This window comes from Micropterus dolomieu, linkage group LG16 (assembly GCF_021292245.1).
Source record: "Micropterus dolomieu isolate WLL.071019.BEF.003 ecotype Adirondacks linkage group LG16, ASM2129224v1, whole genome shotgun sequence".
Taxonomy (NCBI): Eukaryota; Metazoa; Chordata; class Actinopteri; order Centrarchiformes; family Centrarchidae; genus Micropterus; species Micropterus dolomieu.
The window spans coordinates 16452157-16524245 of NC_060165.1; the positions used below are offsets into that span (position 1 = coordinate 16452157).

The 72089-nt window shown below is 40.6% G+C and overlaps 4 protein-coding genes across 4 annotated transcripts in view; all 4 read left to right on the forward strand.

Moving 5' to 3' along the window:
• Positions 1 to 4984: 4984 nt before the first annotated feature.
• dcn (decorin) lies at positions 4985 to 28971 on the forward strand. The gene is made up of 8 exons (XM_046072013.1): positions 4985 to 5194; positions 12817 to 13049; positions 18674 to 18786; positions 19689 to 19902; positions 20753 to 20866; positions 21267 to 21360; positions 22286 to 22424; positions 27517 to 28971. Exons 2-8 carry the CDS (start codon positions 12836 to 12838, stop codon positions 27715 to 27717), a joined length of 1089 nt encoding a protein of 362 aa, XP_045927969.1. The 5' UTR covers positions 4985 to 5194; positions 12817 to 12835; the 3' UTR covers positions 27718 to 28971.
• Positions 28972 to 43939: 14968 nt separating this feature from the next.
• Positions 43940 to 48107, forward strand: lum (lumican). Its single transcript, XM_046072016.1, has 3 exons — positions 43940 to 44073; positions 45175 to 46056; positions 46493 to 48107. The coding sequence occupies exons 2-3, from the start codon at positions 45180 to 45182 to the stop codon at positions 46645 to 46647; spliced, it is 1032 nt and encodes a 343-aa protein (XP_045927972.1). The 5' UTR covers positions 43940 to 44073; positions 45175 to 45179; the 3' UTR covers positions 46648 to 48107.
• Positions 48108 to 57300: 9193 nt separating this feature from the next.
• On the forward strand, positions 57301 to 58505 carry kera (keratocan). The gene is made up of 2 exons (XM_046072018.1): positions 57301 to 58162; positions 58336 to 58505. Exons 1-2 carry the CDS (start codon positions 57301 to 57303, stop codon positions 58503 to 58505), a joined length of 1032 nt encoding a protein of 343 aa, XP_045927974.1.
• A 5068-nt stretch (positions 58506 to 63573) lies between these two features.
• epyc (epiphycan) overlaps positions 63574 to 72089 on the forward strand; it is an 11747-nt gene continuing 3231 nt past the window's right edge. The window contains exons 1-5 of the mRNA XM_046072007.1: positions 63574 to 63753; positions 69924 to 70095; positions 70424 to 70915; positions 71252 to 71382; positions 71434 to 71464. Coding sequence (XP_045927963.1) covers positions 63574 to 63753; positions 69924 to 70095; positions 70424 to 70915; positions 71252 to 71382; positions 71434 to 71464 — 1006 coding nt within the window. The remainder of the gene's footprint in view (positions 63754 to 69923; positions 70096 to 70423; positions 70916 to 71251; positions 71383 to 71433; positions 71465 to 72089) is intronic.

Below are 72089 nucleotides of genomic sequence, written 5' to 3' on the forward strand. Positions count from 1 at the left end.
GATTTGTGTGAACAATCCTGCACTTTAAAGGCTTCATTTGATTTGTCACTGAGACAAACAAAACTCTCTTTGTACAGGAATGTTACTAATGTGCAGGTTTACTATAAAGATATAATGCAGGAAACTGGTACTGTCTATTTTAAATATTTATATTATATATAGGGAAGGATAACTTTTAAAAAAGCATTCTAAATGCTAATTTTGTGGCATTTTTCTGAAAAATGCATCTAATTGAACCACACTTGGTAACTTGGGACTCCATTATGTGCCATCTGGCTTTATGGTTTCACACATGCAGTCCATCACATCCCCCTTCACTGGTAAATCAAGCCACATCAAGGCTCCCCTTGTACTCTAAATGAAACATCATTTTAGCTTGTTATGGTGAACTAGCTGTCTAGCTGACCACAAACTACATGCCGGGTCGTTCTCGCTATATGAGAACGTGACAAGGATTTTTCCCAGAGTTGGTGACTGTGCGGGCTGCACAGCTGTCTTGTTATAGTATATTAACTATACAGCTATGGAGAAGAGGGCTTTTAATGGGAATACTATGAGTTTATGTCTACCAGCAGCTGATATAATATTGTCATAAACGTATGACTAGCCTTCCCTTCGTCTAATAGCTGTCATCAAAGTACCCTTGAGCAAAGCAGTGCACAGCGGCCAACACTATCATAGTATTGAACTCCAGAGTTATTAGACTATGTGTTATTCTCTATTTGTCTCTCCTCACAAAAGCCATTGTAGTAGGAACTCATGACATGATTTCAAAATTTTTTATGAAAGCGGAAAAATCTTTATCAAACTCAATTATTTTCAGAGGGTTTTTAGCTTTTGAGCTGCTTTCAATTTTGGGTTTTCTTGGGGAAAAGACATTTAATCCAATAAATGCACAGTGATTAAAATCTAACAAAGGGTAAGGTGTTTAAACAAGTTGTTCATCTAAACATCCTCCGAGGGTATATCTCTTGTCCAAACCACACCCATCATCTTGCTTCTATTGATCAAACCTGCCCCGACCTAAAGATATAACCCACAATTGTTTTTTTTTACTATATATATATAAATATTTTTGTCATTAACATTCTCAAATATCTTCTCACTTTAGGGCATCACTGACTGATTTTAATGACCCTGATTTTAATGGTTCTCGTTTCTGCCCTATCATTTGTAATATGCAGGTAGAGACAGAAATTTGCTTTAGATTGGTAGTTTTGAATATGTTGAGTGTGAGATTTAAGAGAGAGAAAAGGACCAAAATTCTCTTTTTACAGAAAATAAGTTGTATAAATGGTGTGCAGATTGCCAAAAAATAGAGAGACACAGTGGATATATACAGGTGAAACCGAGCATAGATATATCCTCCAGCTCTTTTCAGAAAACAGTGTGTGCGTTTGCATGTTGAGTGATGGGACAATGAGGTGCTGGATAGTTTCCTTAACCAAGCATGTCAGCACAGGCAAACAAACCCACAGAACTCCCCATATGTTTCTTCATGTTACTTTTTCACACACAAACAGTTATGTTTGCCATACAATCCAAAAACTATTTCGGTGTAGAGTAAAACAAATCTTAAATCCAGTTCATAAATTGTCTTGAAATTTACTTTAAGACTAGATTTCAAACAGTATCCTCCTGACTTGAAGTGCATGAATAAAGCCTGTAGTAGTTTGGTAAGGCAAGCTTAAAGTTTAAGGACCTTTTTCTGCCCAGAGAATTGCAACTGTCAACACCTAGATGACTGCACTGCCTTTTTGCTTTTGGTAAATCCTCTGTGGTTTACAGCAAAACGAAAAGATGCTGAGGTCACAACTTTGTATGGACCTTTTGACCTCTGTCTGAAACCTCTTATCCCCAAAGCACATGTAATAATACTTGCAAACTCCTGCTCATCTTCCCCCATTTTGTTCATTTCTTACCTCCAGGCACACACATGAAACATTAGGCTTCCAGAAATCCCACCTTTATAAAAGTAATTTTCCTTGTCTGTTTTTTCCCCCTTTGATCCCATCATACCCTTTACTGTCCTTTTGAAACTTCTGTCTCTCTTTTCTTTTGTTTCTGCACTGGGATATTGACACTTGAAAATAAAGCTGGTAGGGTAGCTGTAATTAAATTGTTTGTTAAATTACACTCTTTTGATTCCCCATGTCTACCTGATGGAGGTCAGACATCATTTTTAGTGTTCTCCCAAAAACTCTTCTGCAGAGACCAGTAACCAGATGGTCACAGGTTAGATCTCCACAACACGTCTACGTCTTCACAACAGCCACGTCTCATGGCAAAAATTGCCTCCTCGCTCCATTATAATTGGGGGCCTGCTTTCCATCATCTGTTTAAGATTGAAGGATGGCTTTTTCTCCTCTCTCGATTCCATTATTGTAGAATTTGCCAGGTATGATCTCACCGTTTGTGTTGGACACCTGGCTTTATCCAATACTTGACATCATGCTGTAATCCTCCTGGCCTCTGACCTCTTTCCATGCTAGAGTTTTCCTCTTCTCCTTCCCGCCATCTGTGGACTCAATCTGAGCTTCTCAAAGTCTAAGTTAGGGATTTCTTGAACTCCAGGCAGCAAAATGCATGTTAACTAAAGTCAATTAAGTCAGTTATTTTGTACAAAAACCTGAAAAAACAATGCTTATCCATCCAAAAGAAGAGTGATGGACCATTACGACACACTTGGGGCCACCGCGTGTGTGGTCTGCCCTTTGCCTTCTGCCTTCTGCTGGGAAAGACAGTCAAGTTGAGAGAGGAAAAGCTAGACGGGATGGAACCTGCTCTTTTGCTATCTGATCATTTTTTAGTCTTGAAGAGAAAGAGCAAAAGACGGGGAGAAAATGGAAAAAGAGAGCGGCTGAGGGAGGTAGACGGTCTTTCTTCCATGCTAAAATCCATCCAGGGATTGTCCTTTTGATCCCACCGGTGATCAAAACCACAAGTTCAATAAAGACACAAGAAGAGAGGAACTGAGACATGGATTTAACTGAAGTAAACAATCTGAAAGGACGCAACAGCTTCAATCTGGTGTCTGATTAACTCTGTCATACCTAAATAGCAAACAATCAACTATTATGATATAATGTTGTGCAAATACAAGTGTCAACCTTTTAAATCAAATCAGCCTCAAAAAGATTTTTCAAAAAGATATTTCTGGATAAAATACGTTTTAGAAAGATGTGTCATCTCAACTTGGGACTCGGCACCGTCAGTAACTTTGGTTTATGACACAAATCCACAAGTGCTGACCGGACTTTTAATAAAGTAATAAAGTAATAAAGTAAAATCGAGTAATCGAAGCGAAACCAAGTCTGGATTTACACAAGAATAGAAATTACTGATACAAAGGTTTTATCCATGTATCATCATTTCCATTCAAAGTTTGATAGCTGGTTTTATGACCTAGAGTGAATTACAACAAGGAAGTGGATAGAGGCAGATACTTGCTTACCAATAGGACAAATGGCTGCTGATGGAGACATTAGCTAATGCAGATGTTAAACTTGTGACCTTCTTGCAACAGCAAAACACAGTCACTCGAAAACTTAGCCACCCCAACTTTTTCCTGTCATGATGATTCGATGAGGTGTTGTTCACTTGGGAATTAACCCCCACCCTTGCCCTGATTAAATAAGATTTAGTAAATTCTAAAAAGGCGGCGAAGTGAATCTGAGTTTCATTCATATAGGTTGATTCTGCACCTCATAATTTATGCACAATGCCAATGCAGGAAGTAGTGCTCTAATGACTTGGGTGTTCCCATTGCCAACAGCAAAGTTTCTCTTATCAAGTGAAATGTCTCAACATCCACTGGATGACACGAAATTTGGAACACACATTCATGGTTCCCAAAGGATGAATCCCAATGATTTTAAAGATCCCCTTACTTTTCCTTTGTGCCATCATGAGGTTCACATTTGTGGTTTTGTGTTAAATGTCTGGACAACTCTTTCGTAGGAAGGAAAATTAGGTAAAGAGATTCATGTCCTCCTCAGGATGACTTCTAATATTTTTTTGTGATTCACTGACATTATCAGGTAACATTTTAATTTGTACAATAATTTGTGACAAAATAGCTGCAAAACTAATGATACGAATGTTAGCATGCTAGACTAATATGGTAAACATGGTAAACGTAAGTTAGCATTTTGAGCATGTTAGCTCACTGACATTAACATTTAGCTCAAAGCACTACTGTACCTAAGTACAGCTTCACAGAGCCGCTAGCATGGCTGTAGTCTTGTTATTGACCATAGCCAAGATCCTTTCCTAGTTGCATTGCAAAGGGTGAGAAATTTTAAAACCTCAACAATAGTCATTGAGCGTATTCTGGGGTTGGGCAGAAGCTTCCAATATCACTGTTCTTTTCTGGTAATGGGGTTGAAAAAATACCACAGGGACTAAGAATGGGAGCCTTCTACCTCCCACATAGTCCCCCATAGCGCCTCTTTCTCCATTAAGACAACCCAAACAAACCTAATCCAGATTTGTGGAATGGGGGTAAAACAAAGAAGGTTTACTGGGGGGAGGTTCCAATATGAATATATTAGACAAGTGTGAGTGTGTGTGTGGTGTTTTTGTTTTTTCCTGGGGGTAGTCAGTATGGAGGCTGAATGAGGATGAATGACAGAAAGAGTGTGAAAGAGGGAGAAAGAGAGTTTGTGTGCAGTGTTCTCTGCTGAGCTCCTCACCGGACCTATCATTACCAGATGTCACAGTGAGGGTGGCTGCCAGCCGAATCACTGCTTATTGCCTTAAACTCCAACTCTCTGCCTCTTTCTCTTCTTCTCCTTCCTCCTTTCTTCTTTTCTCTGGTTGCTCCCTCTCCCTGTCTCCCTTTTTTTTCTTCCTCCCTTCTCCATTTCCAGCTGTTGGAGTGTGCAGTGAGAGTGGGGCAAGTTCTCCACCAGTTGTTTCAGTCCTGAGAGGAGCTTGGCGGTCGGACCCCTCCCTCCTTCTTTCTCTCTCCCCTCTCTCTCCTCTGTCTCTCTTCCTCTCTCGCCCTCTCTCTCCTCCCCTTGTTGTGACAGAGCACACCTGCTTGATCTTGGCTACACGCGCTCCGACTCCAATTACCCCATAGGCCCTCGCAGCCACTTCACAGTCTCATCCGCCCTCTCGACTGGATTTTTGGGAGTCAAGCTCATCTCGCCCACTTCTACTCTTTTTGCCTTGCTTCTACTGAGAACAGGTAGGTTAATCCTTTAACTCTGAGAGGGGAGAAACGTATGAGTGATACTGGGTGAAGTGAATCTTTAAAGAATCTTTTAAGAGACAGAATAGCCTTGAGAGAATGGCTTGGTTTTGTTGGATTGTGCCTTTCAGCATTAATGGAAGAATGATAATGAAAATCTATTATTCATGATTAAAAAGTCATATTATTTGCCGACGATTACTGCTTGTGTTTTTTTTGCAGGTACATTTGTGCATATGTGTATACGTGTGTTAAATTAGATTTGAGTATGTTTTATTCACTTCTTCATACATTGATGTGTGTTGTGTATATTCCAGATTATGTTGCTAGGTCTTGTTCCCACAGCTCTCTTGGCTTTGAGATGAGAGACCTTAATCATATCCAGTCCAATCTGCATACAGCTCAGTGAAAAGAGCAGTGCCTAGGGAAGGGGGTGTGGTAGTGCAGTTGATGCTCACTCCTCTGCCAAAAAACATATTCTTATGGCCCATTGTTAACCTCCAGAGTATCCACCATACTTTTTGCCATGTGATGTTTTCAGCAGTTTGTCAAGTTTACAATTTCAGATTTCAGTTTGTTCATTTGTTGCTGTTTGTGGCAATTGACCAAATGTTTCGATACTTGTTGATTTGGATATAACACATAGAGAAGGGCATTCCTCAAGTTAGTTTTGTGAGTGTGATATATACATGGCAAAGTGAATCAGATTTGTAATGTGTACATAAAGACAAGGGGTTAAGTGAGGAGAAGGCAGACTTAAATAGTTAGCTTCTACTTAAATAGTTAGCTTCTTGTTTTTGTCATCATTTGCTAATGTCAGTGGAAAATATGATGATTTGTTGCATTTATTTGTTCCTTTTCTCTCTTTGTTTATCTTTCTTTCATTCTTTGTTTCTTTCCCTGTGGCGTTTGTGCAGTCTACAAGCAAATGAGTGGGAAAAAGCTGTAACAACAATGAGGATTTCTTTGTGTTGATTCAGCCCATTATTTCTTGTCAAGACTTTGATTTGGAAAAGTTGTTTCTGTTGCTTCTCACACTTTCCATTTCAGCAGTTCATTTGAGACTGCAACCAGAGTGTTTTAACCCCAATCTCGTATCTGTCTGCTCTTTGGCCCTGTTTCTTCTCAGTATGAACTGCCCACCGTGCTGTGTTTCCACAGGAGCAGAACAGGACCCAAATTGCTAGGGGCAACTTAAAGTGAGAGGCTTTGAAGAGGAGATGAAAAAAACTGTACCTGGCAACGCACAGTGCCATTAATCCCGTAATGGTACAGCTTCCTCTATCAAAGAGAGGTCTGAAGGCTTCTCGGCAAGCCACCACACAACTCTCAGCTAACTCATTACATCCTTTTTGCCAGCAGGGAAAAAACCTAATAAGGCTCAGATGCACTGAATTGCATTGAAAGGACTGGATTGAAACTGAACAAGGGAAAAACTGAGACAAACACAACAGAATGAAAAGTGAGATTAGAATAGAAGCTAGAAGTTGCATAAACACTGCACTAAAATACACTCAGAGCAATAAAAGTACTTCACCAGATCTTACTTTTGAGTAGAGCTGAGCAGATGTTTAAGATTTGAACCAGGAATGAGTGAACGGAAGGTTTGGAGGAGACAAGGTACTCTTGGGCTGCATTTTTTCCATCTGGACTTCAACTCCCTGGGTCAGAAAGAACAATGGAGTTGAAAGGACATCAGCCATGACGTCCACCCCCCCCCCCCCCCCCCCCCCCCCCCCCCCCACACACACACACACACACACACACACACACACCTCTCCCTTTGCTCACTGGAATACCAGAAAGTTCCACATGTCAGTCTTTCAGGCCAAGGTTTTAAGGGTCAGACAGAGAAAGAAAATAACATAATCTATGGGAGAGAAGCTGCAGCAGGAAGGAAAGAGCACAAAAAGGGAGGAGGAGATGGAAAGAGAAGAAAGGGAGAGAAGGTTGGGCAGTTTGTCCACGTCTGTGCAGTGCAGACTGTTGATAATGGGACTGAGGTTGATGGCAGGCCGACAGTTCTTCTCATGGAACAGCTGAAATGTGGTTTAACCACTCGCTGGCTTTCTCATGCTATGGCTCCAGAAAACAAGCTTGCTCTAAAGACCCTAAAATGATCTTTCAATGATAGCCAAGGCTCTGACACTTTTTTCTTTTTGTCTGCGTAAGGAAATTATATTGATTGTAGTGGTCAAAAGAGTGTCTTGGGCATTATTGAAGCCAAAAACTTCCCACGCAGACATACATGGGCTCATGGACAACTATTTTCCAGAGCACACTGATTTGGCCTAACTCCTATTACAAGAATGTTTTGGCATTGAAATTGTTTGTTGGCCGTGTCTTTGCATATTTTCAGATACACATGTTCTCACTCAAAAAATCCCCAGATATATCAGAAATGTGTTGACGACCACCGACTTCTCACACCACTGCCAAAGGAGTAAAATCACATTTTTTTTTACATTATAGCATTATTATTGATCATGCATATGTGTCTGAGCATATGTGTTTATGTAACCACATGGGAGGGGAGCTCACATTTATTTGTTGATGGGTTAAAAGGGCCACACGTGTTTTAAACGTCCTGTGGCCTTGTAAATACCTTCCAGTGATTTATTGCTGACAGACGCTCTGCAGAGGCAGACGCTGGCCTGTGGAGAGTTCGAGGGGAAGGGAGAGGGAGCGGACAGGGGTGGAGGGTGGCATGGTAGTTGGTGTCTGCTTTATATTGTTTCCTTTATTGCGCCATGATTTGATTTCCTAAAATCAAGACACCATGTTGCTTAATATTCAAGTCTTTTCCTTTCATGCTGCAGACGTTGCAGAGGTTCTCTGGATATCTCGTTGATTTTCTAAGCTCAAAAGTTTCAATGAAAGGCGGTGACAAAGAGGAGAAAGTGACAAAGCAAAGGAGGGAAAATTACTTTACTCCCTCATGTGAGTTCTGCTTCCTGTATGGGAATCATTAGTAATGCTGGGGCCACACTTGGGGGAGAGTAGGGGGAGGGAACAGAGAGATGATACAAAAGAGGGACACAGGAGAATTGACAAGGATGCCGCCGCCACAGGAAATGTCAACCTCCACCCCTTTTTTCTTGGTTAGACACAGGATGATGAATCCCAGGTTTCAGAGAGACAGCGAGAGAAGAAGATAGAGATGGTTAGTGTACTGTTTCCCACATGTCCTTTTCTAGGATGTGGTAGATTGTAAATCTTTTGAAAATACAGGCTAAACTCTCTGACAGTTGCTTTTGTTTTTTACTTTTTGGATACATGTTTTCTATAACTACCATAGTTCCATGTGCAGTACTTCAACAGGCTGACCATTCAAGGCACTACCAAACACTCTTGAAGAAACTGAACCATCAGTTCATTCTGAAAGACTTACATTACAAATTAACATAAGAACTTTTTATCAACCTTTTTGAAATGAAATGGTTGAAATGGTTAAATTCATCAGATGCATCCTCCTCCAGTGAGATGCTGTGGGGTGATGACCTCTTTTGTTGTCCTTGTGTGACAAACATTGCATTTGTTTGAAGGTTTTTACAACGATAGTCTGTCTAGCATGGTAGTTAAAGGTCTATTAGTAGGAAACAAGAGTGTGTGCCAATTTTTCCCACATTTGCGCTGATTAGTGTCAGTCCACTTCTTGTGAATAAAGCCTGTCCCATTTTCTTGTAAGCTGGCATACGTGAAATTGGCCGTGTTCCCCGAATGAAGCCACACTGAACTGATACATTACGAAAAAAACTTTGGAGAGAATAGTGTACAATCTGAATATTTCAGATGTTTAATTGCACAATTAATGTACCCAACACCCAAACAATGAATACCTTTAGTCCCTTAAAAGCGAGTTGCATCTTCTTTGAGGGTATTAGAAATGCTGATACTGATGATAGAGTGATGTAGAGTTTGTATGGTCAAGTCATGTTCCAACATGCTCTGTTGGCAGCCCTCTGGGTTTAGTGGGTTGTTTGATGAGCCTGTGTCATGTGCATGTGTTCATGTGTTTAGTAGATTCTTCAGGTGTGAATGTGTGTGTGTGTGTGTGTCTTAGAGCAGACCATCCTGCAGGGCCTGTGGACACATCTGAGCAGACTGGTAATGAAAGAACCGACGCCTGGGGCACAGCAGGTTGTCTCATGCATCGTCTTCAGAGGCTTATCCCAGCAGCGAAAGCTGTGAAAAGCCCTGAATTTCGATTTTTTTTTTAAATTGCATTTTACCATAATTCCTTGTTTTGAATTTAGAGTGAACTTCATGTTTAAAGCCAGATCTTGGTTGACCATGTACTTATTATTTCACCACTGTAATGTTGCCACATAGCAACAAATCTCCACAATGTACAGCCCTACATCTCCAAATACCAAATACCCTGACTTAATAATAATATTAATACCACTTAAAATGGTTTATTCTGCAGCAGCGGTCAAAAATTACTACTTAATGTCCCAAACAATAATTCCTGAAAATCTCTTACATTACCATTTCCTGGTTTTATTTCGAAATCTCATCAAAACCCCAGGGCCTGATTATGCCTCACAAAGTAGCAGTATTTCTTGTCTTTACAGTAATGCTGAAGCCATTAAATGCTCATAGAGCTTAGTTTGAGATCATTCTCTGTTCTTCTTTTTGCCTGTCTGGCTCACATTAAACGTGGCGAGACGTTTGTGGACAAAGGTTAATGGATTGATGGCCGGGCACATGGAGGGCCGTCTGAAATCCTGCACCAATGCACATTTATATCTGTTTATGTGCTTGTGGCCATGGGTCAAAGCAGAGAGATAAGGTTCAGTAATCAGGGGTGAGACCTCTGCTGCTTTTGTGTGTGTTGTTGTTCCTTTAACTGGAGCTGGCACTCTGGCTTTGTAGATCATTCTGAATGTTCCAGCCTGCAAGCTGTGCCAGATGTGAGGAGTTCACAACACAAGTACCTCTGAGAATAAATGATAAACTGACTTTCAGATACGTTCCATCATTGGCAATTAATGCATCATAGTACTAGACAAGCCCAACCTACCTGGCATTAACAAATGGGTTAAACAAACCATCAAAGGCTATTTAAGCACTATTTGATTTACATCTCTAAATCCAAAACAATGGCAGAATGCTGCTGCCAAGTCTGCAGACAAGGTTTTCGTAGGATTGAGAATTCAGCTGCGCTTAGATAAGAGAGCCTGACACAGCCGAGATTACTCAGTCTGTTGAAGACTGGAACAACGTGTCCTCTGGATCTACTGGATGTTTAGAACGGAGCTCTTTGTTAAAACAATTTCCACTACAGTACATAATTCCAAGTGTCTCAAAATGGCAGAAGTTTTGCATGGAAAAATGCTTTTAAACATTGCATGACGAATTATGAAATCGCCCTTTTGAGTGTTCTTCAGGTTTTTCCGCTTCAAGGCAACAGAGCTATCCATCCAACTCAGTTCCCTTCTGAATGGAAGTGATTTTAAGCTTGGTCTTACTGTATGCAAGCACTGTAACCACTGGGCTGAAGCTGTACAGTGTGTCAAAGTGGTTTCTGTTTTGTGGAGCTGGACTATAATTACTGCTTTTGTTGAGTCCCTCTGAGCGGTGATCCCTGTGACCTGACGTAACTCTAACCTGGATTTACACTGCATCAGCACATCTCTTTCTCTTGCTTTCTCTCACATTCTCAAAGACACACACTGGTGAAAACCTTTGAAAGATTTAAACCTGTGCATTTATTACTTTTACTAACAAATACAGTATGTACACATGTCGTGAGGGACACACACAACTTGTGCACTTGCTTTAATATACTCAAACACAAGCTATTGCTTCACACCTAAAAACATCATACACATGCACACAGATCAAATGAACCAGGCCAGATTCACTTTCAGCTCTGGGCAACTGATGGTTTTGGGTCAGTTCAAATGAACCAGGCCAGATTCACTTTCAGCTCTGGGCAACTGATGGTTTTGGGTCAGTTTCATCATCCTGGTCATGATGTTCAGGTCTGCTGCAGACCAGCTGCTTCCAACTCAACTGCCCTTCAATTATTGTGGCACCAAGAGGGAAGGAGCAACTTCTGGCTATGCACATGACAAGCAGATTGCTGGGTCTCTGAGACAGTCCGTGTGTGTGTGTGTGTGTGTGTGTGTGTGTGTGTGTGTGTGTGTGCGCATGCATGTGTGTGTGTTTCTGCGTAAAAGGTTAGGGTGTTTGTGTGGATCTCCACACTGTTTGAGTTTGAGAGAGAGTGTGTATGTGTCAATGGTTGTGAAATAGAAGCATAAGGCAGCAGGATTCTCCCAGTGACTCCACTAGTACAGTACAGACATGCTCTTGCATTGTATTTGTGCATTTTTTTTGCATCACAGACCATTGATACTGTACTTTAATGGCAGTACAAATGATCACTGTAATTCATTACTTTTGAATAGAAAATCTAGTACCGTGGTATACAGTGGCAGCCATGACATTTCCCATGATGCATCCCCTGTGTATTACTGTAAAAGCTAATGCAGATGTTGCTTATGCAGCAACTATATTGCTTCTGTGTCTGTTGCAAATTACATAGGCACATTGTATTATGGTATCCAGATAATTTTTAAAGAAAACAAACCCTTTAACTATGAACCAATAGAAAAAAGATAATCTGTCCATCCATCGTCTACGGCTTATCCTGCGTACAGGGTCGCGGGGGGCTGGAGCCAATCCCAGCTTACATTGGGCGAAAGGCAGGGTACACCCTGGACAGGTAGAAAAAAGATAATGCTACAGTTAAATGAATAAATGGTTCAAATAGTCGGTAGAAAATAGTAATGGATTAAATAAATAAATGGTTTAAATACCTAAAAGTAATGTATTACTGGTTGAAATGGTTAAGTAAAAGTAATGATAAATGATTTAAATAGATAAAAGTAATGGATAAATGCTTGAAGTATCCAGCTTCTGCCACTCCAAATGGTAAAAAAGCAAACTTGACCAAACTGTTTGTGCAAAAACAGTATTATATAACATTATTCTCTACTTATGATTAATTGTGTTGAATTCCAGTTCAAAATCATTTTAACATATTTGGAGCATGACAATATTGATCAAATGATTTCTTGAGTTCATCAGACAGGGCTGTTGTGGTATGTCACCACTGTAGATATCTCATCGCCAAAATTACATTTTTCAGACTACAGTATCACTACTACTTATGGAATTGAGTTTTTTTTGTTTTGCTCTCTATTCCTCAGTAACATAAACATTATGTACCCCCACGGCTTATCCTCCCGGGCAAACAATATTGTGTAATTTTCTCACACTAACCTTGCTCTGTCATCTTTAACCTTCTGCCTAAATCTGACCAGTTAAATAGCTTATTTGACCAAACTCACTAAATTGTTACACCTAAGTGTTTAGCCTCTAGCCCTCCACCTCTACCCTTTGCCCTTTGCCTCTCTGGACCTCAATCAAAGTCATGTTCTCATTTGTTCTTTCTCACACTATACCGTTCTCTCTGCCTTTGCTTCACTGCCACAGTGAAAATCTATTTTCCCTAACAGTATAGCCATTTTAAAAACTAATCATAGACAGACTGTTTTGAAAGTGAATCCACCCAAACCTTTGAACTGCGTCCTCTCATCTTTCAGGCTCTCTGCTAGCAGCACCATGAGGTCAGCCTGTCTCTCTTTGCTCCTGATCACTGCCTGCTGGGCTCTGCCCTTCCGCCAATCTGGTTTCCTAGACTTCATGATGGAGGACGAGGCGGGATCAGGTTTACCTGGGGAGCCTACAGATTCAGGTCCCTCTGTCGTGCCTGATGGACCCAAATGCCCATTCAGATGTCAGTGCCACCTGCGCGTGATCCAGTGCTCTGACCTCGGTAAGACAAGACATATGGTTGTGTATAATCCCACACACTCTAAACGTGTCTGGGATTCTTTATATTCTTTTACCTATTAATACATTTAATACATATAATTAAAAGTTCAATGTGCAGCATTTTAGCATTGAGTAATCATTATCCTCGCTGATTCTGACGCAAAGGTGTGATTACTGGAAACAAAGGCCAAAGCTCAGCATTGCTTGAAACTTGTTTATTTTGATTGTTGAGATTGAATCTAGATAGAATTTAATAGTTTCATTGTTTTCAGCATGCAAGGTGGCAGTATCCTTTGTGATACATAAAGCCCCAGTGTTTATGATAAATGCATATTGAGGTATTATGGTAGTCACACGAGCACTTACATGTTTGTAGTTACAGTGTCAGAAACTGCTCACACACACACACACACACACCTCTCCAAAATACCTAAAAAACATTTTCACAAATGCCTTTATGGAAGTACAACAACTGTACTGTACAGTCCTGTAATATATTGTTGCGTATTTTATTATTTCATTATTTTTTTTACCTGAACATGTTAGGGTGGAACTCTAAGCCTATTACTTTCTTGATTAATCAATCAATCATTTTGCCTGTAAATTGCCAGAAACTAAAGAAACATGCCTGTCACATTTCCCAGAGCCCAAAATTACTTCTTCAAATTGCTTGTTTTGTTCCAACAACTGATCAAAAGATATTCAAACTCACAGTGATGTACAAACAGGAAAAAGCAACAAATCCACAGGTTTGAGAAACTGGAAAGACTACTGTGCATTTCAAGCACAGCTACAACGCCTCAAAAATCTGCTTCTGCTGTTTTAAACTTGAGAAACTCATTTTAAAAACAGTAAAGACTCAGTTATTTTGATCATTTGTGCTCATGCTACATGTAGCCCACAATCCCTAAAATAAATCAAAGTGACTTGATTTTAAATGTTCATAGTAAGTCCTACAAGCTTCTTGTTCACATCCATTTTCTTCGTCCACTCCTCCATTTGGTGTTCTGGCCTGGATTCCAAACAAATGAGCTCACTTTGATGGATCATGCTGAGGTCAGATGGGTGTCTGCAGTAGTTTTAATCTGCTTTATTGTGCTGAGTGACATTACAGGTTTTTATGACTTTACAAGCTCGACCGTCTCCACCGTCCACCCAAACACACAGGGTCAGTCGAGGGATATATTTTATCCTCCAGAGAACCTGACACCAATGTTGATACCTTAAATGCTCACAGATGTTGTATGCCTTATTTCACTTCCTGTCACAGTTACATTATTTGCCCTTTCTGGGGAAATTAGAGATTACATGTTAGTGTGGGGATAGGAAAGTCCTTAACAAATGCCAGTTTTAACAAGCTGAAATGTACAAAAAGTTGTTTCTAAATCTGAAGTTTACTCACCGAGTTTGAAAGACTACAATTGCTTAGTCATCTTTTTAATTCAGCACAGTCACAACAGTTTATTCAACTATCATCTTCGTTGTTTGGAGCTTAGCCAGTCTGTTTGTCTAATATGATGGATGTAATATACAACAGCTTGAGTCATCTCACAAACCTTGTCATAGCAAAGTCCCTGACCTCATTTATTCTTGTATACTAGATAAAACTTCTTTACTGCGCTGTTTGATTTGGGTTTTTGGCTGTGCTTTTGTTTGGAAAGGAAGGGGCGCAAGATTCAAGGAGACAGACAAAGGAGAGTGGGAGTGACACAGATGGACAAACTGGGAGGATACAATTAAACAAGGAAAAAGACAGACATAACCAGCTCATAACCACTTTGGTTTAGTAAGCTTAAGTGGTTCAGGGCAGTAAAATGGAAGAGCGTCTATAGATTCAGGACAATAATCACATAGTGTCAGCAGAGCGTACTCGCAGACCCATATAGGCAGGTGGCTCAACAGTCAGAGTGACAGACAGGCAGTCAGAGCAACAGACAGTTGGAGAGAATGATGTTTTGGAAAATCCTCGTTCCATTACATCAGTCCTCCAGTCCCCCAGTCAGCAGCAGCACTCTCCCCAGAGACACAGCTCCACGGCTGGATTCTCAACTCCTGCATCAGCACTGTTGGCCCCGAGCCTCCATCTGTTCCCCAGACCTGCTGGCACACACACACTCACACATTTAGACACACACAGGATTAAAACCTCTATGTATATACTTGGACACATACACATGGGGCCTGGGCAAGACAGGCGAGTCTGCTCACCATCCCAAAGCACCCTGTCGCTTTTGTAGATTTTAAGTTCTCTGTGAGTTTGCAGCTGGCAGGATGACAGCTAAAACATTCAGTAGAGAACATTTAGCCCAGGGTTCAAATTAGCTGTGATTATATTTTGCTAACTCTGTTAGAAAGAGGTTTTACCAATTAGACTTACACAACAGCCTTTTGTTTGTGGTTATAAGTGTTCACCCAATTGCAGCTTCTCTGATCTAAAATACATCATGTAAAATATTTTGTAAGCACAGACTGTGTAATGTGCGTATTTGGTGGGCATGCACATCACATCTACCCACACTTATGCATGGCCTACCAAACAAAATCCAAACGTACTCATATCCCATGAGGCAATCAGGACTTTGCTGATGCAGCCAGATCAACTTGCCTTGCATGACCAGAGCACCAGACAAGGAGAGGACTGATTATTGATGCTCAGAAGTGCTGAACATGAGTCCAGTCCAAAGCAATAATATGCTTGATATCCCAATCACTTTGCTTTAAAATGGAGTGATTGATAATAACTATAACAGTAGGGATGAGGCATGTATCAAAAGATAACTTTCCTTATACAAGACCTCTGTACTAGCAGTATGAGGGGAAGCATTTGGATTAGGTGGTTTTATCCTCATTTGTTTTATTTAAATTAGAGAATTAAAGAATTAAAGAATTATCTGTGTTACTTTTGAACACTTTTTATAGAACAGCTTGAAATATTATTGTAAAAATTAGTTTTTTATTTTAAGATACTCTGGTGTATAATCATTAGCTCATTTGTGTGTTCCACCCATTTCCCCCTCATTTTCTGTTACAGGGAGCATTTTTCAAGCTGCTTTTGTCACAAGATAACTTACTTTACTGTAAATTGTTGTGAAGAGTATCTACTTACAGCAGGAGAAGCAATAAAAAGGATGCAGGAGGACATAAAATGTGGGTGAAAAATAGATTTTAATGCATAATCTTTTTAAACAAATCTGCATGTTACTCTTTAAAAATCAGTACGAACTGAACAGTTGATATGTGACGATTCTTGACATCATTCAACTTTAAAAGACCCATTTTAAACTATTCAAAACTGAAAGAGCAAAGACTGAGATAGTCTGACTTTTAGAGAAAGATAAAAAAGACTGTGTGTGCAAGTACTGTATAGAGGTATATGTGTGGTGCTGTAATGATGGCGGTGACCACAAACAGCTGTGACGGTTTGTTGGTCATCCACTGCCGAGTTGGAAAAGCTGACAGAAAAGCAAGCCTAGCTGGAAGTAATGTTTGGGTGAGCCAAAGAGAAGTCGTCACAAGCTTTCAGGCAAAAATGTGTCCAGAGTATGTGTACTGGAGATACAGAGTGTAAGCTTCTTTATTAAACAGTTTATTCTACGCCTCTTCCTCTGAAATGTAAACTGCCCATTATGAATGTATTTTTTGTTACCACGGATGCAGAAGAGCATACATCATCACTCCAGCTGTCTTCACTCAATTTTTTTGTAGTCCACTCAACCAAATAGTCTTTCACTAAAGATGCCATTTTTGGTGTCACATTGTGTACCATGATAAAGTCCAAGCAAAACGATTTAGCGTGAGCTCAGTGTCCAGGTATGCAGCCGCTTACTTAGTCCAAAGGAAATTTGTTTTAAGGTCCATTTCCACCATGTGTTCCTCGGAGCACATCAAAAAGTTATTTGGTCCCTTTGGAATGTCACCGTAAAACCCATTTTCCTCCAAGTTGCTATCATTGTTGCATGCTAGGTTGAGAAAGCAGACTTTTTTATTTCAGCGTGTCGCTACTGTAAACTCAGTCACTCTCTCCTGCTCATCCAGGCCGGATTGTCTCTTAGTGTTCAGTCCTTAACAATTTTTAAGAACTCAAAGCCCCTGAAAACTTGCCTTCAAATCTAATGTTCTTCTCAAAAGCATTAAACATTCATGGATAAATAAGGAACAAGCAAGGTCAAAAAAACATCCTTAGTTACTATTAACTAAGAGTTTAACAATCAAACACTTATCTTAGTGTTAGTTAATCAAGACTGTGCAGGCTTGGTTTGATCAGCTTTGGCGGGCAGTGTTTGCAGCATAAACAAACAACCAAACAAGTGTCACCAGATCTTGATTCAGATGTTGCAAAACTGTGATTGAAAGTGAAACTGTGATCATCTTTTTCCAATTGACCCCTCCCCACTCATCAATATCAATATCAAAATCAATTTTATTTACATAGCACACTTAAAACAACCAAGGTTGGCCAAGGTGCTTCACGAGTTAAAAATACAACAATAAAACAGTAATTACACAGTGAAAGTACAGCAATGAAACATTATAGCATATGATATATAGTGATATTAAAATCGCCATGGATAATAACTGACTTAACTCGAAGGAAATGCCAACGAAAATGTGAGATGTGTGTTTTTAACTGTGATTTAAAAAGTTTGAGAGTTGGGGAGGTTCTGATATGGACTGGCAGGTTGTTCCACAGGTTAGGGGCAGCTACACCAAAGGCTAGATCGCCTCTGGTTTTAAGTCTTCTTCTGGCTACATTCAGTGGGAGGAGAGTGGCAGATCTCAGCACTCTAGCTGGAGTGTGAAGAAGTTCCGTTAAGTAAAGCGGAGCCGATCCATTATGGCATTTAAAAGTTAAAAGGAAGGTTCAATCTTGTAATGAACAGGAAGCCAGTGGAGGGAGTGCAACGGAGGTGTGATGTGGGCCCTCTTTTTCTTTCCTGTCAGGAGGCGGGCCGCAGCATTTTGGACTAACTGCAGGCGTTGAATGGATGACTTATCTAAGCCCACATATAAGGAGTTACAATAGTCAAGACGGGAAGTTATGAAGGCGTCAATCCCCCTCTCTAATTCTTTAGGAGGGAGATAAGTCTTTACCTTGACTATAGTTCTCAACTGGAAGAAGCAAGATCTAACAGTGGCGGATCTCTGTTTATCAAATGTAAACGCAGCTGTTCAATACAGTTGAGCGATAATTTGAACTTAAAGGGCCGAGAGAATCTACATCAAGCTGTTCAGGCTGTCCAAACACTATGACCTCTGTCTTGTCTCCATTTAGGTAGAGGAAGTTTAGGTTCATTCAGTCATGACAAAAGCAGGAACAAAAAACACATTTACAATAATCAACTAAACTGTTTCAACTTTGGCTGGAAATGTTGTGTTCATTGCTAAAAGTAAGAAACGTAATGAGAAAATATATGTTTCAGGGCCTTTAACATAAAATAGGCAAACTGTAACCTTGATCATGGAGACGAGTAGGTTGACATTTTGTATCCATTTCCTGTTGAGGTCAGAGGCCACTTCATCTCAAACTCTGTTTCCCATCATTCTAATGGAAGTATTGCATGTGGATGCTTCTAACCCTGATGTTCTACATCTAATTAACAACGTTTCATAAAAATTTACCATCAGGTCTGAAGGCAGTTCCTGGGGACATCCCAGATGACACCACCCTGCTGGACCTGCAGAACAACAAGATCACTGAGATCAAGGAGAATGACTTCAAGAACCTCAAAGGACTGCATGTAAGAGACATTTTACTTACATGTGTACAGCTTCATGCTCTGTGCTAATCCCGATATTGTGCAAAGTGTTCTTATGTAACTTTATCACCCTTCTTCAACATGAACCCTACGGGAAACATGTTGTCTTTAAATGATTCATTCAGATTGTTTCTGATTCATTGCCTTCCTTCCTTGCCCATTCTGTAACATGGACCCCACTTCACCTCCCATCCCAAAACTCTCTTCAACCACCACCGTTCCCCCATTCACCAGGTGCATGAAAACTATTCACCCATTGGGCTTACACCCTCACACCTTCAAACTCCTGTAGCTTTCTTGCTTGCAGTAAATACCTCTGTCTGACAACCAGAGCTGTTTCCACTGTAATGTAACTGGCCTCTTATGGGAATGGGCCACATACCACACATTATCTCGTGTGTGCTTATATGAGACTGGAATAGCAGGAGTGAGATTCCCCTGAAAATGCATTAGGGTTAATTCCAAAGTGGATTTGAACTTACTTGGCCGTCCATCTTGACAGCACAGGCACCGGGTTGGAATCTCTAAGGGTGGCTCGGCTCAGAATGTCTTATTTTTGTAGAATCTCAAATGGAAAGTACAGATTTGTTACTGTCCCATGGTACATTCGTAGCTGTGACTGTTTCTGAGTTGAAGAAAAAAACAGTGAAAGCTGCTAAGGTGTAAAATTTCAGTTTAAATTCCATTATAATAGAACTTTAAACACTGATGTGAATTTAAACAAGAACAGACAAACAATCTGCTGTAAACATGCCGGACTGAATTCCTTGAATTCATCTTTTGCTGCTCTTGCTACTCCCACGAAGTGTTGTGGAAGTACACCATGCAACAAGTTTAGAAAAAAAAATTTAACACTACTATCTCCCTGGTTTTCTTCCTTACAGGCTCTTATCCTGGTGAACAACAAAATCACTGTCATCCACGCCAAGGCACTCAGCCCTCTGACCAAGCTGCAGCGTCTCTACCTGTCTAAGAACTTGCTAAAGGACATGCCCGCCAACATGCCCAAGAGCCTGCAGGAGCTGCGCATCCATGAGAACGAGATCACCAAGATCAAAAAGGCCTCCTTCCAGGGCTTGTCCCATGTCATCGTCATGGGTATGAAACTAAAAAAAAACTTTGATTCATTTAAAAATGGATATTTACTTGGAGGTTTGCCAGTGGATAGCACATATTTTTCAGCAGTAGGCCACGTCTTTGGAGGCATCTCCATGCTCTAGAGTTCAGCAGGAATGATAAAAAATATTTAGTGAAACCAGGATTTAAATAATAGTAATATTTCCACAGTCTGTGTTGAGTTTTCTAGTAATATCATGACAAACAAGGTTCCTTTCATCAGAATGCGTAACTCAGTGGCTCTAAAGATGAAACCTGCTGGAAAATAGGTAAAACGACCTTCTAGACCAGAAGTAAAAGTTTGCATCTTGGCATTTCACTGTTGCGACTAGAATTACACGTCACGGTCTGGGAGTGATGAGACTGCTCCAGACTGTGGTAGCCTGTTAATGCATGATTACACAGCATATGTTTTGTTTTGTTTTTCACAAAAGAACCACAGATAATTTGGCCTTCATTCTCCTCTCCCTCCCTTTTCTCTACTTGTCACTTTGACAACGCATCTCCGGCTTGTAAAACTTCCTGCTCCACCAATTAAAAAGTTCTGTCACTGCTAAACTAGAAAAATGTGGACTCAATCATTTAAAATGCAACGAGATGAGAATCATAATCTGTGACAAATCAAGGAATCTGGCGTGAAAAAAGGCTGCCTTGAAAACACAAGCTATTCACTTGCCCAAGACTTTGTTTGCTCATGACTCAGCTCTATGTTCCCGTAACACATCAGGAGAGGAATTAACTTCATAGACGTGATCCATTACTGCTTTTGGCTCTTTCTTTCTCTTCTTTCTTTCTGCGCTCTAAATTGTTCTTTCATTCTTTTTTTTTTCAGAGCTCGGGTCCAACCCTCTGAAGAGTGCAGGAATCGATGATGGTGCTTTTGCTGACCTGAAAAGGGTTTCTTACATTCGCATTGCAGACACTAACATCACGGAGATCCCCAAAGGTAAAGTTCTGATATCTGTTTCCACAAATAATTCCTAAATAAGAGACTTTGGCTTAACCTAAGTCTTATCTAGTCAGGCTCAGCCAAAAGTCTACAGTGAAGCAATGGGATTAATGTGATAAAACACACAAACTGTACTGCCTAGTAATTCAAAACTTTCCTATTTCAGCGTGGGAACATGTCTAGTGAAATGATACGTGGAAACTTGGAAATAGCCACTTTTAAGCCAGCCACTCCTTGATAGTCTGCACTTTTTCTTCTGAAATTGAATGTTACAAATTGCTAACTAGCCTTTTTTTTACATAAATGTGGCTTCATAATGTCATATAAGCTTTTAAGGTAGATTTTACTGAAGTTATCCGTTTCTTCATGGATGCATGCTTGTCTTGTGGGTTGCCAGGTCTGCCCAGCTCTCTGTCTGAGCTCCACCTGGATGGAAACAAGATCAGCAAAGTGATGTCTGGCAACCTCCAGGGCCTGAAGAACCTGGCCAAGTAATAAGAATTATGACTTTTGTTAACCTTATCATTTCTTTTTTTAACTTTAAGCATTTAAAGCAAGACCATTTAACAGCAGCCACTGTGGCCACAAATGGCAATTACAATGTAATCGTACATTGAATTTCCCCTTATTTTCTAAGATTCTCTGCAAGTCATGTCTCCTGGTGATGTACAGCGTGTTTACTTCTTGTATTACTTTTGTTATAGAATCATTTAAATGTTTATCTGTACCAGGCATATATCACCAGTAAAGAGCCATAGAGTCATTAAATTGGCAGAAAAATGTCAGTTCTGCAGTTCCATCCATCTAAAGTTGTCGACTTGAATTTAGCAAAGTGTATTTTATTGCTTGTGAATTTAGTTTTTCCTTTATAAGAGGAATGTTTTGTTATTTCATCTCTCAAAGGTTACACAGTTTGGCTTTAAAACTCCTCATAGGAAATATTAGAACATGCATGTCTTATTCTGTTTATTATTATCATCCTACAGTTTTTCATGCCATCTAATGTTTTCATTCTCAGGTTTGACATGTATTAGCTTTACTTGGAATGCTAGCTCTGGTATTACCGTTTATATGATTTACCATATAACAAAACCTAAACAGTAGTCTTTGGATAATGAAAATAACTGGTTTGCTCATAAAATTTGGATACACTGTGTTTATAAGATCACTGCTCAGATTGTGCCAAAGAGGGCATTCCAAACTAGAACAAAGAGAGCTTTGATGCAGCAGGAGTAAAGTATGTTGGAGAAGATATGAGCAAAGGATGGTTTTTATTTTCCATTCGCTCATAATTAAGAAACTGGGATGTGCTTCAGTGTCAGGTGGAGAATCTTTTTGGTTTCCTCACTCTTGTACATCATTTGCACATTTCCATGTCTCATCTAGTTTCTCTTTTTTTGTTTTTTTTTCCTGCAGGCTGGGTCTGAGCTACAATGAGATCAGCTCTGTGGAAAACGGCACACTGGCTAACGTCCCCCACCTGCGAGAGCTACACCTCGACAACAATGCTCTGACAAGTGTTCCTCCTGGCCTGTCCGACCACAAGTACATCCAGGTACATACTGGTTTGATTAACGTTAGAATTACAGTACTCGTACATCTCAGCATTATTAATCCAGGTTTGAATACAAAACATGTTCACAGGAAGATTGTTTTTGAAACCATTTAGTTCCAGTAAATGAAGTCTGCTTGAGCGTTATTGTTACGCTTCTCAATTTCTAACACGCACACAGCTCATTTTCTCTGATATAAACCACACTGGAAAAGTTTACTTTGTTGCATTTTTGCATTGGCTTTGTTTAGGTTCACAGTGCCCGATTACAAGTCAAACCATGCTTCCATAACAAAAGTCACATGGATTCATTTAGTTTGTTTATTGAGTAAAGTGTTGGTAGCCTGTCATACTATAATGTTACAGATTCTAGCAGTAGGGGGGAATGTAAACAGACCTGATTCCAGGCCCTTTATCTTTAGTTTGGCTTCAGTTTATTACATCATTTCATTAGGCTCCTTCAGTCTGGGTAACTGCTGCATCAATCCCATGAAAAAACTTCCTAGGATTATATTTATTCATTTACCTGATGCTTTTATCCAAAGCGACTTACAATTGCTATACATGTAAGAGGTTGCCTGCCTCTGGAGCAGCTAGGGTTAAGTGTCTTCCTCAGGGACACAGAGGGGGATTGAACCCAGGTCTCTCACACCAAAGGCATAGTCTTATCCATTGCACCATCGCCATTTTAACACCTAGTGAACTGCAGCACTGTACACCTGTCAACCATCTTTTAGCTGTTATTTTGTGAGCACAAAAGTTTTAATTGCTTTGTTCTCAGCAGCCACAACAAACCAAACTACGGGAAATGACCCAAAGTTTGAAGAAATGGCTCCTAACAAGCTGTTGTGCACGGGGTTTGTTATTTTGACGTTTCTCCCAGTACAGATTGAGACACTGCATTAGTAGTAATAGGATATACCAAAAGACAAATGGTTTGTGAATGAGGGAATATTTCAACACAACAACCAAAAACTGTGTATATTTTATAATAATAATAATAATAATTATTTGTATGGCACCTTTCATACGAAGTTTTGCAACTCAACATGCTTTACAGTTAACAACATTTGAAGAACAAAGGATGACGGGAACAAGTGAAATTAAACAAATGAAATAAGAAACAACAGAAACATTATCATAAAATACATATAGCAATAAAAACGTAAGAAGTTATAAGGCTAACAGCATGGTTAAGTAAAAGTACTCAGACATAGGCACGTCCAAAGAGAAGTGTTTTTAACTTGGATTTAAATTGCTGTGTTAGGGGCATGTCTAAGATCCTCTGCTAATTTATTCCAAATGTGTACAGCAGAAGTGCTAAACACCGCTTCTCCATGTTTAGTTTGGACTCTAGGCTGCACTAACTGACCTGTGTTCATGGATCTAAGAGCCCTGTTTGGTTGGTATTCTTCAAACATATCAGAGATGTATTCGGGTCCTAAACCATTCTGAGATTTATAAACTAAAAGCACAACTTTGAAGTCTATTCTGTAACTAACTGGAAGCCAATGCAACGATTTAAGAATTGGAGTGATGTGCTCCGTTCTCTTGATCCTGGTTAACATTCTAGCAGCAGCATTCTGAATGAGCTGCAGCTGCTTTATAGTCTTTTTTGGGAGTCCCGTTAAGAAGCCATTACAGTTGTCAATCCTACTAGAAATAAGAGCATGGATAAGCTTCTCTTGGTCTTTTTGGGACACCACACCTTTGTCTCTGGCTATATTTTTTAGATGATAGAATGCTATTTTACTGACCGTTTTGATATGACTGTTAAATGTGAGGTCTGAGTCTATCAGAACACCAAGATTACGCACTTGCTCCCTAGTTTTTTGGGCCCGAGAATCAAGCTATTTAATAATACTTGTTCTATAATTTTTGTTGCCAAACACAATAATCTCAGTTTTACCTTGGTTCAATTGCAACAACAGTTTTGGTTCATCCAGGTATTTATGTTCTCTATACAGTGACACAGAGAGTCTATTGAGCTGTTGTCATAAGGTTCGAGGGCTATGTATATTTGGGTATCATCGGCATAGCTGTGGTGGTTAATATTATTGTAAGGTAGCATATAGAGATTGAACAGAAGCGGCCCCAGAACTGATCTATGTGGAACTCCGCACGTCATAGCCACCCTATCAGATTCATGATTACCAGTAGTGACAAAGTATTTGCGGCCGTCTAGATAAGATCTGAACCAATCGAGGCCTTCCCAATTTTCCAGCCTATCTATAAGTATTCTATGATCTACAGTGTCAGATGCTGCACTGAGATCTAATAGAACCAGAACTGTTATTTTATCAGAATCAGTATTCAGCTGTATATCATTTAAAACTTTAATCAGGGCAGTTTCAGTACTGTGGTGAGGTCAGAAACCTGACTAAGAGACTAATTTGTCTAAGAGACCACTTGAGGTCACAAAATTGATGAGTTGATTGTAGACTACCTTTACAATGATCTTGGCTATAAAAGGTAGTTATGATACAGGTCTATAGTTGTTCATTATAGATGTATCCAGTGTTCTGTTTTTTAATAGGGGCTTAATGGCAGCTGTTTTTAGAGACGTTGGGAAGATGCCTGATTGCACAGAGCTTTTAACTATTTGCTGTAGGTCCATTAATATGGAGTTAAGAATTGTTTTTAAAAAGTCTGATGGCATTATGTCAAGACAGCAAGTAGATGCTTTAAGTTGTTGAACTGTTTCTTCTAGGACTTTTTAATCAATTGTAATAAATTGCGACATAATAACCGAGTTCTGTCTTGGTGGTCGTGGCAACGGTACAGAAACCTTGTTAGACTGTGTAATTCTAATGGTCTGTCTAATACCTGTTATTTTTTCACTAAAGAAACTTCACATTACATGTTTCAGTGGAGATGAGTTCTAATGCTATCTGCTTTACTGGGTTTATAAGCTTGTCAACCATGACAAATAAGGTGTGGGTATTGTTAATATTCTTATTGATCATTCCCGATAAATGATGCTGTCTGGCCTTGCATAACTCATTGTTAAAGCTACCAAGGCTTAGTTTATAGATGTCAAAATGAATTTGAATTTTAGTTTTCCTCCATTTACGTTCCACTTTCCTACATTCTCTTTTTAGGACGCTTACCATCTAGGTGGTTCTCCATGGTGTTTTCTGTTTGCTAGTAGTTTTCTTTACCTTTACCGGTGCAACACAATCCATGACATTCAATATTTTGGCATTGAAATTATTCAGGAGTACATTAACTGACTCAACTGACTCAGCACTTATTGCCGGAAAGATAGCTATAGCCTCCCTAAACTGTGTGTCGGTACTCTCGTTAATGTGCCTTTTATTAACTGGGGCAGAGTTTAATGGGACAATCGGGGTGCTAACTGATTCAAAAAAGACGAGCAAGTTATAATCAACTGATATAACAGAGAGTAGTTCAGCAAAATCATCAATAAAATTAGCAGAATATCGTGGAGGTCTGTAAATGGTTGAAAACAAAATTTTGGGGGTACCCTTCAAAATAAAACAGAGGTATTCAAAAGAAATAAAATGACCTAGTGTAATGTCTTTGCACTGGAATATATCTTTGAATAGAGCAGCCACTCCTCCTCCTTTCCTACCATTTCGACAAGTATTCATATAGCAAAATCTTTCAGGTGCTGTCTCATTAAGGACAGTAGCACTACAATCTTCTGTTAGCCATGTTTCAGTTAGAAACATAAAATCTAGGTTATAGGATATTAAAATGTCATTTACCAAGAAAGATTTTCTGGACTAGTAAATTGACTTGTTGCAGTTAACAGATTAGAGAGGTTTACTTTATGGGTTAAATGTTCATGACACCTTCTTTTTCTAATCATCACAGGAATAGATTTACTGGGTTCTAGCTTATAGTCAAAACAATTGGCAATGCTATTTTCAAAATAGCAGGGACCCAAAGCACATCACCGATTGTATTTAGTCTGTGGAGATAAAGGACAAGGTTGTTGAGAATGTTGGAGTTGTCTGAGGTATCGTTTTACACAGGGGGAAGGAGTGGAACATATGGAGTGTGGTGTAGGTGGGGCTGGTGGGTGTGAAAGTGGGGGAGTGGTTGAGTATAGTAGAGGGGAAGAGAGTGGGTGCGGGTGTGGTGCAGAGGGGGTGGGGAGTTTCCCCATTTGGGACAAGGACAACTTCTGGAAGCTTTGAGTGATTTTAGTGAGAGGATCGGGAGAAGGGGGGTGAGTAATGTCCTTCTTGTTTGGAAATGGCATTCCAAGAGCGTGACGTATGTTAGCAGCGAGAAGTCAGCATCCCACGAAATTCGGGTGAGTTCCTTCTGGTCTAAAGCGGTCTTTGCAGTCCCAAAGAATATTGAAATTGTCAATAAACCTTATCCCGTGGTTGCGGCATGCCGAGGTTAACCACATATTCAGCCCAAGGAGTCTGCTAAAAGATTCTATTCCTTTGTTATACAAAAACATCACAATTATAGTAGAAGAAGGTCATCCTCCTTTAAGAGACTACACACTTTTTTAAGAGCTAAATCCCTATGTGATTTTCTTATATTTGTAGTTCTTTTTGTTCTTTGTCTTCTGTCCTTTGCAAGTTCCTTTGCATATAATGGCAAGTGTAAATCATTATGACCTTTTCTATATATATAGTTTGGTTTTTTGGGATCTAGAGGTTTTGAAAACTGTAATTAGCATTATATTGTCCCAGTGAGTTCTTGGCACATCTTTCCTTTTGTTCTTATTTCCAGGATCCTTCTCATCCCCATATTGCTGCATGACGAGGGCTACTCTGCTCAAAACTGAGCTGCATGAATGTTTTCAGCTACTCTTATGTTCATATATGCTTTGTATGTGCGTCTGTTTTTTTTACACATGTAAAGCCATGCTTGTTCTCAAGCATCAAGGAGCATAAACTCTTTGTTATTTTGGAGTATGATCATGCAGGAAGTCCCATTGTTTTTAGTTAAAGAGAAAAAAATCTATTTGGCTTTCTTGAGCTGTTATTATTCACTTGGTGAATGATTATTATCGTCTTTATCTGCCTTATTTTGGAAAAACTAAATTATTGCCATGCACGTCCCACTCAGTAACCGAAGGTTGTCATTATTTAAATCCCTTCTCTAGGTGGTCTACCTCCATGCCAACAAAATTGCTGCTGTGGGAACAGGGGACTTCTGTCCTCCTGGCCTCAACAGCAAGAAGGCCATGTACTCTGGCATTAGCCTGTTCAGCAACCCTGTGCCATACTGGGAAGTTCAGCCAATCACCTTCCGCTGCGTCTTCGACCGCTCCGCCATCCAGCTCGGCAACTACAGGAAGAAGTAGAGTGCCCCGCGCACCTCTGCGAGGAAGTGTGTGATTGTAAATGAGTGTGTGAAAGTTTTGTAAGTGTGCGTGTTTGACCACAGCCCCACAACACTGACCCCCACCAACACTGCCTCCCCACAAGTGATGATGTCATTAATCCACGCACTCAAAACGTTCAAAACTTCTGTGGACATGGACCCCAAATACAAAATATCATATTCATTATTTAGCTTCAAGGTTGGTGCAACAGTAGTACACACAGCTTACAGCTAACACCAGCATACTAGGGTGCTGTGTGCACATCATTCATAGAGGCAGTTAAACAAGCATTAACACTGCAAATGTTTTCTCACATACATGCAGCAACATATTATTGTGCAATTCATTCAGTGGACAAATTGAAATTCAGAGGCGATCCCTAACCAAAAAGATTTGAAATCTCACTCAGTGGAAAATGTTATAAAAACCCAGTTTGATAAACGACCTTTAGGCATTGTATTAATTATAAGAGCTGACCTGTAGAGCAGGCAGCAAGGTGTTAACTTGTGTTTTACAATACCTTTAACAACTGGTATAGAATGTACTAGATATTACCTGTGTACTAGGAATAGCATTCAGAGTGTAACATTACCATGCTGCACTCCTTGAAGAGTTTCTATTTGTATTGTACTCAATTCAAGTAGAGATAAAAGCAACCGTTACTTCTATCACATTCTGATTTCTTGTGCTTACTTCAGTGTTGATTTAGTTCTGGGTGATTACCCTTTTGTCTTCATCACATTTCTCCCCTTGTCCCTCTCCTAGTGTATGTTGTTCCATTCATAAAAGTAAACAAGGTGAAAATAGCTTCTAAAAAATGTAGAATAAACCATATATGTTTTAAACAGAAGCCATTCCCAAAGATTTATATGCATGCTCATTTTTTTTCCTTTCAACTTGAACCTGGTGCTTTCTGGAATTTCTTGTTAATGTGTGTATGTATTTCTCTCCATGTTTCCCTGCCCTTTAGTTCCTTTTTATTTTAAGAGTCAAGAAAAATTGGATTGGGTGTATGTGGACTGGCATGCCCACTGCAACCATGTTGGTGTGAATGTTGTATGTATAGACGCTGTATATAAATGCTGTATAAAAACCTATCATTGCTTAAAGGCACAAGCACTTACCATAGCTCAGACTTAATATATCAGCTACAAAGGTGTTCCTCTTTTTTTCCGGAGCAGGGGCTCCAGCTAAGGTGTCCTAAACAAAATAAAAATACTAATGGAAAAAGTAGCTGTTTTTGATGGATGTAATGACCAGAACTTGCATTATTATCAATAATGTGCATGGAGATTTGTGCTCCCGGTCAGTGAATGGCACTGCAGCACAATACAAAGAGGGTAGAGGCTTCCTGGCGAACAAGGTCAAAAGGAGGCACAGGTAAAATGTACTGAGGTAACAGGTGAGACTCTTTCAGCAATACGTACACATAACAAACACACATATTAGGTACATACTATTGATAGAAAACCTTGACAAATGCTTGAAATATCCAATAAAGTCTCCTTGTTGACTTAATCAAAGATATTCAAATGTTTAGAAAATGTGCTATTTCAATGGGATTTTCATGCATGTTAATGTTTAGTTGTGGTAAGGACCCAAACAACATCCACACAGCAGATTTCTTGCCACACTTTGGCAGATATTTCATAAGGTGTCTGCCCAGCTGACGGCTGCTTTTTTTGAAATACAAATACACTAAAAAGAAATCTGGCCTCAAGCACATTTCAACTGGTAACAATAAGTCACATTACAGATGTTACAACACACCATCGAGACTGTACTTCCGTCCGAGAGTAAATATGGGTCGTATTCTCCAACGTGACCAAAATAATTATAGCATGGGGGCCATGCATCCAGTGTATTCTCTCAGCATATGAATTTCATGGAGTCTCAAGTTTCAGTCTTGAAGGAATAGGTGTGCTACTTTTTTGGCTTTAATTAAAACAGCATTGTAAATGAAATCAATGACAGTGTCCTGAAATTGACCAAAAATAAATGTTTTTAACAATTTATTTACTCCCACTGACCCCTTGAGAACTATTTTTCACTTTTAAAAATGATTTGCACTACCAATGGGTGACATACAGATGCAGTTTCCCTTACCCTGTGCAGGATTCAGGGGTGCTGGAGCCATTCCCAGCATGTATTGGCCAAGAGTCACGGTACACTCCATCACAAGATGTACTGTATATATTTACAGGACACATATGCATCTATATATACAAATAGACAGACAACTCATTTAGTTTAGAGTCTCCAGTACACTGAGTCTATGGTTTGTGGGAGGAAACGTGAGCTCCCTGAGGAAATCACACTGACACAGGAAGAACATACAAACTCCATGCAGGCCAGGCCTGCAGGTCCGATTAAAGTCTTTCTAGCTGTGGAGAAACAATGTGAATGGTAGATTAATTCGCTTCTAGCTACCTCTGCAGCCTCTAATTTATGCTGATGGGTTTTGTGGACTGAGGTAAAAAAAAATATTTGCACAAGGACCATTTCTGGCCTCTGAGCCACATATGATTTATAATCCCCCCAGTCATTTAAAAGACTGTAATGGGAATATTTAGGTTAAAGAAAAAAGGAACTCCCTTGAGACATGTAGCAGTTGAGATTCTTGCATCTGGAAGCAGGTTGTACGGTGTCCAATGATCAATGCTCCTGAGAACCAGGAGCCAATTTTTTTTTTTAAGTCACAATATTGTGTAGTATGGAGTCTCAGAAGTGATAAATATCAATAACATGCTATCTAATGAACCAAAATACTAAGTGAATAAGATTTACTTCAATACATTTTGGGGTTTTTTATTTACCTCCAAAAAGGTAAAGCTCCTTTTTTTGGTTCCACCACAGACTTAATAATTTATCTATGTCAAATTTTTTCCGATGCAACATTTTCCTCACAACTGCTTTCTCTTTTTAATTGGGCAGTTGATACCAAAAGTATCAGTGCATTACTGCCACCAACTGTTTATTTTTAACTTGTGTTTAAGGAGTTTGGCCATCAAACATTAACCCTTTCCTTTTCTTTATTTTTTATTCACTGCTAAGATAGACACGCCTAGACCAAAGAAACAATTATTTTTATCATATACATGCAAATGGATAAAGTGAGATTAAGTGGAAATGTTAGAAGGAAAATGGGGAAATAAATAAGATAATGTGGGTAAAAAATGATGGAAAATGCTAGAATTTGTTCTAGGACCTAAAAAGTATAATTGAGTTTTCAGTTATCAACTTAACTCGTAAAATAAAGTGTAAAACCTTTGGGAACTGCTTTCTTCACTTGCTAACTTTGTAGAGTTAAATTACAACGGTCTAGCCCAAACAAGAAGCTATATAAAAATGAACATTTTAGAGTTATGACTGGCTCAGAATCCTTCCCCTCTGATAAGTCTTGGGTCTTGGGGTTTTTACAGACAAGGACAGACTGAAAAGCATCAGTGTTTGACCGCTGGCGCTCATCCCAGCACCTCAAGAGTCCCTTCAGTACAGCAATATTGATGTACTTCAATCTGTTGCCCCCATGTGGTGGTTATTAGTACAGCATGTTCTACTTTTTGTCTCTCCCCCCTGAAACACACACATGCGTAAACACGGTGCAACCTGATCTTCTGACCAGACGTCTATCTTCTAGACTATAAGCACTTAGACTTATTGCTTTAGGTCCGATGCCAGTTATGTGTGTTGGTACATGTGTGTGTCTGCCAGGTTTCAATTAATGTTTAAAAACCTTGAGAAGAAGAAGTTTGGAGAAAATCACTTGTGTGCAAATTTGTTTTCATGGACTTAATAATTCAGACACTGTGTGTGTGTGTGTGTGTGTGTGTGTGTGTGTGTGTGTGTGTGTGTGTGTGTGTGTGTGTGTGTGTGTGTGTGTGTGTGTGTGTGTAGGTGCCTGGCTAGTGGCGCTTATGCAAGTAACCTGAGCTGCTTCACTATGTCGAAAGCAAAGACTGGTAAGACTGCCAAAAAGCAGATGTGCCATAGATTTATGCAGATGGTTAGCTCAACCTGCGAATCCAGACTACATTAATCAAATGTAGCCGACACAAACACCTGGGCTTACAGCTGTCTGACTACCTGCAATGTGAAACAAAATTTCTCAATCAAATCCTCCTATCAGCACAACAGTAATGTTTTAAGCCCTGTAATCACTGTGTATGTAACATTTTATATGAAAAAGTACACTAGCTGGTGTAGTTTACACTATATCCCTTAATTTAGGGATCGTAAGGAAATTCTAAGATGGTTTGTGTGATACAGGTAGATGTTTCAAACATCCAGGTCTGTTGTGTTGAGCAGATCTTCTGGGCTGCCTTTAGTGCTGGTTCTCTCTTGCAGCACATGTGAGCCCATGAGAGACAAGGTGAGAGAATTAGTTGGCCTGCCTGATGATGAGTCTCTGTTTTAAGCACAGTACTTGCCACATGGCCACATGGTAGGAACAGAAGGTGGTGTCTGGGTGCTGTCTGAGATTTTATTAGAAGCCTCTGTGTGTCTGTGCCAAGAAGTCCAAGAATATCCCTGTTTGCTAATATGCTTGCTTGGATCTCCTACTGTGTACCTCTGTCAGAGCATGTGCATGTATTAGTTGTTTTTTTCTTTGTTCATTTGCTTGCCTTTATGTATCTGTGAATGTGTCCGTGTATAGTGTTGACAAGGAATAAACATCCAGGGCAGACAGTTTGTAATCCAGTTTCACACTTGCCAGTTTTTAACCTTAAAGTTAATGCAGAATAGATAATGGCTCATTCGAACAACTGACTCTATGAACCTCTTGTCCAGAGTACTTATGACCTAATGAGATATAGTACTGCACAGCGTACAAATCTGGTTTAGAAGAAGAAGAGGTGACCCCTTGTTAAGTCCCGTCCCCCTTGCCTGCAAGCTTTCCATTCAACACATATGCAGTTGACAAAGATTTACCCCTTTAAAGTTTTTTTTACTAATGTTTCCTTTTTTACAGACAAAAGCAGGCTTCACATTTCCAGCTGAAATAACAACAAACAAGAACTCTGTGAAAAAGGGTCTTAAACTTGATGGCTACATCTAGATACCGTGCTGAAAGCTGAATGTCCTGGGCATGTTTTTTTTAACCTGATCTGCAACCTCAAAAAATAATAGTAGCAAGCTAATTACATGTTACATACATATTCTATCTATCTTATTTGACTCTATGTTTACCTTTAATTACAACTAATTGACAAAGCATTTCCACTTCTTTAGGGTGAATAATTCCTTGATTGTTTTAAGTAATGTTAAAGTATGTATTTAAAACAGTATTTTGCTCACATGTCATAGACATTACATAGATCTATACCATATGTTAATTGAAGATGGTAGATGTCTCCATTCAAATATGTATTAGAACACATACATCAAAAATGATTAGCTGTGAACATAATTCTTTATCTACGCAGAGAGAAGGGCAATAATCAGTTTGAAATGTGTGTGGGTTTATAACTGTTCAGAATCCTAAACCTCAAATTTTATGTTGGAGTATGTCATCCATCACTTGGCATTATTACAAGGAACTCAACACAATTACCGTAATAGGACAAATAAATCATGAGAAAAAGCCACTGAGAACACATTTGAGAGGAGGAAGCAGGCTGACTAAGCAAAATGTCAGAATGTGTGTTTCCCAGCCTCCATAATAAGATCAGCTTGGAACAGCTTAACTCTGGTTCACAAAAACACAGAGGCAACCAACCCTCAAAGAAACAAACATTCTGGGCAAGTTACACAAGGAGGGCACAATGTTGATTGTGTGTACACTAGAGGAAAGCACCTCACATTTTCCTTTATCTGAGGGCTTTTGTCTGTAGATTACCTCTTGGAGAAATAAATACACATCCAGTACCACCACCATTTCATTGCAACCATAAAAATATAATTAAAAAGTAAGTATGAACAGCTTCCATGGCAAGTCTTGTCCAATTTCCCAAATTTAGGATGATTCCATTTGTAAAGTTCAAATCAATACTCAGATTAGGAAATATGCAACAGCAGCAGCATGAAATAATATCCTTTGAAGAACACAACGTAACTCCACTTCATGAGATACGCCAACAAGAAATGTTCTAACTGTCCAAGCACCACAGATTGCTTTCATTCATTTCCTGCTTTGTTGATAATTTCCCCATTTATCTATAGTGGAAAAGAAAGAAACAACTCTCTACAGATCACAGAAACTGTCTGTGTTTTGTAGAAAAATAAATAAATAAAAAACACCATTTGGCACACACTTTGTCTCTTTAGGTTCGTAGTGTAAACATAGCTTCTACTAGCTCATGACCATGGAGCTGTCATGGATTTCATAAACAGATACTGTGTAATTGGTTGGTCTGCATCTTTAAAACTCAAGGCCGGTAGAACACATCAGTGATTTGTATTATTTTGTATTATAGACCAACAAACCAAGACTGAAAGCTGTTTAAAGTTGCAAAGAGAGGCAGACTGATGTTCTCAGTCTCGGAAGTATTCACAGAAATTTGATTCAATATAAAAAAAATGATATTGCTTAATGCAGCTTTTAATCATGTGAGAATCATTGTAGTCTTGCTTAGGGAAGTGCAGGCCTTCTTTTAAATATCAGTGCAACCACTACTTGCAACCGATGAACACACAGAGGTCAAAAGAAAGAATCAGGGAGCGGCTGCAAACTGAGTGCATTCAATATCACTTTTTAAGAAAAAATTAAATAATTACATAAAGGGGGAAAATGGGTGGGTCAAATCTATCTGGGTCAGCCACTCAAAGAATCGAAAGACAATGTTCGTAGTATCCATTGAATTTATGTCCTAATATAATTTATTACTTGGCGTTAATACAGGGACATTAAACAAGTTACAGTTGAGTGCAAACAAAGTATTAGGAAAACAGTGTTAAAAGCCAATGTCTGCCATCTGGCTTAATGGAAAGGATAAGACAGCATAAGGCAGACATCAACACATTCAAGGAGAAGAAGCACAGTGAATAAGCACAATGACAAAATGTCTGTTTTCCAGCCTCCATTCTGCAGACAGTCTGGAAAAGCCTGGATTCACACAAAAACACTGCCAGTAAAAACACACCAACCTCAAAGAAATAAATATTTTGGGCAGTTTCTTGATGAAGGGCACAAATGTGAACTGGACTAATGGAAAGCTCTTTTTATATCTGAGCTGCTTGTCTATTCTTTGCCCTTTAAAATGTACAGGGACAACAAGTATCAAGGGACAGCATACCAATTATCAAGTGTTATTTTTTTATCATTTGGGCCCTTAAATTAGTGTCTCCTATACAAAAAATGTCTCCAATCAAAAGTTTGACAACAATGGATCAGAGATGGGGACTCGAGTTAGAGACTCAGACTCAAGCCGCACTTAAGTCGCACACACAGTGACTTCAGACTTGACTTGAGACTCGTCCTTAAAAGACTTCAGACTTGACTCGGACTCCAGGTGCGGGACTCCTGAACAATTAATTTAGTTTATTTTTAGTTTATTTTTAGGAAACGTTTAATGAGCTTGCTGTTATTCCCCTCCCTGCGTTACCTATAACCTACCTACGTAACACATACTACGTATCAACAAACACCGGCAGCTGCTCCGCCATTCATAATAAACTTTGGCTTTAAAACTTCATACAAGACCCAAAAAAAGAAGCGCTGAATGCAAAATAGGTTAGTAACCTGTGGTTAGTAACATGTTTAGCTCAGCATTGGCTATCCAACGTTAGCTTGCTTCTTGCTTTAGCTACGACCTACGAGAGGTTAACAATTAAATTAAATTCAAATTAGCTTTATTGGCATGAATGTGTAAACTCCGACTGTTGTTTATTATGAAAAGATCAATGTGTGTTTGTTTGCTGCCAAACATGTGGTGGTCGATTAACGTAATCATTTACATCTCACTGGCTGACATCACGTTAATTATTAACATTGGCTGCAAACAGGTTACAGGTTTATTGTTGATCATGCAACATTACAGTTTTATTTAGTTAACGTTACACTGGTTTGAGATTCTGAGGGATGTGTTGACTTACAGTAGTTTATAAGCTGTCATTACTTGCATTGTACATTACATGGTTGTGGTCTGTAAGTGAAAAACAGGTTATAGTTACAGAATCCCTTATGGATATGCAGTGTTTTAAGTAGCCTGAAGTGAACGCAGCAGGTGATACAACATTTATTATTACCACGAGTGACTTGAGACTTGACTTGGACTCTAGCTCAAAGACTTGTCAGCATCTCTGCAGTGGATTAATGTAATATGTAATGTTAATATTTTAGATTTGTCTGCGGCCTTTGACAGCACTGACTACATTATTTTAATTGATCGGTTTGAAAAATGGGTTGGGATATCTTTGGTAGCACTAAACTGGTTTTCCTCTTGTTTATCCAAGTATCAGCTGTATGATGAAGCATCTACCTGTGTTCCTCTGACTTGTGGGGTGCATTAACGATCAATTCTCGGGCCAAATTTATTTTAATTTTCATTTTACATGCTTCCCTTAGGGCATCTGTTTGGCTGTGTGCTTTATCACTGCTATGCTGATGATACACAACGTCTCGGGTTACATATGTAACCCTTGTTCCCCGAGAAGGGGAACGAGACACTGCGTCGGTGACGACACTATTTGAACGCCTCTGGGCGTAACAGGGCTGCAATCATGAATGAAACTACTCCAATCCTATTGCCGTTGCTTGAACAGTAGCGTGTGACGGCGTAACTGGAGGCGTATATAAGCACGCCCGGCACACCGGACACATTAGCTCTTTGAAGCAAGGCACTCCAGGCGGGGCAAGGTGTGGCCGACCGACGCAGTGTCTCGTTCCCCTTCTCAGGGAACAAGGGTTACATACGTAACCCGAGACATTTCCCTTCGAGGGAACTCGAACTGCGTCGGTGACGACACTATGGGAACGAGAATACCCACTATTCCACGCCTCCGCCTCCGCCTGCCCCCGCAGTGTGCAGAAACCTGTAGGCACAACTAGGAGGAGAGCGCACGGGTGCCGGGTGCAGAAGGAAGGTCCAGACTGTAAAACCGGATGAAAGTGTGAGGAGTGGCCCAGCCAGCTGCCTCACACAAATCCTGGAGCGAAGCCCCTACGTGGAGGGCCCTAGAGGCCGCCATGCCTCAAGTACGGCATAGTTGAAGGTAACCCGCGCGCCTGATAGGCCAGGGAAATAGTCTGAACAATCCAGTTGCTGATCGTGTGTTTAGAAGCGGGGAGCCCAGCCTTGGGGGACCCGAAACACACCAGCAACTGGTCTGCTTTCCTCCACCGGGAGGACCTCAGAGTGTAAATACTCAGTGCTCTGACCGGGCAGAGCAGATGAAGTCTCCCGTCCTCCGCCGTCACATGAGGTGGGGGAGGAAACGCCTGCAGCACCGTAGACCCCGCCAACCTGGACGGAACCTTAGGGACATAGCCCGGACAGGGGTGCAGGATGGCTCTGACCCTCCCCGGGGCAAACTCCAGGCATTGAGGAGAAACCGAAAGTGCCTGGAGATCCCCCACCCTCCTCAGAGAGGTGATAGCGAGAAGAAAGGCCATCATAAGGGTCAGGTGCTTGGCCTCAGCCGACTCCAGGGGTTTGAAGGGGTCCTCAGCCAGCGCTTCGAGAACCACCGCCAGGTCCCAAGTGGGAACCCTGGAATGTGGCAAACACATTCCACTTCAGGCCGTATGTCCTTCTCGTGGACGGGGCTCTGGAGCTGAGCAGCGTCTCGACTGTCCCCACTGTTAGGCCCGCCTCCAGGAACTGGGCCCCCTCAGGGGCCAGATCCACAGTCTCCACAGGGTGGGGCAAGGGTGAAAGACCTGGCCCTCTGCCTGAGACAGCAGGTCCCTACTCAGGGGGACCTGCCATGGCGGGCCCTCGAGGAGCGATATTATGTCCAGAACCACACTCGGGCCAGCCAAAACAGGGCTACCAGCAGTAGACTGACACCGTCCTGACGGACCCGCTCCAGAATCCCCGGGAGCAGAGTGCCTGGGGGAAAAGCATACAGGCGCAGCCTCTGCCCCGTCTGTACCATGGCATCCAGCCCTAGCGGGGCTGGGGGCGAGAGGGAGAACCACAGGGGACAGTGCGTAGTCTCTCGAGACGCAAACAAGTCCACGTCTATGGGGCCGAACCTTTCGCATAATAACTCCACCACCTGGGGGTGGAGTCTCCATTCCCCAGGCCTCAGCCCCTGTCTCGACAGCAGGTCTGCTCCCTGATTCTGGGTCCCAGGGACGTATGTCGCTCTGAGGGACAGCAGTCTCTGCTGGGACCACAGGAGGATCTGATGTGCCAGCTTGCATAACGGGCACGAGCGCAGACCCCCCCGGCCACCACCGCTGTGTTGTCGGTCCAAGGATGTGGCGACCGTGGAGAGCGGGCAGAAAACTCCTCAGAGCTCTGAAAACCGCCAACATTTCCAGGCAATTTATGTGCCAAGAGAAATGATGCTCCTGCCAGGAGCCTCTCGCAAAGCGGCCGTCCATGACCGTGCCCCACCCCGCGAGTGAGGCGTCTGTCGAAATAATTGTCCGGCGACATGACGCTCCCAACACGGGACCCTGGGACAAGAACCAAGGCTTCCTCCATACTGACAGGGAACAAAGGCACCTGCTCGTAACCCGTATCAGACGGAACAAATTTCCCCTCGGGGAGAATCCCTTGGATTTTAGCCACCACTGCAGGGCTCTCATGTGCAGCAGGCCAGAGGGGATTACGCTGGACGCTGCCGCCATGAGACCCAACACCCTCTAAAAGTGTTTCACAGTGATGGTGCGACCTAGCTTCACTCTGGTCACCGAGGACAAAATGGACCCGACGCGTGCAGGCGACAGGTGGGCCCGCATCGTCGTCGAGTCCCACACCACCCCTAGGAACGTAGTCCCTTCTTTGCGTTGAGCCGCAGCCCCAAACGCTGAAGGTGGGCGAGGACCAGTCGTCAATGTAGTTTAATATGCGGATGCCCTGGAGCCTCAGCAGGGCCAGAGCTGCATCCATGCATTTGGTGAACGTGCGAGGAGAGAGTGCTAGGCCGAACGGAAGAACCTGATACTGGCACGCTGCACGCCCGATCGTTTTCCAGCTGCAACCCCTCGAGGCGGGCAGACTGGTGAGAGCTCGCTGGCGGTTAGCGTGTCCCGAGCGCCAAGACGGCAGGAAAACAGCGCCTGTTGCCTGAGCCGCCACAAGGGAGGGGACCTCGGTCAGCCTCTCGGGGGGCTGTGGGCGAGAGCACCGCCTCGCGTCCCGGTTTTGTTGAGGGGGACTACGGGAAGCGACGCTTCACTTCTGGCTCCGGCAGTAGGAGCTAGACGAGGGCTGAGCCCGTCTCTCTTCAGCCGGGGGAGATATTGCTCAAACGCCTCTCCCTGTATTTCAGCATGCTGAAACCTGCTGATGACAGCATCCACCGCCTCAACAAACAGGCCAATAGGAGAGAGGGGCACATCCAGGAGAAAAGCCTTCTCCTTCCCCTGGATGCCCGAGAGGTTGAGCCACAGATGGCGCTCCGTAGCCACCAATGCTGCCATGGAGCAGCCAATGCTTGGTAACACGGAGCGTTTAAGTCCGTAGCTCTACGGAGCTCAGTCAGGTCCTCCTCAGAAGGACCTCCCCCTAGGTCATAGTCTTGAGAAGATCGGCCTGGTACGCCTGCAAGATGGCCATAGTGTGCAGGCTTGCACCAGCTCGACCCGCTGCCATGTAGGCCTTGCCTACCAAAGCGGATGTTTCGTCCGACACAGCTTGGTGGGGAGCGCCGACATCTGAAGGAACGAAGCAAGGGTGGGAGAAAGATAGCTCACGAGCGCTTCCTCCCCCCAAGGCATCGTTCCGTAGCCGTGCTGCTTAGTTTCTGTGACGTTGCTGTAGTCCAGCAGAGGGGACACAGTCAGCCGTGCAGAGCAGCTATTTTTTTTTTTTTTTGGTCTGTTCCATGATTTACATAAGTCATTGTGCAAATCAGAAAAGAACGCGGGGGTGACGCTCGGGCTGCAGAAAAGCTCATAGAGGTTACAGCCGGCCCGCGGTTCCTGCCCCGCCTCTCATAGGCTGATGACATCGGCCCGGCTCCCGGAAGTCATCCTCCTTGTCATCCTCGTCTAGCTCCTCAGACTCAGACTGTGCAAGCCTCTCCAAACTCATACCTTGGGAGGGAGAAGCCGAGAAGCAGACTCCCGAACGAGGAAGAGAGGAGGCGGAGTCAGCAGACGAGGAACGGGAAAAAGCCTCGGCAGTCCCGATGTCCTCGGAGATGTAGTGCTGGGTGCCCCATGACCGAAGCCGCCGCGCCGCCTCGGGGAGAGTGCATCCGGCCGTCTTCAGAAAAGAGAGCCACACGGGACCTCAGCACCCTCAGGGGCAGGGCCTCGCGATGGCCGCAAGCAGCCCCCTCGAGAGCTGCCTGGGCATGCGGCAGCCCCAGACAGAAAACACACAGGGCGTGAGTGTCCCCCCGCCGTGATGTAGCGCGGGCATGGAAAGACACACTGCCTGAACTGCTCACCAGCCATCTCTTCTGCTTCTCCTTCCAGGTAATTTCGTCTTGTGGTAGCTTTCTTCTGAGTAGTCTCAAACATGCCAGAGTGCCTGCTGAATAGAAAACAGCTAATGTGTCCGGTGTGCCGGCGTGCTTAAATACGCCTCCAGTTACGCCGTCACACGCTACTGTTCAAGCAACGGCAATAGGATTGGAGTAGTTTCATTCATGATTGCAGCCCTGCCACGCCCAGAGGCGTTCCCATAGTGTCGTCACCGACGCAGTTCGAGTTCCCTCGAAGGGGAACTCTCCATTTGCCTAAGCCAAGACACTGTTGCCCAGTTAGTTAGTCCAAAACTCTGCCGCAAGATTACTCTCTAAGACCTCATATCGCTCTCACAGCACCCCAATTCTGATGTCACTGCACTGGCTTCCAATTAAATCCAGGATATAATTCAAGATTATCCTCTTCATCTGTACGGTGTTGAATAATCTTGCTCTAGAGTACTTAAGTGAACTACTTAAAGAGGTGGTATTATGCTCATTTTCAGGTTCAAAATCCTTGAAAAAAATATGGTGTTTTTTGAAAATTAAACCATGTAAACCTGTTCTGGTTTACATGGTTTAATTTTGGTTTTAAAATGCAGCTCTTCTTTTCACCCTGTGTTGAAGGCTTCGTTTTAGCTATGGAGTGATACATCATGTCTCTAAATGACAGCTGCACATGCGCAATTCCTAGTTAAGGACTATTAGCCAATCAGAAGCAGAGAAGGTCGGGTCAGAGAGAAACCAGTAAACAGCTTCGGTTCAGCAGTACAAGTTGCCGACCAGCTTGACAACATAGGAGCAAGAGTTTCAGAGTGATGAGTTATTTCTCTGTAACAAAAGTATCTTTCATCCATAAAGTTTTACCTGTGCTCTGTCTCTACATCACAGTAACAACTTTACACAGTAAACCTATTACAAGGACAAAAAAGGTACATAACTCAATAAAGGAGAGGGAAAAAGCCAAAAAGCATAATACCACCTCTTTAAGCCTTATACATCTGATATACATCTGTAGACACTGTGCAGTGTCTGCAGTTGTAATGCTTCAAGGTTCAAACCTTTTATCCTTGTAAATGAGGCCTTGAACTGTGTTGTTTTTGTTGTTTTTGCTTTTATTTTGCTACATCTGCTGCTGTAATGTTACTTTTAACTTTCTGTCAAACACTTTTTAACCTAGGTTTTGAAAAGAGCTATCTATATAAAATTTTACTTTACTTATTTTCTTTTAATTCTCAGTTGAATGAATAGTACATTCACTCAAGGACCACCACGGTAAGAAACCTTTAAGGACTGTGGTAAAATAAACAAGGAGACATATAAATAACATAACATTTATGATAAAATATGACTTGATAAAATGAGTGCACTCTGAGAATTTGCAGTTTGCTGAGATTCTAAAAAGTATTTGATACATGTTAAACACCTTCATTGTTTCTCAGTTAATCATGTACATGTGTTTAGTGACCTTTAAGGGCTTCAAAACCCTTTTTGAAGGGTTTGACCCAAGAATACTAATGACTTGCTCACATGGCCTTTGGGGAATCTACTGTGACTCTAAAGTCATCTATCACTGAATGTCAATAGAGACACACATGGGGGAGTGAAAAAAGGGAGTTATCGCTAATCTATTATTCAAAAACAGATGTTCTCAAGATAATAAGAAATGTAAGAGAGAAAGAGAAAAAATAGACAAAGAAAAATAATATATATGGCTTCAATAAATGCTGCAGAGAGAGGAAATAGTTATAGGTCATTTTCATCTTCTAATAACAAAAACTTTAAATGCATTAAGTTTGCTTAGATGAATGACTGACTACTGTTTGCTTTCTCATTATATAGGTTTTGAGATGAATTGTGTACTTAAATGAGGAGCTTGTTTTGGTCTTCATGCTCTTCCCAACCACTGTTCCCATGTTTGAAAAGTACAGCATCTAAATTAAAGGAACATTTCATTCTTTTTCAACAAAGTTTGTGCAATCAATCCTATAATTTAAAATTTTTGAAGAAGCATGGAGAGTCTGCTAAACACAGCTTCACAACAGGATCCTTTGGTTCAATCATCACAAGCCTTACCCTTCCCTTCATGCCTCATTCCTCTACCATTTTGTTACACTCTGTGTACTGAGGCTAAAACAGACGTGGCAGGCCATGATAATGAAATGACTCACACAATGTATTGCAGTGCTGTGTTAGATTATCACCCACCGGCTGACTGAGCTTTTGAACTTATACAATAGCAAAAGTAAAGTGGCACATAAAAAAGCTTGAACTCTTGTGAGTAATATGTTTTTAAAGCCAAATGGCAAAAGCTACGCAATTAAATTCAAACATTAAATTTTAGCATTAAAACTCCTCAAAATGGTGTTTTTAGATCTATGAGATTGTTGGTGTTATTATTAAGTCAATGAAAAATGGTTAGGGTCAAACGAGTCTGCAGATGCAAGCAAGCACATACATTTTTTTTAAACGCTGTGGAATGACACATTTTGCTAAACAGATTTTCTGCTGTGGGAGAAAAAGAAAAATGTGCAAAATGAGCACATTCATTTTTTTTCTTTTGTATCTTGGGAAATCAGATATCTTGAGTTAGAATGTGAGTTATGAAAGTTTTCCACACACAACAAATGCGTCCAAGATGGTCTCTAAGAATGGTATGTGAGTGGAGTAACAAACCGCACTGCGACCAATTAAATCCAGGTGTCAATTCCAAGCATGCTCTGAAGGTGTGATGGACGTCCACCAACAAATGGGAGAAACATTTGGCCATTTATCTCCCCCACCCCCTTCCTCAACTGCGGCTATCAGATAAGTGGAACACCACCTTGGGTCCATTTTGTTCATTTGTCTGGATTTGTATTGAGAAGTATATAACACAGAGGGCAATCGCAGAGTTTGTGGAGAAGAAAAATGTGGGAGTACAAGAATGTAAAGTAGAATGATTCTTAACAAAGACATATGGGATCGAATGGATTTGATTTAACCTACAGTTACATGTCTGTACACTGACTGTATCTTCTATCTGGTGTTGTATTTTTTATTTATTTGATTCTATTTTATTTTATTTCTTTGACTGTGACGCACTTTGTGACTCGTGTCTGTGAAAATGTTGCCACTTTGCTTACAATAAAGAAGAAATGTTTGCGTCAAGTGTTATGCAAGTCTACTCTGGACGTCTCATAACCTTTTGTTCAGATTTTCCAAAGCCTTATTCAGAGCTCAAGAGGTGCAGCTGAAATTCTTCTTCTTCTTAACCAGCGTCTGGGTTAAATGGCTGCCAGAGATCATTTTCACATTTTTCCACACATAGCTTCTCCTACTCTTTGAGATTTTTCCTCAAACAGCCAATCCAGCTTTAGTTTTGTTTGCACGCACTTTGGGGTGGTTGTTTAGAGGACAATTACCAGAATGCACTAGAAGGGGGTGGTTTGTAAAGTTAATAAACGGTAAAAAAAAAAAATGTGAAGGTAATATTAACAGCATACATTTCTTTACCTTTTTTTTGGTCTAATATTACTGTTCTTTGTTGCACCTGCTCTTGGTTAGGTAAAAGCAATTTTTTTTCTGCTTTACCAGACATTTACACGGATGACATCTTCAATTTATATGACGACCTGACTCCAGTCTGCTGAAGAAACCCCCCCTCCCTTTTTCCCTCTCTGTCTCTCCATCTACCCCTCTCTCTCTCTCCTCCCCCTCTCTCCTTCTTTCCCTTTGTGTTTTTCTCCAGAGACTACCAGTTTTTGAACAACACTGTTCTTACCTACTGGCCCTCAAGCCCACGCACACGAAGAGAGAGAACCCCAGGTAAGCTTGCATATGGAGGCATGGATTTGTGATTTCCTGTTTGATTATCCACTTTATTTCTGTTTTCCGGATGGGATTATCAGCTGTCACTGCTAGGCTTTTGGGCAGTGGCTAGTGCTGCAACAGAGAAGGCAGGAGTACCAGTGCATGGAACAAAATTAAGTGATACAAGATGATTTGCACATTGTTTCAGGAAAACCACCAGTGTATTAGCCTAGATGATACATGTTTATGTAGATCTACAGTGTATTCTGGGACTCTTTCTTAGATTTCAGTGACTTTAGACTTTGGAAAACATTCTACTGCACTTGGATCCAGTTTCTGTCTGCATTTTTCATGGGTCTGGAATTAATCATTCTGGTTTTGCATTGGCTGAAGGGTTGATTTTTTACAATCGTTATACCTAAACTAGCTATAGCTGTTTTTAGTTCCTTGTTCTATGTGCTTGCTTAATTATTTATAAAACTAACAAAGGAAATCATTTCTATTTATGTTTCACACATATGCAGACGATTGGTGTAATATTTATGTACGTACATAAATTGTGTAGTCTACTCTAATCTGTGTTGCATTATTGCTCCCATCACTGGTTTATGTAGAAATGTATCAAGCTGATTGATGAAGTGGTGCTGGAAGCAATGCAGTTTGTTTCAAACTACAGCTTTAATGATGTGGCTCGACACAGATAATTGAATAAAGGAATCTGGGACTCGTTGGTCTTCAACTGGTTGAACTGAACTCTTGACCAATTTATATTATAGTCTATAATACTGTGGGGAGTGGGTGTGGCAATATGGTATATGTGTGTATGTGTGCGTGTGTTGAGGTGGTGGTGGGGGGGAGGTCGTTTTTGTTTAATTTTTATTTTGTCCTTTGATTTTCTTTATTTTATTAATAAATCCTTGATGCATAATTGATCTGAACATTGAACTGAACTGAGTTATAATTTTGCCACCAGAATTCTAACTGTGACACAGGCTGTAAGAAAACAAATCAATTTATATTTCATGTCTGTAAAAAGTTATTAGTTTACTCTTGATCCCTCTAACCTTTCTATCTTATCCCCTGCCTCCCCTGTCCTTCTGTCTGCTGGATCCGCAGAAGCCATGTTTCCTTTCCGTCTACCCCTGTTGGCCATATTGGTCAGCGTCGCCCTGTGCCAGTATTATGACTACGACTACCAGCCACTAGGTTCCATGCTAGGACCCTCAGGGCCCAACTGTAATCAAGAATGCGATTGTCCAATCAACTTCCCCAGTGCCATGTATTGTGACAGCCGTAAGCTCAGGTTTGTTCCCATAGTCCCAACAGGGATCAAGTACCTGTACCTCCAGAACAACCAAATAGAAGAGATCAAGGCAGGTGTATTTGATAATGTTACTGATTCACTTCGCTGGCTGGTACTTGATGACAACCAGCTTACCAATGCTAAGATCGCAAAGGGCACAATCGACAAACTCACAGCCCTGGAGAAGCTGTTCTTCAACAACAACAACCTAACAGAGCCAGTTATTCCTCCCTCAAAATCCCTTGATGAGCTTAAGATCATGCACAACAAGTTGTCCAAGTTCCCCTCGGGACTTCTTACAGACAAGGAGAATTTGACCTCCATCAACCTTCAGCACAATCAGCTCACCTCTGAAGCCATAGCGGGGGCATTCAAAGGGCCGAAGAAGCTGCTGTCCCTGGATGTGAGCCACAACAAGCTGAAGAAGCTGCCAGCCGGAGTCCCAAGTTCACTGGAAATCCTCTATGCTGACTACAACGACATTGACAGTGTCGGAGCAGGCTACCTGAACAAGCTGCCCTCACTGCAATACCTGAGGATCTCCCACAACAAGCTGGTGGACTCCGGGCTCCCTGCTGGAGTGTTCAATGTTACATCGCTGGTGGAGCTGGACCTGTCTTTCAACAAACTGCAGTCCATCCCTGAGATCAACGAGCAGCTGGAGCAACTCTACCTTCAGGCCAACGAGATCAATAGTGAGTGGCAACTGTCAATCTTTACTTATTGGTATTTTATGATTCCAAATGTCTTAAAATTATGATTACATTTAGCATGTTTCACCAAAACACAGAAAGTATCCCTTACAAAAGTATTTGCAAAGTCTACTTTTTAAAATATTTTAAATTGTGTATTGTTTGCATCCATGTTTGCTAGCTTACAGTCTTCTTCTTTCACTGCCTATGCAGGGACATTGCCATGCTTCTATGTCTGTTATCGCCACCAGCCGTCGATCAGCAGAACAGCATGAAACCACATGCACCTAAAAACATTGCCCCATAGCATCACTAGTGGTCAAAAACTCCACAGAGTACCTTTGATCCCCAGTATATGGGGTTGAAAGGTATTTGATACATTTTGAGTGGTCTTTCTACCAATTTACATACATTTCCCTGTATTTTTGATTCTCTGCAGAGTTTGACCTGGCAAGTTTCTGCAAGTACGTTGGACCCCTCAACTATTCCCGTCTGAAGCATCTGCGTCTGGACGCCAACAACATCACACACAGCAGCATGCCCCCTGAGTCTTCCAACTGCCTGCGTCAAGCATCAGATATCATGTTTGAATAAGGACCTCCCCCAAATCTATGACCTTTCCATGACCCCCTTATCTACCACCATTGCACAACTCACCCCAAAGCCTTCTGGAAATAAATGGCTTAATATCTCTCCTTTCATAGTACTCACATGTCCTTGCACATAAGTAGTATGCAAATTTGGGGTACTGTAATGGCATCTTCATCAATTCAATATATATCTTGAGTAAATCAAGAGCTGGGCAAATTTGAAATACAATAGATGGCAAGTCAAGCTATCGACAATTATGCAAATCTTATTGCAATATGTTTTGCAAAATAACATAACAATATACAATATAACATGAAATCACATTGTTAAATTTATGAAGCACCAAAAAGTGTTAATATTTGGCTCTAGATATGAATGAATATTCTCATTGTTGAAATAAACATGAAGCAAAAAATAGAGGACGAAAAAAAAAAATATATATGTATATATATATATATATATATGTATATATATATAAAAGGAGAATGACCAAAAGTTCTATGAATAAAAAATTCATTCATAGAAAAACACACACTTTAAACATTCCAAATGTCCATTTGATTTTATTGAATACAGACACAATGGGATAAACAAGGTCTCCAATGTCTCAATTCAATCATCATTTTGTTGTCTGTCTTATGTTCCTGTGTTTAGCATGTATAATATAATTTGGGTACAATAATCCATTGCTGTGCAAAGGACCAGCAAATAAAGACTTTCAGTGTATAATGCCTGGTGTGAGAGATGATGAACAAATGTAAAAAAGCAGTTACACAGCAGTCACATTTTCAACATCTTGAATGAATTAAAGTGGTTTTAAGGAAAATACCAGTGTCATTCACTCGTGTCTGCCATTGCCTGCCTTCTTCACATACAATGGCTTGAAGCACGATGTGCCACTGATTGACTGAAAATGTATATACTCAGATAAGAAATTTCCATATCTTCTCAGAAATAGCTTCCCAACAAATAAGCAAGACGTATATGTTTTTGAAGTACTTGATGTTAAAAACAAGAATAAAAGGCACGTGATTAAAAGACAGAGGTATTATCCTTGAAATTTCTTTGCTGAGTTAAACCTTGAGATGATAGGATGATGTCTTCTTGAAATCACAAGTCACAATGTTTTACTTTACCTAATTCCTAGCTGTCCACTGTCATGTGCATTCCTGATTTGTATACAACATATGCATTACTTGCATGCAACCAATGGTACCATTCTTTGATAATAAACTACAGCTTTTGCAGTTAAGGTGCTTTCATTGTTACGTTGTTGTTTACCATGTTTGATAAATACTTTTTACCAATACGAAGTCAACTCGGCAGCAGTGTCATGTTAATTAGAATATCACATTTTGTTTGGGTAATTTTTCATTTCATCATGATTTCTTTTGTGGACTCAGTAACTGCTCTTGGATTTACTGTGAGGAAACCAAACACAGTTGAATAAACTATATTTCCAACATTTTTGTATGATATCGCTTTTTAAACCTGCTGTAATTAATTTATGGCATGTATGGAAACAAACTGATAAAGCCAGCTTATCTGACTCAGCATAAATATAAGTGTAGCAGGATTAAGGATTGCTTTCAAGATTGGTGACAGGAAAATTGTTTTTGTTAAATTTTATTTAATTTACCAACATTTTAACAAGGCATACTTTATAATGGTTTATCATTTGTAACTAAGGTTTTATTAATTATTAGTAGATCCTATATTAGTTCTTTATAAATCCATAGTTAGCCACCAATGAAGACAACTTTGGTGTTGCCAAATTGTAAAAAATAAAAATAAAACACTGGTGTAATAAACCATTACATACAGTGTTTATAAAGTATGCCTTATTTTAAAGTAGTACTTGTTAAAGTATGCTGTAAATGAAGTAACCTACTTTGGGCATTCACTGCAGATCTTTGCACTGACGTCACCCTAGGATACTAAGAATCGTATTGCTCTATACTGGTTCAAATCATACATTATAAAAATTAGAAACATATTTTAAAGTCTGTTTTTTACAACCAAGCTGAAGCAAACTGAAAAGAGCACACAAACAGAACAACATAAAATCTACTGTCAGTCTTGTCCACAGAGATATTACACAATATCAACCAGTATCAGATTTCACCTGAGCATTACGACATGATTAGTCGCACATTACTACTTACTCTGTGGAGTGAGCTGGCTTTTTTGGCAGCTAAGATCTTCCTTTCTGGCCTAAATCTTTGGTATGAAGTCATAATGTTTCCTGAGATTTACAAACGGGAAAAAAAACACTTTTGAAGATGAATGAAAGATTCATATATTTATTCTTGTTGGTGTGTTTCATACATATTGTTGACATTCATGGCCCACAAAAGTTCAAGGAGGCGTACATTGTGTTCTTCATCTGCACTGTATCCTATGTGTCTCAAGTCATTAATTAACTAGTGAAATAGAGAACCTATCATCTCTCTTCTGTCCTACTTTTCAATGTACTGTAGTTGCAGAGTGAAGCAAAAACTGCTGGTCCTGGAGGGATGCAGGGGTTGCAGGGTTTTGCTTAATACTGCAGCTTTAAGATATTTTCTGTGTAAATCTACCCTTCCAACTGTCTCAGACAGAAACCACAAATGTCCCATGACGGTTTAAAAGTATTTTATTTTCTCAGTAAAGCTTCCCTGTGGAGCTTCAATACAAACAGTTAAAGTTTCCTCAAGATAGCACTGTCCTAGTATACTGTTTCCAACAGGATAAATTTTAGGCTGCATATTTGGCCTGTCAGGGGACCCTCTGTGCGCTCGTTGCCACCACCTATGATCAAACGTGATAAAATTGTTGTCATTTAGCTAAAGATTTCAAGAATGGTTCATGCACGTTCATCAAAATGTTTTGCATCAGCATGGCTATTTTCCTGCAGAAAAAACCAAAGCTAAACATTTTTGCTCCACTGTTTGTTTTGCATCTCAATAGGTCACTTCGAAACACTAAGAGAGGAATAAGGAATCTAGGGAATTCTGTTCATGTTTTTCACCCATTCATGAGGGTGTCAGGGTCTTAGTCTTGTGATTAGAGGAGTCTGAAAAATTTCATGGTGTGCACAAAACAATGAAATCAAAAGGATACCATCCAATTTACGAGAAAGTAGGCTGAATAAATCTTTATCCATTGACAGATGTGGATTAGAGACAATACTGCTGTCCCATGTCTGTTAGTACGCTTAGCAGTTAATGTACAATCTGTATTTTGAATATTTGTAATCTTTATGAACATTTCACACTTATCCATAAAGCAGCTATACACAGCAAATTGGAGATTGTGTGTTGTGGATTTAACTGCAGCTCAAAACAAGATATTGAGTGTTGTATTATTTAGCCACTAAATTGGACCAAATTGTGCCCACATCATCGAGAAACAATCTTGATACGGTCAACGCCTAAAAATCTGCTATTCATTATCAGTTAATGTGTTCCAAAGAGAATCAGTGTCCATAAAGTCTGGACGCCACAGCAGACCATTCTCAAAATGCACAAGTTGTGTTCTTTTTGGAATCGTAAGATTTGACATAATGCAAATTATAGTCTGTTGCATCTTTTGCTCTCATCCATGCCTTCATTATATATAGCAAAAAACAATAAAGACAGATAACTGTCATCACAACTGGAGAAAAGAAAAAAACATGTTCCCTTGAAACTATACTTTATAATTTACATACTGACACCATGGATAATAATGTTTCATAGTCATTGTCTTTGGGTGTGTATTTGACAGTATCAATTGTACTTTTGCAGAGCAGTGAACTAACTGTAACAACGCCAATAATCCTGGCTGATGTGCACCACATGTGCCGGAGCTACTAGTTCCTTGTTAGAACAGACACGTTTTAAAGCTAGGTTTGTTGATTAGATACATGGCATTCATAGTTATTATGTAAATGGTTCCCAGATGTCACATTTGATTCCTGCTAGGTGTTTGTAAGTAGACCCAGCTGCAACATTCGGTTATAATTAAAATGTGACCCACTCATGTGAATAAAAGTCATTAGTAGTCTATAAGTAGGTCCTGGGAGGTAATTGAAATACCAAACACTACCCTATGTCATCCAATACAAGTCAGGAAGTATAAGTATTCACTCACTACCACTCATGCCACTAACATTACAACATGTAACATGTTTGTTTAAACAGCTTTTTTCACATTTCACATGTTTTTATATGGTCATTTGTACCGACTCCCAATCTAGGTCAATTTCCTCCTCTTCCTCCTGAGTTGCCCTTATTTAAATCCTTAGTGGATCTCCGGCGGCAGTGTCTAGACAATAAAGTCCTTTATAAAGCCTTAAGCTTCACATCCTCCTGCTTGAGACTGTAAGTGAAAGCATAATCATCTGTTGCAGGCTGGTAGCCCAACTCCAAAGATCATCATTGAGTCCAGACCATCTCCAGCTGTTCTATTTTCTAGTTTTATTTCACATTCTGTGTCCATCCAATGTCACCCTGATCTAGTCTCTAACTTTGCTCTAAAGATTTTCACTCAATTCACACTTCTCTCCTAATTGCTGTTGGATATTTCCCTTCCCTCTCTTATTACAAGCTCTCCCCCCATCTCTTGTAAATGTCTCTTTTTTTCCCCTTTGTCCCTAAAACTACAAGACATGGGCTCCGGATGTCCCATCAGATACGCATATAGCTGAGCTGAGAAACAGGGCAAGAAGAGTAGGAGTGACAGAAGGAAAAATACTGACAATGTTCCAAGGTTCTTCTTTGCAGTGAAAGTAAATTTGTGTCCTGCTCTTAATATCAAATAAAAGTCACAGTAATAAATGAATAAACTTGTTGAGCAGTAATGACCAAGTAACACCAACTTATGACTTTCTCACCAACTTCCACCGAGATGAAGGTTTGATTCCAGATAGCATGAACCTATGTGAAGCTCTGATTCAATAGTGACATGAACAATAACAAGGACCATGTGTATAGGTAAGTGGATGTTCAAAATTTGCAGACTCACGAATGTCAACCTCATGATGGCACTTGTAAATTCATCATCTGGAGTACCATGAATGTCTGTACCAAAATTCACGCCAATCCTTCCAGTTGATTTTGAGACTGGACCAAAGTGGTGGGCCGACCTTGTCAGTCGCAATGTTGGTTTCACACCAACATTGCCATCACTCAAGCAATGTTAGGCTGGAAAACAATGAGGAAAAACAACAAAACAGGAGTGCCCTTGCAGATATCCTTCAACTACAAAAGAAATCTTGGAAAAACAGGAGACAAGGCAGGTATTCTTACAGTTTTAATGTGCACATATGTAGTTTGATTTAGCACTTCGTGTTTGTGTTTGGATGTCTTTGGATAAATATTGGCAAACATCAAACTAAAAGTGCACACAAATACTAGCCGGATAAATGGTTGTCTATTGCGCCAGGTTTACTGGAATTACAGCTTTCCATGATATCTTACCTCTAGCCTCTAGAAACATCATAAAGTTTAACATTAACTTCCAAAGAAGTGGTTAACTGTAATTGTGGTCTGGGGCTACTGCTCTACCACAATAGACAGTGCTGTATTGTGAAGGTGTTTCTGGCAATGACCCCACATAAAAATACTCTATACTGACGTCAGTGAATAATAAATTATCAGTGATAGACATGATGGAAAAAACTACAAAAAGAACACTTGGGTTGTAAAAAAAAAAAAAAAGAAAAAAAAGGGGGCATTTTTCTGTAAAAACTTGGGTGTGAATGTCTGAGTGCAAACCCCTGTAAGCCCCTCTCTAACCTCACCTGACAGCCTAGTAAACACACCCCAAGGCCTGTGAGCTGGAATGACCCATAAAATGGTCATGCACCAATCCCCCAGAGTAATAGGCAAAGAGCAAATCCTCCATTGCAAACCAAATGGTTAAGTTTGGGCAGAGTGACAGCAATTTAACCCTCAACACCACACTGATGACTTCAATTTCTACCACAAAAAAAGACAAACAAAAGAGGCGGAAAAAACTGCTGGGCTGGCACAAAAGTAGGGAACACAAATTCTGAAAGGACATCCCAACTCCCACAGTCATCCTCCAACCAACAACACATGCTCGATCCACTTGGTTCAGCCGGTGCATGTCCAAGGTGCTGTCTTGGGGGAATCAAACTAACAGCAATACAAGTCTAACCGGGCTAGCTTGCAGCACTTACCACATCACATCCACTGACACAGCAGACAATCATCAAAGATAATCATTGGAAAAGCAGAGGAACCAAACCTCACCTGGCTGCATGCAGACCACTCACACCAGTTGGAGAAGCAGGTACAGATGATTTATCATTCTTAAGTAATAAAAAGTTTGAGAGAGGAGGAGTGAAAGTCTTGAACAAAGGTGCAGTGTATTTTTCGGATGGTTTACATCTGGTTCAGTTCATGTTGACATTTGATGTGGTGCACTATGCCACACAGGTAATATGTGTAAGTGGTGAAGTAACCTTGCAAATAATAAGAGGGCTTTGAAAGTGTTCTGATATAAATGTCTCAGTTGTTTCATGCAGTTTTGTTCCGGTTTTTGTTTCAGTCAATTTATTTTATGAGTTATTAAGTATATTAAGTATAAGTACTTAATGTTAATGCTTAATGTCATGATCACGATATAGCGTTGATTGATTGATGGGGATTTTTATAATCAATCAGTTTACAACAGTTCTGCAATTAAGCTTACACCTGGAAATTAATGAACTAAGATAAACCATTGTGGAAAATGACACACTTTTACTGCTAAACCTGTTTTTTCCACACAATGATTATCCATGAACACAGTTATTTTGTCAGCTCTGGATGGAGTAAGCCATGCAAACTCTTCCAAATGTTTGAAAGTCATGAAGTGGATTTTAGCAAAGCTATCAACGGGAAACAATCCCACAAAACCCATGCAGTGCAAATACAACCCGTTTTGTAATTAACATAGCTGGCTCAGAAACAAAGCTCCTGGCAGGAAATTAGCATTGCCATATTCCTCTGCATGTGTTTCTCCTTAGTCTGTCAGGAAGATTGTAGACAACATTTGTTTTGAGTAATATATGTTCCATTTTTCAGAGATCTGAGAAGCCCTGACTCACCAACAGTTTATAAATTTAATTGTAAATCCTGACACACATCAGAAATGACTATCGTGTTGTAATGACGATGGAAGGGAAACAAGCTGTTGTGTGTGCGAGTCAGTTTTAGACTATGTAACTATGATTCAATCTTCACACATCATTAATTGGATCTTTAAATACAATTAAATGCAATTAAAATAAATGAGTAGGATTTGCCATTTGCAGTTTGTAAACACAACATTTCAAGTTGGCCCAACCTCAACGACAACAGAAGCGCTTGCTGTGTCAGTTCTTCACTGTTGGGAAAAAGAACACAGTAACAGTAATTTAAGCTCTCGTATACGTACCAGCTCATTACAGACACTAGCACTGAGTCCCAGACAATCAGCTTACTAAGTTGGTTGGTAATGGCCATAACTTGTGTGTTAGACAGAAAATGATTCCAAGTTCAAACTCTGACAACAAACTGCTTTGTAATCTCAAAGACAGGATGTGTGTCTTTTTCAGTTTACTATGAGCTCAAAAAGCCATTATATGCCTTTTATTTATTTATTAATAAGGCACATCTGTAAATAACTACACATGCAGTCATTAAAAGAAAAGAACAGTTTGCAAAGAAGACAAGTCACTTTAAGCTAACCAACCAACAAGCCAAGCTTGTTTGGACAGTACAGTGGCTGATACAAACACATGTCCATTCACCTCGTTAGTAATTTGTCTTTGACGTACAGTTCCTATAAATGTTCTCAGGGCTAACGTCTGGATTTGTAATTGATCATACAAGATTACAAACATGTGTAAAAGAATGAGCTGTTCACAAACACACCTTGGCAAACACAGGATGAGGTCTAATGGGATAGCACGGCTGATCAGGGATAAGTGTTGCTCCTATCCTCACACAACTCCAATGGGATTATCCTGCTGCATTCAAGCCTTTGCCGTCATCACTGGAAATTAGCACAATCTCACGATGGCATGTTGAAAGGTCACCAATCCTGACACTAGCTAGCCTCTACAAAAACTGTAGCCTGGCCAGCGTGCAGTAAAATCCTCCCAGATTAAGTTTGACCTCCCTGCCATAACACCATTACATCTCATGTCTGCAGACAATGTTTTGTCCTTAAGTACAGTGCGTCATCTTTGTACAGGATGCTTTAGCAGTAGAACTCGACCAACGTGCCTTCCCTCCTAACAGTGTAAGCTGAGTCATCAAAATCCTTATAATTTACCATAAAAACAGAAATACATTAAATATCTAATAGTCAGTTACACTTACTGTACTGCATTAACTTTCTTGAGCACAGAATTTCAATCAGGTCTACCTTGAGAATACCCTCTATGCCAAATGCTGACTTAATTTTATCTTGTAGTTCCCGTAGGGTTTTCAACCAAACATTGAAGATGCTCCGCTTCCTCTCCAAAGTGTTTAGGAGTAAATTGATACCATTGACTTCACAGAGCTGCCTTCAACCTTCCTAAAGCCGTATCATCCTTAAACTATTTGAAATAAATTCAACTGTGGCCATAACGAGATCTGCATGCCTAGAAATAATGCTTAAATACACTGTGGCATTCAAATTGTGGTCAGGATTATGGTGCCAAAAACACCCTTTATATAATTCCTCCACCTCCACTAGTCTATCTGTTTGACATAAGGCAAGATGGTAAATGTATACATTTACCCAAAATCTGATTAGAAGATTATTCAGACCAGGACAACATCCTCCCATGTTAAAATAGCTGGATACACTTTTGAAGACAATGAACTGTACTTCATAATTATACTGAGCTGCATTTGTGTACTCTTTGTTTATCTCAAGATTCTCTGTTGACTCCAAACACTGTAAGACTTTACAATTTGCATTAAGCAGATAAATGAATCCTGACTGCACCATGGACAGCAGCAGTACAAAATTAGCACAAAGGTCAGCAAAGGACTCAAAGGGATTTGTGAGTGGAGTTAAAAAGAGATCAAGCATGCCAACCAAGGTCCGAAGGGTTGTACATGTAGAAGCCAGTAAACAAAGAACATGTAGGCTTGCATTAACCTGTTTCTAAGTGGGCCATGTCTCAAGTGCTGAAAAAGGCTTACCACACTATATACACCACCATGGGATCATGACCTTTGATCCTGGGAGAATCTGATTGGCCAAGAGAAGCTTTGGCGTCATCATGAGTGACAGGCTGGCACATGGTGAATGAAAAAACTAGTGGTACAAATACAGGGAAGTGAGAGGTGCAGCCTCATCATTTGGGACTACGCTAGATAACTCTGCTGAGGAAGGACATAGGCAAAAGGAAACTTACAGAGTTTAAGGTAAGCTGGGTATCTAGAAGGCAAAGAAACATACACCAGGATGACAAGTTTGGTAGATGTTTTTCTTGCAACTTTAGTGTTTGGGTTTTATCTTTATGGAAGCATGGATCACGCTTTTATCATTTGCACCACACGTCCTACCCCAAAGCTGGGTCAAGAAGCTTTTACCCCTGTATAGTGAGAAAGCAGGGGCACATATTTTCAAAACAGGTGTGCCAGCCTTGTCTTTGAAGTGTGCACATCTATGGAAACCCATGGCCTACCCGAAATGAGTTCCAGACATACATGGAGTGCATCAAGAATTTAAACAAGCACCAGATGGCAGCTGAGAGGAATCAAGTAGAAGCTTAAGAGATGGGTGGATACAAGATGGTAGAGCTGACTTCAGATTTTTTTCATTTCACCTCTCTTTTTTGTTTTTGCTCTTCTCATTGATTGTATCCCTCCTTTTGAATCTCACATTTTCTCCTTTACCCCTTTCAGTGGTTAGCACCAGGCCATCGGCCCTAACAGGGGGAGTTCTACTCATGCGAATCTCTGCAATGTATAGCTGAAATGTGAAAATGTGTTTTTGTATGCAATGGCATACAAACTGTATCAGCTGTACAAACCAAAACAAATGGACTTGCTTTGGAGATGTGTGGCAGGCTTAGCCAGATGCAACGCCTGATGAAGTGTGTGCATCTTAGACATGCATGTCTTTAAGTCTGAGTTTTAAGGTTGTCCTAATGCAATTAAAGTTGACCTGGCTCTGCATCCTTCTTTGGAGCTTTACCTGTCATTAGCAGGAAGGTATTGACCCATTATGAGCAGGTTACGGCGGCAGCCATTGGTATTTAATGATAATGACATTAGTGGTAGAGTTGGCGCCATATGCTTGTGGCTAATTTGGGCCAGAGTTTTAACAAGTGTGGATTTGTGAAGACTGCAGGTTCATTTGTATTTCATGCTAGCCATGTGATTTAACAGTATTTTAAGGGACTAAATGTTAGATATCTAGAGTGTAAAGAGCCTTACCAAGACTGTTGTTAATCAAGGAAACAGACACAAACTCAAATGCAGTTGTATAGGTCATCGGTTACAGTGTGATCCTAATTCCTCAAAGTCCCCAATCCTCTGCAAATTATAAAATGTTATCTGATCCTCTTTACCTTAGATGTTTAAAGCGTTCAGGCGTCTCTCTGCCTTATTATCTTAGGACCTATGTGACACTGTGCAGGATATTACATAGTTGTCTATAATACTGTTTCTCCCTTTCCATCATAGGTTGGGCACCAAAATGACACTTCTCCTGAGTCTTCTCTGCATCTTGTGCCTGGTTGGCCCAGTTCTCGGCCAGGACATGCCATATGAGGAATATATGGCCCAGATCCAAGCCTGCCCTAAAGAGTGTCGCTGCCCCCCCAGCTTCCCTCGTGCTGTCTACTGTGACAACAAAGGCCTGAAGAGCATCCCCAAAATCCCTCCATACACATGGTATCTCTACCTGCAGAACAATCTAATTGAAGTGCTGTCAGCAGATGCCCTGCGTAATGCCACATCACTGCGCTGGCTGAACATAAACCGCAACAAAATCACTAGTGAGGGAGTGGAAGAAGGTGTCCTAAGTGCAATGTCTCAACTGGCGCACCTCTACATGGATGACAACCTCTTGTCTTCTGTGCCATCTCCCCTGCCAGCCAGCCTGGAACATCTACGTCTGTCTCGCAATCGCATATCCAAGATCCCTGCTGGTGTCTTCATTGGTCTGGATAAGCTTAACCTCTTGGACCTCCAAGGGAACAAGCTGATGGATGATGCTGTAACTGAGGTGAGCCTAAAGGGTCTAAACAACCTGGTACAGATCAACCTAGCCAAGAACCAGTTGACTAGCATGCCTCTTGGCTTACCACCCACCACCACCCAGCTTTTCCTTGATGGCAACAACATTGAGAAGATCCCAGCGGGCTACTTCAAAGGTTTGCCAAAAATGGCATTTCTGAGGCTCAACCACAACAAGCTTGGTAGCAGTGGAGTTCCCAAAAATGTATTTAATGTCTCCAGCATGTTGGACTTGCAGCTGTCCCACAACCAGCTGACCGAAGTTCCCCTCATTCCCTCAGGCCTTGAACACCTTCACCTGGACCACAACAATATCAAAAGTAAGTCTGCAAGACATTTTCCCAATGCACCCACTACTTTTTATCTGATTGTAGTGATTCATGCATTGCATACAGTGTTTCTTTTATGCATCTCTAGAATAGGATTGTTTATCAGAGAGGGATTCTCTAATGTTATTGTCAGTCTTACAATGATTCCCTCTGTGTATTTACAGGTGTGAGTGGCTCCAATGTATGCCCTGTCGACATCGACACTGTGGACGACTCCATCAACGAAAGTGTTCCTAGACTGCGCTACCTCAGACTTGATGGCAATGAGATTAAACCACCAATTCCCAGGGATGTCATTCTGTGTTTCCGTCTCCTGAGGTCCATTGTCATCTAAAAATAACTATCAGCATCTTGTAGGCTAATTCTAATTTCCCACAAATTATGACCTGGTAATGTTGAAGCTGATCTGATCTGACATTTGTGCATCCATGCAACAAAAATGGTGACATGAGTAATATTTGCATGTTCAACTCAAACAGTTGACTCTAGTTAGCATCAACATTTGTGCTGTGAAGTTCATTTCAGTTCCAAAAGTCATTGATTTTTCAGTGGAATTTTAATAAAATCTAAAACAATGTACAAAATTGACAAGGAACTGATTACTTAGAAGTTTTATTGGGGTTGTAATATGTTGACCACGAGTTGTGCCTTATGTTGATATAAACATCTGCATGTACAATGAAAATCTGATTATAATTTAGCATGATGGTGATTTAGACAGATAGGACAACAATATGTATTTTTGGCATGTGAAGCTCTTTGAGAACTCATTGTCATTATGCTTCTTTGAGCAGGAGGCAAAGCCCATGAATGTGTAGGAAAAATATCACTTAAAAAATTTTTTTTTCTATTGTTTTCAGGAAAACCTTTGCTTTATATTTGTAGACTTGAAGCCAAATGAATGGTCTTGTGTTCTAGGTTTGTGGTCTTATTTCCTTTTTTAACTCTATAACTCTGTTCTACAACTATGCATATTTACTGTAGGTAATTTATTTTTATTTAATATTGGAGAAGAATAAGTAGAAATTTGACAGTCCTGTGAATATCCATGGCCAATATTCCTTAATGTTTTGTATACAAAAGAAATGTGAAAACTGTTTTTAAAAAATGCCAATACACTTTTTAATTCTGGTCATTATTTTTCTGAATAAACTGAGTATTTTATTTTAATTGTCTTCAATTTAAATAAAACTTCTGAAAAATAAACATGTGTCCCAGTGTAATTTTCTATAACTCTAGCACTTTACATTATTGTAACCTAAGTGTAAATGTTTGCCACAATAATAATGATAATATTTGTGGTAGCTTGCAATTTTCATTTGCATAAGATTTTGTTGAGTTTTTCCAACAAATGTTATTTATGATATATTGGATAAAAACTTTAGGGAACTATTCCATCACTACAAAGTGAACATACAGAAGATCATCATCCACAGCGAAGTACCACACACAAACCAAGAGCTCAGATTGGTGTGCAAAGTCAGTATTCAGTCTGTCTCTCTCGTAGATGTGACCACCTGGTCTCAATTTTTACAATTTCATTATATGCAAAAAAAATTGAAATCATTTGATCAGCACAAGCTCCAGATTTAACGCTACATGAATATAAAAATATACTATAAATATACTATACTACTACATGAATCCTTCTACAGAGTGGACCAGCTCTGCAGGACTTCTCAGGCTCTTTACAATGCACTCTGTCATATACTGTGGGCATCAATCATTGTGTCAAGATATTTGGGGCAAAATTTCATTCAGTTCTATGCCTTTTGATAATGCTTGGCAGAAGAAAAAACCCTGAATATGAAACCCAGCTTATATGGCAGGTGCAGAAGGATTTCTGGCATTCTTACTACGTCCTTTTCCCCTCACTCATCAAAAGGTCTAGAGTTACCATGGGAGTGAGAGAGAGAGGTGGGCATGTTGAGACAAAATCGTGGCCAAATAAAACTGACACGGTAGAGTTAGCCGGTAGCATGTGTGTGTCCTTTTTTTGTTTTAACAATGAACACTGAAGACAGTCTGTATGTAGCATCTATTTGAACGTGCACTGACATCAGTGAGATCAGCTCATTCTCCATCAAGTCCGACTGTTATGGTATCCCATGACTGAACTCAGATCTGTAGTTAAGGCAGAACTTTTAGCGAGTGACGGTGCAAAGAGAAAGCAGTTTTAACCAAAAGGGAGGGCAGAGGCCTTCTTCCAAGCGGGGACTTCCTCTCAGCACCATGCTAACAGGGGCTCCTCACAGAGGTCCCATTGTGTACAAGGGCCCCATGGATCCCCCCATACATGAAAGTAACACATGCCAGAGTTTCACCTCAGGAAAAGGCAGACAAATATTTCAGTCTGATTGAGCCCCCCAAAGGCATTTTGCCATTGGGGGGCTTTTGCTCTCTCTTTCTCTCTGTGTCTGGTGTCTGTATGTGTGTGTGTGGTGTTTGAGAGGGTCGTGCATGTGGGTGTGGGCTGTGTGCACTCCGAGTGACCAAAAGCAATCTGCTCTGGTCCAATCAGTCTCAGTGCCTACCTTCACACATAAGCAGCAGGGCACTCAGGTCTGCCAGAGCGTGCAGACCTACACATACACACACACCCACACACTTGTCACATTCACACGCACACCCACACACACCTTTCGCACACTCAACACACCCACCCTCCCTCTTCAAGGCACCCTGCGCGACCTCTCACCATTGGCCAAGTCCCGGAGCCCTCAGCATCTCCATCTCGGCTGAAGGGACCATTCGGGAAAGCAGGAGACAGAGGTAAGCGTACTTGGTGCTATCTATCATGCTGGCTCAATGGCTCTCTGGTGCAGGGGATTAGGCATGGAGAGTGGCTTGACTTGGCCCTTCCAAAAACACTGCTACTCAGGGTTTGCACAGGAGCCACTTGACTAATTGGTTGGTGGTGCAGCTGCTTTATTTCCACCAGGGATTTTCTTTGGGAGCTTTGCGGGTGACTGAAATGTGGATGTATATGCTGTACTTTGGTTATCTTAGTGGTTGTGATATGTTGGCTGGTGGGGTTTTAAGCTTTAGTAGATGTGATTCAGGTGTGAGTGTTCGACAGGTGTTCTTTGGATTACTGACAACCTTTCTGAAACTGGCATATTTTGCAGTTTTGATAGCTGCAGCTTTCTTTTGATGAAATATCTAATCAAGCAATATGAATTTTGCCTCCAGAGATGTCTTTTTTGCTAAAAATACCTCACTCCAATTTCAATGAGAATTTTCCAATGATAATCTTATTTGTTGTTTATATCATTTTTATACATTATACATACATTATACATCTCTCAGAATAGAATTATGCGCATATAGTATTTTTCTTACTTTAAAAATGATGTGCAGGTTTATTGAGTGTTCTCTTTCAGTTTTAACCTTTTTCATAATACAAATATACCGGTTACCAGTTTGTTCTGCAACCTGTAGCAAAGGGATGTCTGTCAAGTTTGTTTATGGCTTTTGAGGAAAAAAGGGTAGAATCACTGGATATCAGGAATGCCCAATGCGGAGCCAAGTATAACACAGGAGCAGTCCGGAGGCTACACTCATACACACATACACAGTTTACACACACTGTACACTGTGATGGCCTGTATAAAAGCACACCTCTGTCTTCAGTATAGTCCCTCTTTCAGAGAAACCATGCAGGATTTCACAGCCTCATGACAGAAAGTCTACATCAGTGGGGACGCTAACCAGTCAGCTCACCTTTTCTCAAGCGTCCACTCAATTCAATGGAGACATTTCCAAGTCTATGACAATGGCAGGTTTGATTTGAATAATTAGTTTATCCCTCTGATATCAACAAAGATTAGATTCATGACTGAAATAACCCGTGATGGTGTGCTTTTTTTTTGTTTTTTATCTGTCCTCATCCCAAAAATAGCCGCAGAGGTTTCTCAATTTTCTGACTGCAAAAGATAGGTGTGTTGAGACAGAGTGTGCATCTGTGAGAGAATGTGTCCTTCCGTGTGTGTGTGTGTGTGTGTGTGTGTGTGTGTGTGTGTGTGCGTGTGTGTGTTTGAGCACCCTCACAGCTGAATAAGGCTTTTCCTTGCAGCCGTAACTCACTGCCATCCTGTCCACAAACCTCGGAGGAATTTGGAGTTTGAGTGCTGAGACAGGCAGCGACCAGGCCTCATAAAGGCCCTCTGTGAAGGGGCGAGGGGTCGAGTTAGCTCAGAAATCCCTCTCTCTCTCTCTTGCCCTCTCCCACTTAGTCTTTTCCTCACTCTCTCCATCTAACCCTGAGGGCCAACATCTTGTCCACGTCTCTCTCCATCTCACTCTTTTCTTCTCTTCTTCCCTTCCCTTGCTCTCCATTTCTCTGCCCTGGCCTTGAGGACTCTCTTTAAACTCGTGCTTTTTCATGGACTTGACATCATCTGTCTCAGGCTTGGTGAGATGTAGCTACACCTGTGCTATGAAATCCCTCTCTGATATATGATTGATTCCTAGGCCTAATGTTGGTTCTGCCATCAAATAAAGCAGTAATTAACATCTTATTATTTTAATAGCACTTCCCACAAGGGATTCACATTATAGACATAATCAACCTTACTAAGCTTTGCAGATCTTTGCTGCTGAGGAAAGACCCTCTTGACTTCGTTCTCATTTCAAGTGTGTTGCATAGTATTTTCCTGCATCTTTCTGCCAAAGCTTTTTTACTGTGATTTGGAAAAATAACTGAGACAACAACCAAAAACAAAGAAACTCAAATTAAGTGTTTCACAGTGGAAAATAAGCAACCCCAATCCCTTCTCCTTTAAATACATTTAAAACCATCATCTAAAAATCTACAATGTAGATTTATCTGAGGCGTTTAACCCTGTAGTAACCCTGTAGCCCTGTAGTCCAGTATCAGATCAACTCTGACTTCTAACCTTTGACATGCCACAGACGAGCACTGATTTGAGCCAAGATGGCTGCTCCCTGGAACAGTGAACGTCTGGCTACAATGAGACAAAAGGCCCTCATATTTCAATCCTGCAAGCTGTCTGCACCTGAGTAATGAATTCACTGACCTTAGTGATGTAACCTAATGTCAAACACTAGTCTGTAGTACTATGGACTGGTTATGCAGCCAATATCCTGAACACATGCCTTGTTGAAGTGCACCTATGTGGAACTGTATTTTAATACATAGCTCAATACATAGCATATCTGAGACAGTTCTTCTAACTTTGCCACACATTTGGATTTCAAGACAGTTCTTTTCAGCACTCTAGTTCCTTTTTCAATTAAGCATTTTGCTAGATAATGACAATAAATAACTAACAAGGAAAACCTTGTGAGGTTTTAAGTTCCACGTAGATTTGTAAATCTTTGCATGGACGTTCCCCCTTTGATTTTACATCTCTCTGTACATGTCAAGGTGGACTATGAGGATGCTCGTGCGGCTCGTGTTGGGACTTGTCGTCCTCAAAGCGGTGGTGGCCAGCCCCAGATTTTCTAGACAAGTGGACTTGGACTCATACGACAGTGCCAACTATGATCTAGAAAATTTAAATTTGGAGAACCAGGATATCTATGACTACGAAGATGTGCTGACAATTGATGATCCTCAGGTAAGAAACTGTATCGTCAATCGGTAAGGACAGTTAGAGTGTAATGTTCACATCAATTGAGTGATTGCTGGAAAACTTGTGGAGACAGACATAAAATATTATTGATATCACATTAACATGATATACAACTCACATGAAGACTGTTACAATCCCAGAAGTCCCAATTTCCTTTAGATTTCACAAATCACAGTGGTGACAGTGTAATATTGGTGAATTGGCTGGTTTTGGATTGAGGTCACCAGGTTCATGGAGCAGACAGGCATCCTGCTGATTCCAACTGCGGCCATTTGAAAAATGGACAAACTGCTTTCCAGCTTTATGCACTGTCATGGCCAAACTTTTTCACTTTTATACCTTGGCCCGCCACCATTGAGGTTGCATGCCCAAGAATCACCACAGGCTGAATTCTTCTGCATCTGGAGCAGAACTGAACATTTTATTTATTTATTTATTTTTGGTGTGGAGTCTGCTCAAAAGGAAACATGTTACATGGTCTAATGTTGACTTTACATTGTTATTCAGAAAATATATATTTTTACAGTAACAGAGGAAAATACAGGAAACACAGATAGAGCATTATCTGCATGTATCATTTTCCCACACTGTCTGTAACATACACTTTCATCATAAAGCTGCTATGGGACATTTCATTGTAAGTGTAATCTTATAATTCAAAATCTGTGAAAATCTGAGAGATCTGAAAAACTTGCTGTAAAGTGAGCAAAACCAAATGACTGCTGTGCTTTTTACGACTTCTCATTTTTTTCAATTTCAATTGCTTTATTGGCATGAATGGCAATAAAAGAGTATTGCTTATTGCTTCTCATTCTACTCAAATAAGCACAACGGCTTTTAAAAGGGGACAGAGGCAGAAAGGGTTACAAACTAGATGATAAACTCCAGAAGAGCCCTTTAAATCAGCTTAAGTTGAGTGTGATGTGGCACGCCTGCACGGATGCAGGGGACATTGGAAGGCGAAACTTTAGCCAAATTTCATGTTCCCGTTTATACCTCTTCATAACAAGGAGATTAAGCCAAGGCAATATCAAGATGGCACGAGGAAAAACATCCACAAGGGATTTTCAACAGGCTTCTTCCAAGGCAGCCATTTAAGTGAAACCTGATGTGGATTGCACTCACAACACTGCTCAATCAGTAAAGTGCAGATTTAGCAGATCGGACAAGATATAGTGAATTATTTTGTCATTTACTGTTGTAACACTTATAAAAAGGTACAACCACAGCCTTTGCAATTTACAATGATTCAGTTCTGGTGTGAGAAGCTTTACAACTGATATGACAGGGCTCAGTGTGGGAAAGTTGTAATGTGTTGCAGGAGAATGACTTTGATAATGTCTCTGTTTAACAACCCTGGATATGACACAGCACATTGCATAAGGTTTTGTGGGAGTCTGTGGGAGCAGGAAGAGGAGAAACAGAACAATTTGAGTTATTAGAATCATTCTCACCCAATACAACGTTTTGAATTGCAGTGTTGAGAAATAACATATTGCAAGTATCTGTCATTTTGTTCTGGCAATAGAACAGTTAAAGGTGAGAGGGGCAGATCCTCAGATAGACTGGTTGTTTAACAAGAGTGAGGATTAAAAGGATTTTAATCACACACAAACACACACACATCAGATGTCAGGAGAGAAATGAAGCGATGATGAGCTCCATGCCTCTGGAATGCTGACTCTGCTTTCCACATCCATCTGTTGGTATTTCTCTTCTTTCTCCTCGGGGCTTGTGTCTTTTGAGCAAAGTAAAGACTCATCTCCAATGTTATCCAAGCAAATTGTCTTCAGTCTGCTGCATTTCTTTGTTTCAAGTCTCTGCAAATCCTTTAATCACTGATTTTAGATTGATTTAGGCATCTTCTTAATTTGATCAAGACATGCAATCATACAGCCTTTACAGTATGCGTGTTTCATCCAAGCTGAGAATCTCCAGGGCTGAAAAAAGTACCCCAACATGGAAGTGCCAAAAACGCAGTTCCACGAATAGCCACTTGAGGCAAGCTACAAAAGCGAGTCACTCCCTGTCACTGTTTACATCCTGGTACAAAAAAAAACACATTTGCTAATTTCTCCCTTCATTGTATTAAGTCTTAAAGTTTTACTTTGAGTGACAGGTGGCTGCCCTCTCAGGTGGCTAGTCCACACTGAGTTTCACAGAAACATGGGTGACGTCTTGGACACTATTTCCGTGTTTTATACATAAATAGACATAGTGTTTCAACCTTATCCAATGATAAGTATCTTGTAATCTTGTCCCTGCATTTGTCTTGCCAAGAGTTAGATAAGAAGATTGATATTGCTCTAATGTTTGTTCGTCAAATTAGTAGCTACAGCGAGTTAGCTTAGCTTAGTATAAAGACTAGAAATGGGGAGAAATAACTAGCCGTGCTCTCTCCGAAACAATATGTGTATTAACAGGAGGTTATGTGTCCATGTGGACGCAGTGACTTCCTGGAACAAAACAAAATTTTGGAAAAGGGGAGGCAATGGACAAGTGGATAAGACACATGCCTTTGGTGTGAGAGACCTGGGTTAAATTCTACTGTGACACATCCACCAACGTGTCTTTGAGCAAGACACTTAACCCCTGGTTGCTAAAGAGGTTTGCAACCTGTGATATATATAGCAATTGTAAGTTGCATTGGATAAAAGTGTCAGCTAAATGAATAAATGTAAAGGTACAATTGAAGAGATTTGTTGGCATTCGCTCTGGGCTGGAGAGCTACATAAATGTGGCTCACAATTTGCACCATGAGGTTTTATTGGACTCAAGACTTTATATGAAATGACTGTGATGTCCTAGTGCTAATTATTTCTTTGTAGTGATTGATACTTTAGCAAATAATTTTGTCATTTTGTTTGTTGTAAACGATGCAGCTGGTCAACCAAGTCTCTGTTGTAGAACCTCTTGAAATATTTCAGCATTTTGTAGCTGAAACTTCATTTACTTTGCTGAATGCATCGAGTGATTGATATACTATATGTTACAGCAGCAATATGACATTTGGCATCAGCTTGATGCGGACATTCAACGTTTCTCCCTGTGCATTCTGTATTCCCATGCTGTTTCCAGAGCTTTTTTTTCAGTGTTTTTGGTTGCAAGCCTTTCGCCTCTTCTTCCCCCTCGGGTGTATATGTTTGCTTTGGGGAAAGGGGGAAATGAAGGGGAAGGCTGCAGCAAGCTAACTCTGTGCAAGACCTTTCAATGGCCTACCTTGTTGTATCCCAAACTGTGTCTCTGCCAACGTTAAAGTGTGACATTCAGTGCTGGACATCTCTTCATTGCTGCATTTAATGTCTCTGCATGACCTTTATTCAGTTATATATGTCGTAACCTATCAATTACAGGCTTGTACTTATATATTCATTTTTTAAAACCTCTTGGCTTATTGACATCTCATCACTATGGCTGAAAGTAGCTGAGAAGTCTAAAATATGGATTCTTGTAGCTACCATGTGTGTCTTGGTTCCACAAGGACCATTCCCTTTTTGGAGGGTTGAGTCAGCCTTGTTGGGCGTGAGAGAGTGTCAGGTATTACCTGTGGCGGTGTATGGGGGTTCATCGCCCTCATCTGGGGAATGATAGAACTGCACGTTTGATCAAACACCAAAAAGTCAAAGCGCAACTGAGTGTAAATGCAATCATAATACCCAATGGATATACCTGAAGCTTTTAATGAAGGAACCATAAAGCACTGTAATTAATAAAGCTCAGTTGTTTTGGCAGAGTTGTCATTTATTTTGTTTCCCAACATAAAACGTAATGCTTGTTTATTTGATAAACAGAAGTGCCTAAGCCTTTGTTTAAGCAATTTGATATTTTGAAATGAGACATTAACATGGTGCTTTAGTCCTTGGATGTACCCTCTGCAGTTTGTATAATCCTTAAAGTGATTTGTAAGCATCCCTCTATTACTGATCAGTTCATAACCAAAGAGATATAAACGAGGTCCAAAAAGAAAGTTATTTTCCCTGGCACTTTAGATTGCAGGATATAAGTTAATGTTCTTTTGTACATCTGTTGTTATGGAAAACATATTTCATATACATATGTACACATTCAGAAAGTGCTAATGGTTGGTGGCAAGTGAAAATAAATCTTATCACTGTGGTCACCAGTTCCCATTCCAAAAATCCAGTTGTCATTGCTCTGGATACCTGAATCTGGATACTTTGCTGCCATCTAGTGGTGGACATAGTGAAGCTGCTGATTTTCTCATGGTTCTTGGGTTGGCCCGTGATACAGCAGTTGAACTGTGTCACATCAGACCATAGTGTCTCAGTTCTGGACACTTCTCCTGTTGCTTGATTTATTTTTTGTTTTTGCTTTTTCACTGTTTTGAATACACTATATCACAATAGAGAGAGAGAGAGAGAGAGAGAGAGAGAGAGAGAGAGGATCAACTGAGAGGTGATGAGATGCACCAAAATCTGACGCTTGCGTTTCACCTGTACATGGAACACTTAAATGTCCCGGACATACACTAGTTGAAACTAACACCTTAATGTGAATAGAAATTATTTGTGATGAATGTTGAACATTTTGCCTGTGTTATATCCATCAATCGATTTTCTGTATCCACTTGTGCTCTTCAACATCATTGGCAAGGGGGGCTGAAGCCAGCAACATTGGGCATTCATTTGTGATCTAGATCTTATCAAACGTCATGGCAAATGCAAATCTTATGCCATAAATCACATGATAACAATGACAAATTCATACACATGATACTGTATTTGTCCTATGATAATCTCAGAAGTCATATATTATTTATTTACATAGCATCACATCACCGCTTATAATACATGTAGATAGAATGGTGAAAGTTGTATAATGTATGGGATCAATACTTTTTCTTAGGATAGACCAAATAGCAAAGGGATATTATAATTGGTGCTGGTACAGAATTGATAGAGCATTGCTTTCCATGTTATCAGTAATCTACAGGCACAGTGAATTTAATATAAATCAAGCCTACTGCAATCTTCACACACACACACAACAACGATCAGGCATATGCTGATATGTCGTGTTTGATGCCTCCGTGGGGTTAAATGCATGAAATTTGCTCTTTCTGTTGTCTTCTTCTGCAACATCTTAGGGTATTAGGATATCACAAGCACCTTCATCCTTCTCACCAAACTTCAGTTTGACTTAAATGTTAAATTTGGTCAAGGTGGAGCAGCCAAAAGGGAATTACAGAATACTGTGGCGATCCTGAAAATATGCTTTTGCTTATTAGTGTCAACACACAGTGATAGACATCAGCTTTTTTCTTTATGTACAGCATGGCCATGCAATTAGACAACTGTACAATTCTATTGACGCGGGTTGTTAGAAATGACTATGAGATATAAAGTACGTTTTAAATGCTAATGTCTTCAAACATTAACATTAATTAATGTTACTAAATCAATGACAGTTGGTAATAGATACAGACAAATTAACAGATGCAAAAGATTTACGTTTTCAACATTTACATTTCATCATTAGAATGCATTAAATGCTCTGGCTGTCAACATCTTACCTACATAAATGCTAATTTCTTCTCCTGCTACAGAACATACTGACACTTTTCACTGAGTTGTCAAACATTTTGCTTGTTGCCCTCCTTGATTCAGTATATGTCCATATATTATCATATTCTAAAAACAGTTGAGAGATGACTAAACTCAATTGAATAAGGGAGCGCCAGTTTTCTTAGTACTCTCTTGAAATCAGTGGTAGACTTTTTAATGTAGCATCTCAGAATTATGGTTCATTATACAGTAGATATGTCACTGTTATTACATTGGCCTTCAACCTCTAATTAGTTCCTATGTTAAGTTGGCATCTTAGAGTCTACCGAACACTGAAATGTAGTGTAGGTTAACCACTTTATTATGAAATAGAACAAAAGGTCTTGGCCTAAATTTCCCCTGTGTACATTAATATTGGGATAAAGTTAGCGTACTCCTTGGGAAATTTGCAATCAGGATGAGCAAAATGGAACCAACGCAATCAAATGCTTACTTTGACTAGTTTTAGAGCTTTATTTGATGTACAGACTAAGAAAAACATTATGTCAGTGTACGTATTACTTTTCTGATGCTCGATCTCAAGTCAAATTCTCATAAATTTTTGACTCACTGCTGCTGTCTTTCCCTCAGATAGAGATTGGAACACTGGCTCCACCTGACTATGACCACCCTGTACCAGAGGCCTCATTGGAAGAACAAGAAGCAGAGGAGGAGGAAGAAGAAGAGGTGCCCCTAAAGCCCCAGCTCATCCCTCAGGGTTCAGGGGGATCTGGGGTTCTCATGGGCCCAGACACACAGAAAGGTCTGAAAAAGCACATACCTTTGATATCCAAAATTAACTTGGTTTAAGAGACGGCCTTGCTTAGGGCCTATGGTATCACCGATAATGACAAAAACATCCACAACAAAGAAACACTAATTTATTCTCTAAACTAGTCTGCATCTTCAACAATCATCTTTTCCATGTGCATGTAATCCATTTAACTAGCTGTTAATGGTTAAATGTGTCTTTTTCAATCACTGTGTCACCGACTATACAACCTAATAATCATTGTGAGTTTCAAACCTGATTATTGATCCATTTCTGTTCATCTGTCTGTTTATTAATACCTAATCTTGTCTCTAACAAGAGGTGGAGCTGCATCTGGCACCCATTGACATCCTTCATGTCTCCGGGGATTTTGGGGGCTCCGTAGGGTCTGGGGCCTCAGGAACTTCTGGGGCTTCTGGGTCTGGAGGCTCAGGAGACCTAGTGGTCTCCGGCACCTCTGGGGGTTCTGGTGACATTGTCCTGATATCCAGAGCCTCCGAGGAGCTCCTCAGCTCTGGGGGATCTGGGGAATTCTTGGTATCTGGGGATCTCTTGATATCTGGGGATTTCTTGATACCTGGGGATCTCTCAGGATCCGGGGATAGCATTGGATCCGCAGCTTCTGGAGCCTCCGGGGACCTTGGCTCTGGAGGTATTTCCATTGAACTACCCCTGGGCTCTGGAGGGTCTGGGGACCAGTCTGGTTCTGGGATCTCCGGAGATCTCTCAATCTCAGGGGACTCCGGAATCTCTGGGGTTTCTGGGGACTCTGGTGAGTCCGGGGACTCACGGATAACTTTGTTGTCTGGAGGTTAGTACTTTTAAAGAGTAGATGTCTGTTAGTAAGGCTTGTGGCTACTCTGTTTCTTGGTCTGTGTAGCAGTAACCTGTCTTACTCTATGTGATTTATGTTGATTTGATGTCTTAAATTCCATTTAACTGTGTTAAATGTTGATTTTGCTTGTAATCTTATTTGTTCTACTGTGTGCCACTGTATTTGTGTTACTCATAATCATGCTTCTCCTAACCTTCTGTCTCATCTAAAATGTGAGTGTGATTGACTGGTTAACGGGTTGACTGATTGTCTATCTCACCCCTCACCTTCCTAATCTCATGTCTCCTAACCCCAACCCTTGGCTCTAACAAGAGGAGGAGCTGCCCCCTATTCACGAGATTACCCCCAGTGAGGCATCAGGTGCTTCTGGGGAGTTCTCAGGAACTTCAGGAACCTCAGGGGCCTCTGGGGATATTGTAGCCTCTGGAGACTTAGCCTCTGGAGCTTCTGGAGCCTCTGGGACTTCTGGTGTCTCTGGCTCTGCAGAAGCAGAGGTCACTGAGGTAACTCTGGTCCCTGACATTGATAAAGGTCAGTATATAGACTTGTGTAAGATATGTTAAAGGCAGGGTAAAAACTAAAGCCATACCTTAAAGGCCCAAAGGTATATCAAAAAGTTAACACTTTGAATTATGATGAACAAGTTGCCAGTGCCAATTCTGAGCCAGGGAGACACTTTTTTTATGAAATTGCCCTTTTTTGTTAGTTTGTCTACTTTCAATCAACTTTGGCCACGTTGTTTTTTTCTCATCATTTCAACATCACTGTTTAATTGGTTGGAGACCAGCAGCTTTAACTGCCCTGTGGAGTTTCTGGGTTGTTTGTATCATGCACAAGGACACACATGCATGCAAAAAATATTTCTTCCTTCACATTATTGCAGTGTTTGGTGGAGGTATAATGCAAAGATGCAAAGCAATGCATCAGGAAAGACAGCAACGAAAAAGACAGCTGGCTGGTCATCATGGATGCAAAACCATGGACGTTTTAAGAGAGCCTTGCTGCCGATGCATCTCAGTGGCCACTCATTGTACTGCAACGAAAAACAAAATTTTTCCCATGGACAACCATTATAAAAGACACTTCTGTAAACCTTTTGCAATTTTAATTCAAGTGAATAGGCACCATCTTTGAGTTTGTTATCCATTTT

Excerpts from the sequence above, each read along its gene's own strand:
- dcn (XM_046072013.1), top strand. The coding sequence starts at position 12,836 with ATGAGGTCAGCCTGTCTCTCTTTGCTCCTGATCACTGCCTGCTGGGCT. Across the intron at positions 13,050-18,673 it reads GATCCAGTGCTCTGACCTCG|GTCTGAAGGCAGTTCCTGGG; the intron begins GTAAGACAAGAC and ends ATTTACCATCAG. Across the intron at positions 22,425-27,516 it reads CCGACCACAAGTACATCCAG|GTGGTCTACCTCCATGCCAA; the intron begins GTACATACTGGT and ends TCCCTTCTCTAG.
- lum (XM_046072016.1), top strand. The coding sequence starts at position 45,180 with ATGTTTCCTTTCCGTCTACCCCTGTTGGCCATATTGGTCAGCGTCGCC. Across the intron at positions 46,057-46,492 it reads TCAGGCCAACGAGATCAATA|AGTTTGACCTGGCAAGTTTC; the intron begins GTGAGTGGCAAC and ends GATTCTCTGCAG.
- kera (XM_046072018.1), top strand. The coding sequence starts at position 57,301 with ATGACACTTCTCCTGAGTCTTCTCTGCATCTTGTGCCTGGTTGGCCCA. Across the intron at positions 58,163-58,335 it reads GGACCACAACAATATCAAAA|GTGTGAGTGGCTCCAATGTA; the intron begins GTAAGTCTGCAA and ends GTGTATTTACAG.